Here is a 58,591-nt window from a genome sequence, read left to right on the forward strand (position 1 = left end):
AGACTCTATCATCACTTACCATCAGGTGAGATTCTAACTTGTAAAGAATAAAATAAGGTCTGGTCCTATAGTGGGCTATTAAAATAGGTTGGTATTGATTATAATGATAATGTGTAGCTACCACAAGCTCTTATTCCATGTAGTAGTAGTTGTAGCAGTAAATGAGGCTTGTTGGATGAACGGGTTACAGCTCAGGGTGATTGTATCTAAACAACAAACTGTTGTTTTCGCTCACTGTCACATACAACTAACGCCAGCGCGCACGTATCACGAAAGCCGCAAATCGCAACCGTGATTTATAAAAGACCTAATATAGAATCTGTGAATAATATATGACCCAAACTGTTGACAATCTGTGCACTATAAAAGACCTTTTTTTAACGTTCGAAGTTTAAATATATTTTTTTTGTGTCCGGGTTCGAAATTGTGTTCTGTATTATTTATGTGGTGTTTTTTGTTTTTATTTTGTAAGTGATTTGTTTTTATATTCATCGCAGTAAGTAGATATTGAATTTTCTCTTTTTGCAGTTATTTTTCCCAATATTTTCTAAATTCTGTAATTTCTCTACTTATTTGTTTTACCCGTGTGATTCCCGTTTTCGTGGGAGCACGGGGATAAAATATTAAATAATAGCGGATGCCCGCGGCTTCATCCGCATAAAATTTAGTTTTTCACAAATCCCTCAGGAACCATGGATTTTTCCGAGATGTAAAGTATCCAGTTAGTAATCCAGAGTAAAATCTATTTCAATTCCAAATTAAAATAAAAGCCTCAATAGCTCAACGGTAAGAGCGGTCGGATTCATCACCGAGGTGTGGTGGTTCGATCCCCGCCCGTTGGTCTATTATCGTACCCACTCGTAGCAGTCTTTCCCGACTAGTTGGAGGGGAATAGGAATATCATAAAATATATAGCAAATATTCTTTAAAAGAAAAAAATCAGCCAATTCGGTTTAGTAGTAGCGGCGTTAAAGAGTAATAAACATCCATACAAACTTTCGCGTTTTTAAGATTAGTAGGATTACTCGCTGATATTTTTAAAATAGAAATAAAAGTTGAACAAGCAAACAAATTCAGATCCGCATTGAAATGTAAATAACTCGACTTTATGTATAATCTTGTACATATTGAATTTATATTATAAATTATGTATCACTTATTATAAAATAATTTTATAAAAATTTAAAAAATGTGCTATCACTATTGACGTAAAGATATGTGTTAATTACCGTACTAACCGTTGAAGTAAATAAATGAATTCTGATTAGAGCATTAAGTTATAAATATGTACCTATTGTTTAGTTTTAATGTATTTTGTACTAAAAGCATATAAAATCTCTTGTCCTAAGTTAATAGAAAGTGGTTCAAAGTAAGCTTTGAAGCTTTGACCCTACAAATACTGTGTAACATCCTATATAAAATAAAAAAATATCACACATATTATAAAGGCGAAAGTCTGTGTCAGTTTGTTATTTTGATGAAAATATGGAGAACGATATTTTTATTCTCTACAGGTTAGCCCTTGTCTACAATCTCACCTGATGGTAAGTGATGTTGCAATCTAAGATAGAAGCGGGCTAACTTGTTAGGAGTAGGATGAAATGCACACTCCTTTCGGTTTCTACACGACATTGTACCGGAACGCTAAATCGCTTGGCGGTACATCTTTGTCGGTAGGGTGGTAACTAGCCACAGCCGAAGCCTCCCCGCCGCCAGACCTGGACCAATTAAGAAAACCTCAATCAGCCCAGCCGGTGATCGAACCCAGGACCTCCGTCTTGTAAATCCAATTTACCGCGCATACCACTGCGCCACGAAGGCCGTCAAAATACCTAATGGTTTAGTCTTGTAACCTATTCATTGGAATAGGCAATTTTTTATACCGGAAAATTTTTTTTTCGCGTGATATCTATGTGTAAAACCTAATAATGCTACATGCGCATTATACTACTAAACAACATACATACTACATACTAAACAAAACTATAAGTTCAAGAACTTGGAGGACTTGTTATTAAATATAACTAAATCAAAAACAAAAAAAGGGTTATGCCCAACGATTGGAGTAGGTAAAACATGATATAAAACGAGTATTCGTGCAGTCAGTCAATTTGTACCAAAATACTACACATAAACAAAGAGCAATTATATAATTAAACTAAGAATCAAAATTGTTAATTGTACGTTGATTGTTATGCAAGTTAGAACAATGTCCTTAATAATAAATCAGTGGACGCCAGCGACTTCGTCTGTATAGAAACCCTGACACACAACACTATATTCTTTAATCTTCTTATTATATACAAATTACGTGTCTTCTTGTTTGTCCTTGATGGACTCTTTTACTACTTTAGGGTATGGCCCCTTCTTCGGGGAGACTTTTCGCTATAGACCGTTGTCAATTACATGCTCGACAGCGAAGAAGGATGGTCTCAATTTGCCTACTTTTGTGAGACAGTTATCGGTTTAAAGAAGGCATCAGAAAGAGCAGGCGCTTGATTCCGACCGGTTCCGCAGAGGTGGTAGAAGGCACAGGTAACAAGCGCACCTCCTACCAACCTTGTAGACACCACTGAGTGCATCAACAAGCGCGTGGGGATAAGAAATTGGCTGCTTTCACGATCCTGTCGCATCCTAATAGGACTCGGGTAGCTCCCCTGGGTTTTAGTGGCTATTTTGGTCAGAAAGTCCCACATACCCGGCCGTAGAATTTTCTTCTTGTGCACTATGCAGTCGGCATGCATAAAAGCATTTCAAACGACAAAAAAAGGGTAGCGATAGGGGAAGGTTAGGTTAGTTACAGTACGTACATAAGTCAAAGCGAATCTTGACCGGATCCGCTACGTACGTCATCAACCCATATTCGGCTCACTGCTGCGCTCAGAATTAGAGGGGTAAGGCCAATAGTCCACCACGCTGGCCCAATGCGGATTGGCAGACTTCACATACGCAGAGAATTAAGATAATTCCCTGGTATGCAGGTTTCCTCACGATGTTTTCCTTCACCGATTGAGACATGTGATATTAAATTTCTTAAAATGCACACAACTGAAAAGTTAGAGGTGCATGCCTCGGACCGGATTCGAACCCACATCCTCCGGAATCGGAGGCAGAGGTCATATCCAATGGGCTATCACGGCTTCGGATCCGCTAGTTTACTATAAAAAATTGCCCATAATATATTGATGAAAATCCCGGTTTATCCGTTCCAGATATTAGCTCAGACAAACAAAATGGTTGGTTTTAGTATTGTGTAAATAACTATTAAGCACTTGAGAAATGGCAGACATTGTTTATATGTAATTAATGAAAAGGTCCAATGTAAAGATTTGCGATTTCTTTCCCGTTACCTCGCCTTGGATAAAAGACCTCTGAGGTCGATCGTTATTGCAGACTCCAATGTCATGTTAATATAATTTTAGTGTTCAGACATTCATGGATTTTTCCAAAGACACTTCTCATTTTTTATTTCTGCTTAAATAGTGTGTGGTGTGTGTGTGGTTGAGCCGTGATAGCCCAGTGGATATGACCTCTGTCTCTGATTCCGGAGGGCGTGGGTTCGAATCCGATCCGAGGCATGCTCCTTCAACTTTTCAGTTATGTGCATTTTAACTAATTAAATATCACATGTCTCAAACGGTGAACGAAAAACATCGTGAGGAAACCTGCATACCAGAGAATTCTCTTAATTCTCTGTATGTGTGAAGTCTGCGAATCTGCATTGGGCCAGCGTGGTGGACTATTAACCTAACCCCTCTCATACTGAGAGGAGACTCAAGATCAGCAGTGAGCCGATGGGTATGTGGTACATAAAGACAAACTTTTTAACTAGGGTATGCACTACAGGGTATACAAAGTGGAAAATTCCTTCTGCTATTTAGGTCCTTCAGGGTAGGCAGCGCATTTTTGCATCTATGAAGTGCACGCCACTGGTTGCCAGATATAAACAGTTAATTAATTTTATACAAATACCCTCATCAGTAATTATTTAGTCGTCTAATATGTCAAATGAAAGCTTATTGTATGCTTAATTATACTGTATTTAGTTGCATTTGATTTTGAGTTCATGGTTTTCTACATTTTTTATGAATTCATTGCATCATTCATTGCGATGTGTCAATGTCAATATTTTATATCATTTATTTCTTGTCACAATTAACAATAACAGATCAATAACAGATGAAAGTATATTTTCCTTATCCGGATCTTAGATCGTATTAGGTAGGTACCATTAGTAACTAAGAGATATTTTTATTTTTAATTGACGCAAACATACATTTTATGTAAAGCGAGCGAAAAGCTCAAAGCTAATATTTTACAATCGAAACACAAAAAAAAGAAACAACGCTGTTCTGAAACTTCCGGTTTTTTTTTAATTATATAAATTTAATTTAGTATATAATAGTTCATTAAACCCGGACTTGCGAGATCCTGTTAGACTTGACCTGACCATGTGATCACTATTATCAGTCTACGGCCACTGCAGGGCCAGGTCAACAACAATATTTTATACTATAGATATGTTACATGCCTACAAAATCACCGCAAAAGGTGATTCGAATTTATTAATTAATTTTTTTTTTTTTTAATTTTGCTACTCTACTCTACTCTACTCTACCACTCTACTGTGACTCTACTGAGCGCACACACGCACAATTTTGTGTTTACTTACATTATCTATATTTTTTATATTTCCTGAACACACACTCGTCATTGTAATATCACTACAATATTTAGGTATTATTTGCTTAAATAACTTTCGTTGTGTACTATGTGAGTAAATGAAATTAAGACAATTATTAGCCACCTTTGTTCGCCTCAGTTTCGACGAACTAGTGACATATCTTATTCTTTTAAAAAAAAAAGTAAAAAAAAAAATATATCGAATAAGAAAATAAAATATCTAATATTATAAGCTCTTTGGACCAGGGAACAATTTACAGAAGACATCAACCAGTGTCAGCCGTTAATGATAATGACAAAGGCAGATGTCTAACCGTCTCTGAAGTAAGGGACTAAACACCACCAACTTGCTCTACTCAAGGCTGAGATTTGTTACTGAAAGATTCATGGAAGAAAGGAAAGCTTAGAAGAGTCAACAAAATAATAAATTGATTATTCAAATCCATCAAGTCGTTCTCAAGTTTAAGCCTTCCGTACTAACAGCTATTCATTTTTAGGGTTCTGAACCTCAAAAGAAAAAACCCTTATAGGATCACTTCGTTGGTTGTCTGTCTATCTGTCTGTCAAGACCGTTTTTCTCAGGAACGCGTGGAGTATCAAGCTAAATTTCATATCAAATACTCAGGTCTACTGTCCCTTAGAGCTTTGACAAAATAAAACTTCTTAGTCAACACAATCAAAAGATACAGCCTTTTTGCATGTTGCAAATTTTAGACACTCGCAAATTATTCAATAGCAGGGTTCTTCCCGAACTCAGAATCTTGAAATTTGGTACGTAGCACCGTCTTATGGATAGAAGGAAAAATTGTGAAAATTATACATTTTTAGTGACATCATAATATAAAAAAATGTTTTTAATATATTTAGACATTTGCTCTTTCCTCATAAAAGCGTAGAGGTATGAAATGGAAATTTATATCAAATTCTCAGGTCTATAATACCTTTAAGCTGTAACAAAATTAGTACACCTTTATCTCTTCCTTTTGCATCATGTTAAACAGAGAGAGACAGAGATGAATTCGAAACTCGGACTTGTGAATTATACAAAAAATCGTTGAAGAATAACCGCCCAGGTTTATACGGAACCCTCGGTGCGCGAGTCCGACACGCACTTGGCCAGTTTTTATATTCAAGTGTAGATTATATTTTTTCATTTTATATCTCTTATACGGGGAATCTAGACCAAAGAAAGCTTTTTGCGATGCGTTTTACGAGAGCTCTGAATAATATGTTTTTGTGTAGCTTAGCCGTTGTAAAAAGCGGGTCACTCAACCGGCTTTTTGCCTTTACGCAAAAACCCGCACAATACGTGATTGGCGGTAAATCTCTTTGGAGAGAGAAATATTTAGTAGTCAATTTTAGACTATTCAGCTGGCCTATTCACTATTTTGGTCTTTAGTATCAACCTATTAAAATAAACATCAAATCAGTTGAGAAATGCCAATGCCTACTGTATGATATCAACCCGTAGGCACCGGTTAACATTTGTTATATAAAATCTCAATTTCGTGTATGTCAACTAGCATACGCCAAAGATAGTGAATTAGCCTGCAGGTCTATATAAGTACTATGAACTGAAACCAAACACACGCTTCCAATGCGTATTTGTGGATATTTTACTCTTAGCTTTTTGACATGTAAATGATATTAATTATACTAAATTGGATTATGTCATCAGACTTACTTATAAGGTCTGATGAAATGCTATTTTTTTTAAGCTGACAAAGCTCTTTCGGAGCTTTGCAAGTACAGGCGTCTCTTGTTAATGATAATTAACTATTCTTATAATGAAAATTTACGCAGTGGTTTTGTTTTTTAAAGAATAATGCCATATACTTTAAATATAACCTATGAGAATATAGGTTATATTTATTATTATTCCCTTTCAACTATTCGGGAAATACTGTATTAGGTGTGGGTACAACAATAGACCAACGGGGCTGGGATCGAACCACCACCCCTCGGTGATGAGCCCGACCGCTCTTATCGTTGAGCTATTAAGGCTTAATTACTCGGATCTTAACAGACTTGTGACAATCTCAAATGTCATCATCATCATGTCATTTCACCAAGGCCAATGATCGAGTTTTTCGATTTTTGGTTTTTAGTTTAAATTATTATAGCACATAAAAATAAATTTAACAATAATGTTATTTATTTATGACATGTTATATAGAAATAAAACCTCGAACAAAGGCCAGGTCGGTATAATTGAAAACGTGCAATGAAGGTAATCAAGAATGCAGACTGTACGTATAAATACTCGTATTTGTTATTTTCTATAATTTGTTTGATGAAATATTTTTATTTTTATGGAAGATTGATATAATACATTGACAATATAAAATTTTGATAAGGATAAGGTAAAGATTGACTGTGTCTGTTATTTTGTCCGCGTAATTTTCTATTGATCTACTTAGTTCACATTTTGCAAAGCAATGTAGACTTTTCTGTTTCTGAGTCTGTTGGAAAGAATCTCTGGCCAAAAAGTCGTCATTCTAGTTGATTTTATGATCTTCGGAGGTTTTTAAATTTTATAGTTATATTAATAAATTGAGAGCCGTTATAGCCTACTGGATATAACCCCTGGTACGTAGCGTAGGTTTGAATCCGGTCCGGGGCATGCACATGTTTTATAATTAAATTAGCATTTGTTGTCGGACAAGTCTAAAACATGGCTTGGAAGGAAAACGCCAGAGCACCATTGTTGCCTTCATATTAATTTTGTTTATCAAAACTTCACGCAAGCCGCCTTCGTGATATGTTGTTGTCCGCCAGCACCAGATAATCAAAATTTCATTCCATTATCATGCAAATGAATCTCGTCATAATACTATACTAAGGCTGTAAAAGAAAATTTGACTGAATATTAAACCATAATTTATACTATATTCGTATAATAATATAAAGAGTACTAGCTGACTTTGCTTTTTAGTGTGAAAAAAATATTTTCACACTAAAAAGCCACGTTATTTGTGAGTGTCAAAGGCTATATCTTATCCCCGTATTTTCATGGATACGAGAACTAGGCTGGTGAAACCGCGAGGCGACGGTGGATAGTCTATACTAATATTATACAGATAAAATTTGTGAGGTTGTAGGGGGTAAACTCTTTATCTAAATCTCTATCTCTATCAAAATCTACTGATTATATAATGATTTATATATTTAGTCAACATCTGAGGATGCTCCGGTTTTGGGGTGAAACGTACGTAGAGAGTATTTTATCGGACCTGGATGACGTTGTCGCATGGGTTCGTTGGCTTTTCACGGATGATAGCAAAATAAATAAATCATTAAAAAATCATGATGAACTTCCGCAAAGTAACACCTGATTCTATCCAATATTTAAAATCTACTGATTAATTTTGAATATTCTTTTACCAATAGGAAGCTAGATTATTTGTGAGTATCATAGGTTATATTTTATCCTAAGGGCACGGGCACACGAGTGAAACCGCGGGGCATCAGCTAAAATATTATAAAGAGGCAAAGTTTTTGGTACTATATTTTAATCTCTGGATAAACTAAACCGATTTTAAAAATTATTTTACTGCTAGAAAGCCCCTTTATTTGTTAGTGTTGTACTTACTTTGTCGGCACTACATAAATAAAACTGTGAGGCGTCGGCAAGCGATGAATATAACTTATGGTTAGAATTCCTATCTAATAAAAAAGTGTTATCAAAAACGAACTACATTAAAAAAAGTTATGGGTGGTTTTAATTTACAATTAATAGATATACACTCAATCATCCCCTATTTTCCTACTCTTGGGTTGGTTTTTTTTTAAGTTCATATAACTACTCTTTCTAATTAAAAAAATATTAAAATCGGATTACTAAGTAAAAAGTTACATGAAAAAAAATACATTTCGAATTGCGAACCTTCTCTGTGTATTTTATTGGTAGAAAAAGGTTTTTACTGTTAATTTATTTTCTTGGTTATTTTAAAAAGTTATTTCTATTCGTTTATCTTGTTTGGCTTCTGAATACAAGGTGTCCCGTAAATAGCATACTCTAAAGATGATGCGTAAATCAAGGTCTACTAAAATAACGTATGTTGGCAAACATTTGCGTTGATTATCTACTGGGAAATTATTTTTTAATAATTGTTTGAAACAATTATTTTAGTAATTAGACTTTAATGTGTATTTTATTATAGGTTTATTCATTTATGTATTTATTTATTTTTAATTGTTATTTGTATGTTTTATATTCCTTTTTTCTCTTTACGTGTTTGCACTTTTCCATATATTTATTATTTATATAATTTATATAATCCTGTATAAATACCACTAAAGATATACGATACACCACGAGAGACCACTGTATAATATACTAGCGGACACGGTCAAGTTTCGCTTTGATTTATGTATGGTACATAAGTTACAGGGTACATAGGGTAGGGGATTCCTTACCCTATCCCTCCCTTGATAGACGGACAAACACACAGACAGATCGACAGACGCACACACTTTCACATTTATAACATTAGTATCTATGTATCTATCTATAACTGTAATGCCACGGCTCGTAGTGGTCTAAGATCCGGCATTAGAAATATATAGCCTCATCTGTTATTTATTAGTTCTAAGAAATAAATTATAGATAATATTCACAGTGACACATTGCAAATAGGATGCGCTCCATACTCGTAAGTGCCATATGCTATGTGGGTTGCCTAGTTCAATTGGGGTCGGATAGTGTTAAATGACTAGTGGATGCCTGCGATTTCGTCCGCGTGACACTCGATGTAAACTTTCTACTACCCCTACCCTACCCCTACCGTACTCCTACCCTACCCCTACTCTGCCAGTACCCTTAATTTTTTTTAATTTCTTCTGTCGTAAGAACCTTCTCCTGAAAATGACAAACACTTCAAAAAAATATATACACATCAAACTATATAAATATAGTTCACGAGTGTTGGCGCGACCAAGTATGGATTTATTTTTTTATTAAATTTATTTATTTATATCTATTTCATTTTCTCATTGGTTAATTGTCATTGGTTAATTAAAAAAATAACAAAGGGTATTTTTATGCCGGATCTCGTACTATAATATGATGTTCCAAGTAGTTCAGCATTTGATGTTTAGTTACCTGTGATTGTATTGATGTTCAGACGCTGTTATCAGATGAACAGAACTATGTGATAGCACGCCGCGTAAAGACAAGTGTTATATTTATTTGTACATTTTACTGGGGTAAGTGAATTTCTTTTTACGAGCTTTTAATAATAATTTGTCTGTAGCAAGCATCCGTGTGTGATTCCTGGTCCTGTTATCGTTATTAAAATAAGAGATTAAAGTAGGATAATTAATCAGTTTAAAAAGCAAGTGATTTTTTTTTGGTATTTAGGAACAGGCTGGTGTTATATCAGGCAGGGATACATATAGGGCTAATAAACTAAATACCTACTCTCGTCAAGTTAGTGATAAAATATTGATTTTTATTCAATATATCTATATACTTATAATAAATCTGTAGTGAGGTCGATTCTGTACATGAAATATATTTCAAAAATAACTGTTAGGGGGTGATTAGTGATCGATACTGATGCAAAATGCAATCAGTAAAATTTTTGTCTGTCTGTCTGTATGTTCGTTATAGAAACAAAAATTACTCGACAGATTTTAACGAAACTTGGTACAATTATTCTTTATACTCCTGGGCAGGTTATAGTGTACTTTTCATCACGATACGATCAACAAGAGCAGAGCAGTGAAGGGAAATGTTGGGAAAACGGGAGAAGTTACTCCATTTTTACAGCGATACTACTGTAAGGGCTGGATTAAAGAGGTCTAAGGGCGGACGAAGTCGCGGGCATCCGCTAGTAATATAATAATACTCCACTAATCATTTTACAAAATACAACAAAAACATAAACGTTTTTTAATTATTTATATTAAAAAAAAACTTTAACCCCCTTTTAACCCTTTACGGATAGAATTTTGAATAATCTTGAATTACATTATTTTTTTATTATTATTATTTTCATGGTAATACACATATATTTTTTTACAAATGTAACTTGAAAAATGAAGGATATTCCATACTTTCGACCCTTGTTTCACCATCTCCTGATTTTATTTTCGCGACAAATAGTATCTTATCCTTCTTCGTATTATGGTCTCAAATCGTTCCAAGTTTAATTTGAATTCATTCAGTAGTTTCAGCGTGATGGCCGATCAGTAATAATACGGACAGACAGACAAATAATAAAATATATATATTTTTGGTTTCAGTATCGATTATATGCCCTTTAAGTAAAATTTTCAAACTATCTTCAATGCCCGGAGTTTAACCTGTTACAGTTTCATTATAAGTATAAATATAAATAGATTATAATCAATTGAAAGGATATCTGAAGTATCACGTGTATAGAAGTATCACGAAATAGATGTTACAATGTTATATTCACATTGATATAATTAACCGGCTCGAGAGAATATTTCGTTATATTAAGTTATACACAAAGATCATAGGCAGAAATAAAATAGTTCCAATATTAATTATTATTATTTCATAGGTAAAAGTCGAAACGTGACGTCATATTATCAATGTTTTTTTTTTTTTGAAGTTTATTAAATTTTTAAATTTCAACCGAATAACTAATTACACTGCAGTGTTTTAATGGATTTCAGCTAAGCACTTGCGAATTACAATAACCATAAATATCTATAAGCTTGTCAAATGTTTGTTAAAATTATTTTATTTTCAATTTTGACTGTGACAATATAATTAATGTATTCTACTTCTTATGTTTCTATTCTACTTGCTTTTTTTAATTATTGTGGTGTACAAAAAATAAGAGTATTAAATTTAAAAAAATATTAATTAATTAATAATTATTATTGTTAATTAGTTATTTTTAATTATAATTTTATTTTATTATAGTACGAGTATACTTAAATTATTTTATTTTATTTTTTTAACGAAGTGTATAAAATATAATAGTCATCGTCATCTACTCCACGTGTTTGCAAATAAACTATTAAATTAAATTTAATTTAATTGACGCTGCAGTGTTGTATAAGCCATTAAAATATGGCTGTAATATACCTTTGTGTTAATTCATTTATTCTGCTGCCATTGTTAACTTTTCCAATAAATAAATAAATTAATTAAAATAAACACTTAAATAGATACATACCTTAACGTTAACTAACTTTCAGATCATATTAGAACATTACATTATTTTATATTTGGTTCACGTTGTATAAAGAAAAGCACAGCAAAAAATATTTCTTTTATTCAAAAAATATTTAATTTATTATTTTTTTTTAATATGCATATTCAATGCATATTAGCCCATTTATCGAGGAAGGCTATAGGATATATATTATCCCCATATTCCTACGGAAATGGGAACCACGCGGGTAAAACCGCGCGGCTTCAGCTAGTGTTTTTATATACAACGTTTACAGTTTTTCTGTAGTGTAGTTAGTATCAGCATTGCACCCGTGCGAAGCCGGGGCGGGTCGCTAGTTGTAAATAAAATAATTTTAACAAAAAGTTCAAAAATTTGACAAGCGTTTTCATTTATATTTGTGGTTATTGTAGTTCGTAAATGCTTAGCTGACATCCATTCAAATACTGCAGTGTAATTAGTAATTTGGTTGAAATTAAAAAATTATTAAAGTTAGATAACATGACGTCACGTTTCGACTTTTAGCTATGAAATAATAATTTAATATTGGAACTATTTTATTTCTGCCTATGATCTTTGTGTATAACATAATATAACGAAATATTCTCTCGAGACGGTTAATTATATCAATGTGAATATAACATTGTAACATCTATTTCGTGATACTTCTATACACGTGATACTTCAGATATCCTTTCAATTGATTATAATCTATTTATATTTATACTTATAATGAAACGGTAACAGGTCAAACTCCGGACATCGAAGATAGTTTGAAAATTTTGTGTTAATTCATTTATTCTGCTGCCATTGTTAACTTTTCCAATAAATAAATAAATTAATTAAAATAAACACTTAAATAGATACATACCTTAACGTTAACTAACTTTCAGATCATATTAGAACATTACATTATTTTATATTTGGTTCACGTTGTATAAAGAAAAGCACAGCAAAAAATATTTCTTTTATTCAAAAAATATTTAATTTATTATTTTTTTAAATATGCATATCCAATGCATATTTAAAAAAAAATAATAAATTAGTAATCTTAAAGTGACCGTTGAATTTATAATTTTACAACTAATGAAGTCGCAGGGGTCCGCTATTTTGGCAACCAGTTTTTTATTTTTTTCAAGGATGTCCGACTTGCCCGGACAACGTTGATCGCTTCAGTCTATACGTGGTAATTGACTCATATCAAATTTAATAATTATAAACAATATTAATTTCGCATAGTACATGGAATAAAGGTCCGAAATACTTGTATATCGATGTAATATAATAATAATAATAATAAATATACTTAAACAATACACATCACTATCTAGCCCCAAAGTAAGCATACAGAGCAGCTTGTATTATGGGTGCTAAGATAGTTGATATTATAATATTAATATACAATTATATACTACATATTAATACTTATATAATGTATAAATACACACAGACACTGGAAAACACTCATGCTCATCACACAAATATTTTCCAGTTGTGGGAATCGAACCCACGGCCCAGGATGCGGAAAGCAGGGTCACTACCCACGCCACGCGACCGTCAAAATTAATTAATAAAAGTTAAAAATTAAAAATCATGTATTTTTTTAAATTTTCCAAACGTCAATTCATTTTGTGACGTCACAACGTTACTTGATATACTAAACGTCAAACTAATTGTTAACAATATTTATGCCAAACGCTCCGTTTGTAAGGAATTCGTTATAGTCATGTCATGAAACAGTTGAAATATAGACCATCATGGCTCGTATTGTCAAAAACATATTTAAAAACTAAAATTTTCGTGTAATCACATCTCAAAAAAATATGAACTTTTTCTTTCAATCTAGTAGAACGATAATGAACTATTTAAGACTATTTAAAAAAAGTGTCCACTAGCCTATTCTGGACTCCAAGGTCGGTACGGTGTTTCTTTATTGTGTTTCTGTATCTTGCCATTGTATCAATGGTATTTTCTAGTATCTTATCTTTAAGGTGGATAGGTATTTATAATGAAACTATTACTCCTTAACATCCTTAGATAAAGCACAAATACAAATGCAGAAGTTAATCCCACTTCACTACAATCGCATATCTTCTTAGGTTATTCCGTGATGACTTTCCTTACGGTATTATTATACTAATAGCATTAACAACTGAGTCTTAGGGCCATAAATCATTTCTCTATATCTATCTCGCTTGCACTTATGGGTCTTATGGAGCCGTCTAGTGAAGGGTGTAACAATGAAAGACATATTATCGATAAGTAAAGTTTATTATCGTATCTTGTTCACAAAATTAAAAAAATTAACAATATTTGATTTAATATAATACATATTTCATATTATATAATTATTAACTAAATAAAATTAATCTTCATCTGAGTCTTCATCATCAGAATCTTCGTCTTCTGCCAAATTTATTATATATTAGTATCCATAGTGCGCAACGAGTAACACATGAATGTATTTATTTAATTGCAGTAAACACATTTATAGCAAAAAAAATACGCAATGCAATTACATTAGAAACCGACCAATCAGAATCGTCCAAATCATTATTGACTCATCATTAGCACGTGCGCAGGTAGCCGTTTATCGATAATTAGGGTGCGCAGGTAGGCGCGCTGCACATTCCTATCTTTTTTGACTTTTATGACCGGACGACTCAGATGATAATGCGCATACTATAGCGACAAAAGAGTGTTTCTTGATTTGCGAACGATTAAAAATTCATATTTTACCTCGACTGGACCATATTTTCTACTATTTTATTCAATTGCATTGAATTTCAGCAAAAATATTGCTCAGGATTCTTTACGAATTTTGATAAAAATTTACATTAAGTACGATAATTCGAAATATAAATTTAAGTTAACATCAATGTATTACAACAACACACGTTATGAGTATTTTTAAATCCTTGAATACCTTTTTTATTTATGAAAACAGCGTGTTAGTTTCATAAATACAATGAATGTTTCGAATCATGTCACGTCCAAGTTTAAGTGAGTTTTAAAGGACATATTACAGGGGCATTTGATCAGCGGTGTGGCATAGGCACACGGCATGTTACAATAACATTTTAGTTATATTACTGCATTGCATTTTGGGTCTCTCCAGACTATTAGAGAAACTGCAACGATGCTTTATCGTGTCTAACGCAGTCGTGTCTAATTTCTATCCATGTTTCTAACAGGAGTACAGTCTGTAAATATCCCCTGAATAGTTTCATATATACATAGCATCTAAATCGCATAGCGGTTTGTCTTGATACTCCCGAAGACCGGCCTAGACATCGCTCTATCTATTTCGACCGAAATCTAACAATAAGTGATAAAAGACTTATTATCTAGAAAACATTAAAGAATACCGCAATTGAAACTGGACAGTAATTATATAGCACTTGTTGAATCCGTCATACTCTTTTGTTACTATCAATTAATAGTAGTATAGTTTTAAAGTGTAGATAGTGGATACTTCAAAAACAGCAGTTGGTTTAATCCACTAAGCGTTGATATATTACTAACTAGCCGACGCAGCGCGGTTGCACCCGCGGAGTTACTGTCCCGTCGAATCCGGTCCGGGGCATGCATCTCCAACGTTTGAGTTGTGTGCATTTTAAGAAATTAAATATCACGTGTCTGAAACGGTGAAGGAAAATATCGTGAGGAATATGTATACCAGAGAATTTTCTTAATTCTCTGCGTATGTGAAGTCTGCCCCAATCCGCATTGGGCCAGCGTGGTTAACTATTGGCCCTACCCCTCTCATTCTGAGAGGAGACTCGAGCTCTGCAGTGAGCCGAATATGGGTTGATAACGAACACGAATTGTACCTATTAGCAATTGGTAGTACGTGATACGATTTATTTAATGCTATTATTGATCAAAATTGATTTTGTAGGTAAAAATGTCATCCGGTAGGTACTCACAACTCTTCGTGAATACCATAGAGTAGGTATTGGCTATTGAATCCTCATTTGAGAAGCCTCTTACTAGTATGTACTATCTGTTTCTATATTCAAGATTCATCAATAGGAACCTATCTTCGGTCCACTGTAGAGCATGAGTCTCCTCTCAGAATGAGAGGGGCTAAGCCTTTCCACCACTCTGGCCAAATGCGAATTGGCAGACTTCACACACGTAAAGAATTTAGAAAATACTCAAATATGTAGGTTTCCTCACGATGTTTTTCCTTCACCGTTTGAGACACGTGATATTTAATTTCTTGAAATGCATATAACTGAAAAGATGGAGGTGCATTACCGAATTCGAACCGTCACCCTCTGAATCGAAGGCGGAGTTCATATCCACTGGGCTATTACGGATATTCAAGATTAAAATGTAAATTTCCAAATAAATAATTTATATTTTTAATTATTATTATCACCATTTACTCATGACATAACTTGACGTTTCAAAAGTAGTTGTAAGCCTAATTGAAGTAAATAAAATTTGACTTTGGCTTTGACTTTATGCAAAGTATAGATAATAAAATTAATATCACAAAAATATTGGCCGATAAATTGTCGTCACGAGAAGAAATAAAGTTTTTATAATAAGTATATCTATAAATTTAATCCACAAATACATTATATGACCTAGCAACTACAGGAAAGAGGAAGATTACGTACTCAAGGTTATTGAATATTTAAATTTTAGTACAATTCGTTTTTTTTAATGAGCTTAATAAAGTCAATATATGAGCCATTTAACCTAATGTAAAAAATGTAATATTTGTATAAAACGTAATTAATATTTGTTTCAAAACTAGACAGTAACATAATTATTGTGTTTGTCATTTTATAATGGACCTTTTCTAGGAAAACCTATTGTTATTTTTCGCATATGGGGTATGTTTGCCGCTATAATTACAAGTTCATATGGAAAACGTTTCGCTGCGTGGTCGAATCAGAATTAAGGAGATCCGCAGCCGAACTAGTCACTGACATAGCTCAGCGAGTCGCATAGCTGAATTGGCAATGGACAATTGAACGGGCCACATAGTGCGAAGAGCTAGACGTTGGGGTCCCAAGTTGCTGATTGCGACCCCGCACCGGAAAGCGCAGTTCGACCCCCCATTATGTGGACCGAGGACATCAAGCGGGTTGTTGGGAGCCGCAGGATGCTGGCGGCTCGAGACCTTTGTGTTTGGAGAGGCAAGACCTATGTCCAGCAGTGGACGTGTATCGATAGTTAATGATGATAAAGGAACACGTTTTACAATGGTAAATGAGCCTGCCCCGCGACTAGGTGCGTGGGAAGTAGCGAAAAAGGATGAAGATACAATGTTGTGGCAACGTTACTTGTCATTCCGCATGCTCGTCGTTCTGCCAACCGCTCCAGATGTTATCGGTTATTGAGCACGGATTAAATATGGGGCGAAGCGATTTATTTGCGCGAGTAGATCAGTGTGTTGCTGAGAGGGTAATATCGCGGCAGCGCGAGCAACGCAAGGAGCAAAGTATGACGGACCATTGTTAGACGTGTTTCTTGGGCTAAAATACTCTCAGAGCAACTCTAAGGCAAAGTAAAAACAATGTTTTTAAGTGGAGCCACTAGCTTGTTCCAACATATCTAAATACAGATTTTATCTCGAAAACCAAGAGTGATAAACTGAAACCTAATTATTACTGATCTTAGTAAACAATCACATACTTTTATCTCATTCTCATGGACCATAAAGTTTACTTCCATCGTAAAAATGTATATAAACCTAGATATTTCATTTTTTTTCCGTAACTAAGTAAGATTATTATTATTATAGAAATACACTGTGCGGTGGGGAATGGAAGAGCTCCCACAAGGAACGAAGTTTTGCTTAATGCTTTTCCGTTACATTTCAGTTTACTGTAAGCCGTTATTGTTGAAACCGCGGAACAATGAATACTTTCTGTCATTCACTGTAATTTTCAAGAAAATCGAACTTATATTAAAAAGAAAATGGACTTTAATTGAGTTCTTATAAAGTAAACTTAAGTCAGTACTTCACTTGTTTAGGGCAAGGTAATAGTACTAACGGAAGTTTGCTCTATGTAATAGTATTAAAGTCTATTTTCTTATAATACAAACACATTAGCGTACGTCTGCCTATATGAGGATACGCGGGCCCCTCCCCCTTGTTCTTTCTGTTGCTAAAGCGTTAGCTTTAGCGTTCTATGTTCTGTGGTTGAAACAGTGGGCAAAAAAAAACTGAAACTTCCTTTTTAAAGTCTAAGAAGTCCACTATAAACTTTAAAATTCAAAATAAAAGAGTATATAAATAGTAATTCTATTACTAGAAGTAAATCTGTTTCATTTCACATAAATCTAATTATATATGTCTGCATGGAATAATGGAACAATACAAAAAAATAAGCTCCAATAAAGCTTATTTCGTAAAAGCTTTCCCGACGACTCTGCCACATTTTTAATCAATACGGCTTTTAGGATGAATCCTTGGTGCGTAATTTACTTTTCAGCCGACTCCGAAAAGAGTGGTACGATACATACGATAATTTTTATATTTTTAACTCCCGACGCAATAAGGGGGGGTGTTATAGGTTTAACGTGTTTGTCTGTCTGTCTGTGGCACCATTGCTCCGAAACGGATGAAGCAAATTCAATTTGGGTTTTTTTCATATTGAAGATGCCTTATGTGTTATTATGTTATGTTTATAAGTTGTGGGGGTGAAAGTTAAGAATAATAACCGAATGTCTGCAAATATACTCCAGTGGGATCTCAAATGAAAGCGCACTGAAAAAGATTATTATTGATGATACACTAATATGACGTCAGTTCCGTGAGCCGTGCGAATGACAGTGATCATCTAGTCTAGCGAAAGTCTGTATGTTTGGATATTTGTTACTCTTTAACGCCGCAACTACTGAACCGATTTGGCTGAAATTTGGAATAGAAATAGATTTTACTCTAGATTAACACAAAGGCTACTCTTTGTCCTGGAAAAATCCATGGTTTCCAAGGGATTTGTGAAAACTGAATTCCACGCGAACGAAGTCGCGGGCGTCCGCTACTTTGACAATAAAATGTAACAATCTAATAATTACATACAATGGTATGAAAATAAAAACAATAGCACTGTAATGAGTTCTTCAATAAGCGCTTACATATTGTTAAATGCACGCTATAGAAAAAAATATTCTAAGACCGCCTTATATTCTTTTGCCTCACTCAAACTGCCTCTATCACAGAATTCACTGAAGTCAAGGAGCGAAGACAGAGAACCTCAGAACATCCACATCGATCGCACATAGATTAATATTTGAGAATTTAATAATTATTATTGATACTAGCGCAGGAATGTAATTAATTAATTACATTCAGTGACTTCAGTGACTTCTGTGGTAGAGGCAGCTTGAGTGGTCAGCCCCGACATATATTATTTACCTTTTTTATTTAATATTATATTATATTTGTAAAAGGATAAAAAAACTTAATGTTTCAACGATTTAATTCAAATTTGAATTTTAAAAATAATTTTAATACTAGAAGGCTACATTTTCACTAACCCCGTATTCCAAAGGTATTAAATAAAGAAACAAAAACGTGGTTTTAATTATTATTTAGCTTAAAAACCACCGACCCATTAAAGTCACCCTGAAGCCCTGTGACCTCAGTAGGCACCTCAAATTCTAACTTTTATTCAAAAGTCATTTTACCTGTTCAAGGTTGTCTGAAAACAATTGAGGAATAAACGAAAAAGCTACTGTGAGCCAGCCTTTTGTGCCATTCATTTATTAGGTCTCCTTTTACTACAAGCCTACTTATTAACCTGGTGATACGAGTAATTACTTAATAAATAATTAAATAAAACATTGACAACTATCGTTATAAAACAGCTGCATAATAATACTCTACAGTTCGTGCGCTGTAGCATGGTGCGGATGACAGTCACCTATACGATACGTAGTATAATTGTCGTGAATCGCGGCAACTTTCAAGAGTCAAACAAACTGTCACTCGCACTACAGCGCACGAACAATATATTTCAAAACATGTTGTTAGAAGAAAAGTACTCTAATTTGTTAATTAAGTAGAAATATTTATTATTATAATTTTCATTGGAAAATTATTCTTGTACCTATCTCATTAACAACCCATATTCGGCTCACTGTTAAGCACGAATCTCCTCTCAGAATGAGAGGGTTTAAGCTTTAGTCCACTACGCTAGCCAAATGCGGATTGGCAGACTTCACACACGTAGAGAATTAAGAAAATGCAGGTATGCAGGCTTCCTCACGACGTTTTGACGTGACAACGTCTTATAATTCGATGAAGCCGGCTGCACACTCGAAAAAAGATGACGTCATGCGTCGTTCCCTCACTCTTGGGTTGCCAACTTTTTTTACAAGAAATAAAGTACCTATATTCTATGAAGATTATTAAACAGTATTTTAGAAAAACGAATATTTTGTTTTGAAAAATGCAACCAATTTATCAGTATTTACTTATGACGTTGTCACGTTCAACTATCGTCAGTAAACCGACTTTACAGACAACTGATTTTTTCCTACACCGTCAGAGACACGTAATATTAAATTTCTTAAAATGCAACTGAGAAGTTGGAGGTGCATGCCCCGGACCAGATTCGAACCTATTTCCTCCGAGTCGAAAGCAGAGGTCATATCCACATCGTCCCTCAATATTTCATAAAAAATTCAAATCTCCTAAAAGCGAACAAATGAAAATAAATGGTAATACAAAATTAATCGGTCATGTCTGTTTTGTTTCAGGCAACATTAAGGGCGATGATTGCGCACAGGTGAAGTGAAAAGAAATTCTTCTTTGAGCATCAAAAGAAGCTAAAGGAAGATCGGGAAAATGGAGAAAGAAAATGGAACACCGCCGATACGTAGCAACCTTGACACTTACAGCTCAAAGTGAGTACAAACTATACTATCATTATTATTATTTTTTTTATTATTTACAATTTAGCCCTTGACTACAATTTCACCTGATGGTAAGTGATGATGCAGTCTAAGATGGAAGCGGGCTAACTTGTTAGGAGGAGGATGAAAATCCACACCCCTTTTCGGTTTCTACACGACATCGTACCGGAACGCTAAATCGCTTGGCGTCGACGTCTTTGTCGGTAGGGTGGTAACTAGCCACAGCCGAAGCCCCCACCAGCCAGACCTGGACCAATTAAGAAAATCTCAATCGGCCCAGCCGGGGATCGAACCCAAGACCTCGGTTTTGTAAATCCACTGCGCCACAGAGGCCGTCGAGGACATTATGAGGTAAAGTTGTTTTTAAGTTCAGGTTGTAGGGGAAAAGTAGGTACTAAACCGATTTTTTTTTACTAATAGAAAACCAGTTTTCTCCCTGTATCATTCTAAATAATTTAAAAATGTTGCATTGTGCTGACGTTCTCTTAGATAACACACACTCATGCGTCTATTTATTACACACACACATTTACATTTGTCGTCCGAAAGTATATTATCGTATAGAAAATTACAATGGAAGTTATCTGTTTTCAATCGATCCCGAAGCAATGTTAACTAAACTTCTATTTTCTGTGCTCGAAGTTATCTTGTTAAAGAATAATAACCTAAGTTTATTTCAGTTGCTGTTTTAACCGTGTATAAAGAAAGATAAGACAATAAAGGAGCTCCTAAAATAGATAAAGGAACCAATTGATGTAGAATCCAGAAATATTATTTAAGAATTGTTTTGTATCTCTTCGAACACAAATGTTGCGTCCATTTATAAAACTAGCCATTGAATAACGGCTAGAACGGCTAACGACTATACTTTGAATAAGATATCTCATGGAAATTTTGAAAAATATGCCACAAATGTTGATCTTATTCATAGGATACTATGAATAATAACTTACTTTATAATTTTATAGTCAAGTTAAGTCAATCAATATTTATTTATTTCAATTTGGCTTAGTTTAGAAGCACTTTCGAAACGTCAGGTATTAATAATATAAGATAATAGTGATAATAAATAGTAAGTTTGTGATCGAATCAGAAATGAGGAGATCCGCAGAAGAACCAAAGTCACCGACATAGCTCAACGAGTTGCGAAGCTGAAGTGGCAATGGGCGGGGCACATAGTTCGAAAAGCCGACGGACGTTGGGGTCCCAAAGTGCTGGAATGGCGACCCCGCACTAGTAAGAGCAGTGTTGGCCGACCCCCCACCAGGTGGACTGACGACATCAAGCGAGTCGCAGGGATTCGCTGGATGCAGGCGGCTCAGTATCGTGATGTTTGGAAGTCTCTACAAAAGGCCTATGTCCTGCAGTGGACGTCCATCGGCTGATATGATGATGATGATGATGATGATGATGAGTGATAATAATAATTCGAAATTAAAATTAAATATAAGTACGAGGATTCCAAATGCGCCCACAACAATCTCAGCCTTATACTATACGGTATACTATTAGGTTTATACTAGGTAATCACCCTCGGAACCTCATTTTGATACAAGTTGGGAGGAGGGGAGGGTAGTTTACCAAAAGTTGTTACTAAACATTTGTTTTTTTTTACTGTTGCTTAATTTAATAGTTATACAACCTAACAGCCACAATGTCCTACAAATTGCGTGGTAATTATCTCGTTCCGATGCCCAGAAAACTTTATTTCCTCGTAACTCAGTTAGCTACCAGAATCAAGAATTTTCGTAATGCCAGCCACTCACGATCGAGTAATCTCACATGACGACTTGACGTCTGATGAAACTGATCTTGTGTTGATCGCGATCGGCATGATGTCAAGCATATCGCGGATAAGTTACAGCGCTGTGACATCGTTGGTTTCCTTGGAAACTTCGCATATTAAAAATGCACTACAGATCCTGGACTACGAATTTTATCCAATAAACACGCATGAGCTACTAGAAAAGTTATATCCTTTTGCGTTAACGCGCGCAATATTCAAAACCCACTCTTGTATAAAACGGCCGGATGTTTAAGAAAAATTGGATTTCATAATTCATTATGATGATGATGATGATGAACATTATTTCGGCTCACTGCTGAGCTCGAGTCTCCTCTCAGAATGAGAGGTGTTAGGCCAATAGTCCACCACGCTGGCCCAATGCGGATTGGCAGACTCCACACACGCAGAGAATTAAGAAAATTATCTGATGTGCAGGTTTCCTCACGATGTTATCATTCACCGTTTGAGACATGTGATATTTAATTTCTTAAAATGCACACAACTGAAAAGTTGGAGGTGCATGCCCCGGACCGAATTCCAACCTACGCACTCCGGAATCGGAGGTATAGGTCATATCCACTGGGCTATCACGTCTCTCATTTCATTTTCATAATAAAAAGGTCTAAATAAATATTTCCCTATCCACTTCAACGTATAGGTACGAATTTGATGGCTACAGAATTTACTTTCACCACAAAATAGGTACTCGCTTTATGATGGATTTACATAATAGCACATAACTCTAAATCGCGGCAGTATAAACACAGTTAAACTAATCCGCCGGGCTTACATCGCTCGTTGTGGTTATAAACATGTGTTTATGATAAAAATGCGCATAGATTTACATACTATTAGGGTATACATAATGGTGATCTAACAAGTCAAAATTAAAATTATGATAATCAGTCTTAATAAAAAGATAAGCATAAATAAATATAATAATTACTCAATTTCTGGAATGACTAGTAAGCGCACTAGACACGCACTAGTAAGCGCAGTGTTGGTCGATCCCCCACCAGGTGGACTGACGATATCAAGCGAGTCGCAGGGATTCACCGGATGCAAGTGGCTCAGTATCGTGATGTTTGGAAGTCCCTACAAAAGGCCTATGTCCTGCAGTGGATGTCCATCGGCCGATATGATGATGATAATGATGAAGTTAATCCTACTTTTGTCACTACTTTTTGTTCTTTTAGGACATATAGGGCTCTGATTCCGGAGGGCTTAGGTTCGAATCCGGTCCGGGACATGCACCTCCAACTTTTCAGTTGTGTGTATTTTAAGAAATTAAACATTACGTGTCTCAAACGGTGAAGAAAAAACAGCGTGAGGAAACCTGATTACCTGAGAATTTCCTTATTTCTTTACGTTCGTGAAATCTGCCAATCCGTATTGGGCCAGCGTGATGGACTATTGGCCTAACCTCTCTCATTCTAAGAGGAGAATAATGCTCAGCAGTGAGCCGAATATGGGTTGATGATGATGATATGGACCTTAGAGTAACGCGTAACCACGTTGCTGCAATGCGGATTGATGGGTGATAATGTTACATTTTAGCTGGTCGGGGGCTTCGGCCGTGGCTAGTTACCACCCTACCGACTAAAACGTACCGCCAAGCGATTAAGCATTCCGGTACGATGTCGTGTAAAACCCGAAAGAGTTTTGTATTTTCATCCTCCTACAAGTCCTACAAGATACATACAAGATACGCGCGAAAAAAAATAACCCTTCTTGCAGTCACGTAAAAAGAGTTTCACATTACCCCCCAGTGACGCCGCTGAGGTCCCTTAAGGAGCCTACGGCACTTACACAATCAGAAAAAAAAACAAATCCATTACGACTTCTACAAGTTTCTTAAAAGGTTTACTTCTTTGAAAGGATTGCTCTCAGGTTACCTTTGAGATAATTATAAAACGTCTTTGTTAGCCTTGAGTGCTAATGATCGAGCATCCAGGTCAGTGTTGTTGTCTCTGAGTTTTTGCTTATCTTTTTCGTTGTTATAGCAACGCTCATCCGTTGTTTAATATTCTTTGTATTGCTTTTTATTTCAACCTGATTTGATTAAATTTGATATGCGATCGCAAACTAATTAGGTATTTATTATTATCCTGTTGTAACTAATCCTACTAATATTATAAACGCGAAAGTTTGTATGGATGTTTGTTACTCTTTAACGCCGCAACTACTGAACTGATTTGACTTAAATTGGAATCGAAATAGATTTTACCCTAGATTGACACATAGGCTTTTTATCCCGGTTCCCATGGTTCCCGAGGAATTTATGAAAAACTAAACTTCACGCGTCCGCTAGTTAGTGATATATTTATAGGACGCCTCTATTTTTAGTGGTTAATCTCCCGTTGCAGAATGACTGAGTTATATCAAAGAGTATAGTTAAATTAAACAATGTATAAAGATTATAGAATACCCAACTTTTTAATTTGATGTTGCAGTGGTAAACTAACATCCGTGAACATTGTAGAGTTTTTTGGACGGCCTCCGTGGCGCAATGGCTAGTTACCACCCTACCGACAAAGACGTACCGCCAAGCGATTTAGCGTTCCGGTACGATGTCGTGTAGAAACCGAAAAGTGGTGTGGATTTTCATCATCCTCCTAACAAGTTAGCCCGCTTCCATCTTAGGCTGCATCATCACTTACCATCAGGTGAGATTGTAGTCAAGGGCTAACTTGTAAATAATAATAAAAAAGTTTGATTTTTTTTATTATTATTTTAAAAAATCTAATATTCAACCAAGTGTTAAGTCCGACATTGAGGCTTCAAAAATAAGGACATATGAAAACAATATGACTTGAATATTAACAACAGTAACAACATTAAATAGTACGTACAATTAGCGTATCTAATTCTAGTTACTGTATTATGTCTTTCTATAACTAATGAACGATACATAGCATGACGTCGTTAAAATATACAATGATTCAAACAAAAACACCTCGAACAATAACCGCGACAGTTGTCAACTGTTATCGTTAATTATTATTATTACGTTGCAAGTTAAATCACAGATCAGTGATTAGTAATCTGTGAGATAAAACAGCCTTGATGGTCTTTTAATTATAATGATAGGAACTGCTAGTTTTATCTTAAAATTAAACATTTTCCCGTCGTCACAATTTTGTCGTCAATCTATCGCATGTCGCATGTCTTATTATAAGAATAGGGTATTTATTGACTGAACATTAACATTAGATACACGCGTAAAGTCATCAACTACGAGTATCGAGCAGGCATATTCATCTTTGACGTATGCTAGTTGACATATATAAAATTGAGATTCTATGTAAAAATGTCATCCGGTGCTTACTAGTAGTTATCACACAGTATGTAAATAACACTTTGTCATTTGATTTGATGTTTATTTTAATAAAGACCAAAAAGGCCAGCAGATCGGCAAATTAACATATTCCCTCAAAGAATGAAAACTTTTTAGCAAAATATAATTTGAAGTGTCAAGCAATACATTTCTAGAAGTCCCAAGTTTAGTATTAAAGACAATTATTATGTATATGAAAACATATTTTATTGTAAACTGAACAAAATGCGAAATATTTATTAAATATCATCATACATTATAAGTGACGAACCTTATATTGCGTAGAACAGGTAAGTAAAATTAGTGATTCAATCAAGGATAACGAATACATGATCAAACCATAAAGAATCACAAACCTGATTCACTGGCGGTCCAAAATGTTCAACACGCAGATACCTACAATGGTGATTTATTGCCACGTGATTTGAAAACCACAGCATAATAATATTATCACGTATCCTCATAAAGTGCCCCATAATTCGGCCGCGGAACAAAGGAATGTCTTTACTCTGTGGCATACAACAAACGATCGTAACCATTAAAGTAATGTTTGCAGCAATATTTGTGATACCTTCCCCTTACCCACATTTAGCTTTATGCGTTTCAGTAAGAGGTTTGAAATAAAGTAAATAGCGTAATCTTACTATCCATTCTAATGTTATAAATGCGAAAGTCTGAGTGTATATCTGTTACCTTGTCACGGCTACACCACTAAACCGATTTGGATGAAATAAAATTAATTAAATTGGAAATTTTAATCTCGGAAAAATTCACAGAATATAAACTTAATCATTCATTCATTCCGTTCAATTCCAAGCAAACTTACTCACGGGTGTCCGCTATTTTTAACCGACTTCCAAAAAGGAGGAGGTTCTACGTTCGGCTGTATGTATGTTTTTTCTAATAATTTAAATTATTATGTACATATAAAATAGCTCTATTTTCGCGAGATTATGGAATGGTATTTCAAATGAAATTAACAACGCCATTGAGATGCGTTCAAGATGTTGAATTGATAAACACACTAATCGTGACGAATCCAAGTTAAATTAGCTATTGTCACATGATTCAATAACAAGTAAGTCATCTAACGATCTCACTTATAAGTGACGATACAGTCTAATATAGAAGCATACTTGGAAGAGGTGCAAGTTTGTTTTATCTACAATCAGAGGGACTAGTCACGCCTAGTGGCAGTTTGATACTGTGACGATCTCGTTGACGTAAACGCGAATTTCTAAGGAATTGAAACAGCGCCATCTAGTGGCACCAGTGCACTACTGTTTCAATTCCATATAAATTCGCGTTTACGTTAACACGATAGTAACAGTATGAAAACATTGAAAAGTACGTACATACTGACAGTTTCTACGTATCGTATAAGACGGTTCGTCTTTTCTAGTAAGGTGGTAACTAGCCACGGCCGGTACCTATTACCGTACCAGACATGATTCAATTTAGAAAATATGACCTAAACTGACCCAATCGGGATATATCGAACGAAAATTGATAACCACAACACATTATCAACTACGCCAGGGAGTGACAGAGCCATAAGCGTATATATAGGGTGGGCCGGGCCCACCCAAGAATGGTCCCACCCTAGTATACTGGGCTACCGATTTGAAATTCTATTATGGGCGCGGAAATACCAAAGCTGCTCTAATGTAATATTATTATTACACAAAATATCATTTAAAATATCAAATAATAACCATTACAACTTATAATAAAGAAAAACCTATAATAAAGATTTGAAAAATATATTAAGATCTTTTCGGATACCTACCCTAGATACAAAGAAAAAATAATAAAATAACTCGATTCATATCAGAGTTCTGCGTCCACAAATATTGTTAACGAAATTTTTATATTGAGTCGACTCTGTTCAGTAATATGTGGACCCACCCCAGGCCCACCCCAGGAAGTAATCCTAGACACGCCAATGGACAGAGCCAGAGAACTCTAAAGGTTGTCAAATTGTCACACATCGAATATATGAGTATATTGCGAAACAGAACAGTACAGAACAAATAACAGCTAATGATGATCATCATAATTTATTCAAGTCATTTCTATATTATCTCTAATCTACGTGCGACACTCGGCGACTAGTTAGTTTTCACTTTAATTATAGAAGATTTGTCACAGAAAATTAATCCGCGACTGTAACAGTAGCGTCTTTAGGAAAAGGGCACACAGGTCCGATCTCTAGGGTCCCAGCAGGCTGGTACATTGGTTTATAATATATTTTATTATTATAAATAATCTATATTAATATTATAAATGCGAAAGTAAGTTTGTCTGTTACTTTTTCGCGATTAAACTTTTGAACTGATTTAGATGAAATTCAGAAATATCTTTGACCTACTTGTCGCGAAAAAATAAAGTGTGAACTTGCTCAAAATAGGAAATTGTCACTTTTTGAGGTATTTTCAATGTAAGTGATATATTAACTATCTTTAAAATGTAATTAACGGTATTAAAATATTTTGGGCAAATTCTTTTGTGCCCAAGGGCGGTTAGTCTTAAGACGGCCCTGTACTGTAGGTTTTTTACTTATCTACATAATTAATGATCTCATCATTATTCATTAGTCTGAGCAAACTGAACCCCCGGTGAGGATTTTTCTGTCAGGTTTAAGTGATTGATGGAGTTTGATTAATGATATCTAATAATTACTTTCAGTGCCTGTTGGTCTTTCAGGTGACCGACTTATAGAGTTTCTTTGAGTAATATTATTCTATTATCTCTAATCCGTACATTTGTGAGAATTATCAACAGTCATTCCAACTTTTAAAAATGCAAATATTTATTTTGTTTAAACCTAGACAGAGAATTCCCACCCACGACTTCGTCCGCATTTAAATTCAGTTTTCTATAAATTTGAAAAAAAATATTACGAAAAAATCTTGCTCCTTAATTATTTGAAATTTCTGTAGGTTATAGGCAAGTTTTCTGTATGTTAAAGTTAACCCAAAGTTGAAATAATTGATAATTTTGTTTCAATTGATGATTCAATCAATACAACTTTATCAATCATTGACAAAGTTGTATTGATTGATTGATGGAATCAAATAAAATGGGTCACGGTAAATTAGTCGCACGACATGCCTCGCTAATAACACGCAACGAGTACTTACGCTACAAATCACAGATAAATGAGATAATAGTTCAGGTGTAGCTTGTTATCTTATTTGCACTCGAGACGATTATCTGTTTGAAGCCAACGATGGTAATTGCGAATGAAATTGTAAAGGCGGATTTACATTTGTCTGACGTGTCGTGTCGTGACGCATCAGAACAGAATCGGTTTCATACATTTTCTATGGTAACGTTTGCACTAATGTGTTGTGACATGTCGTGATGACTTCTGATGCGTCGTATACAAAATGTATGAAACCGATTCTGTTCTGATGCGGTACAACACGACACGTCAGACAAATATAAATCCGGCTTAAGCCTGTATGATAGATTGTTCTTCAACGACACATTATTAAGGCACTATTTTCTATGTCAAGTTGCTCATTTTACCGCTCTACAGGGTTGTCAAAAATAGAACTAATTACCAACAGTGCTACTGTCTGTCTGCCTGTCACTGTTGGTAATTTTCAATTTTCACTGTACATTGAACTTTACTTTTGTCTAAGAAAATCTCAGTAAGCCAGGCTGAACATTTTGCCTGGAGTTGGAAAGTAAGTAAGCCTCAGAGAGCATGCTAAGCTACCCGTTAAATATTTTTCATAATCACCAGGCCCTGTCCACCAACCCACGTTAAAGCAACATGGTGGAATTATGCTCCATATTATCTTCTATCCTGAAGAAGGGCGCTGGAAGGCAGGAATCAGAGATGGCGCTAGTAACGCCAAGTAAACATAGGCTCCGTATTTAATTCTTAGTTAAAAATAATTTACGTGGAAAATTGACAAAACCAAGTGATATTCGGACGTTAAACTGTGCAATAATTATGTCATAATGTGCGTAAGAATAACTACTCAGTAAATATGCCAAAAAACGTGATGCAATATTGAACCCGTCGAGTGTTATTTTAAGTTGTTTTTCAAGAAAATATCATTATCAAACTAAACACAAACAAAGTGCATTAGTAAACATAACTAAAGAAAAGTAAACATAATTAAAGAAAAGTGCATAATAAACCAAAAAACCGATTTGTTTCAATAACACTGCATTGCTTGTGACCGTTTGTGAATTCAAAACATTTGACATTTTAAGTGCATCGATGAAACGCTCACAGCGGTAACACGGTTCAGTGACCCGTGTCGTCATCATTGTGAAGTAACATACGCCGTACGGGATACAGTTCGATTATTTGACTATTACCTTGCACAGATACGATAGCCTAGCGGCAACTAGTGGTGACGGTTCGAATCTCAGGGCGTGACTTTTTATTTATTTATTTATTTATTTATTTATTTATTTTTTATTTTTATTTTATTTATTTTTTTATTTACTTATATATTATTTATTCATTTATTGTTTTATGATTATTTTGTATATTTATTTATTTATTATTCTATGTTTATTTTGTATAATTATTTATTATTTATTATTTTATGATTATTTTGTATATTTAATTATTTATTATAATTATTTTTTTTAATAATTTATATTTATCGAACTTAATTTTTAAAAAATGCCCCTAAATCGCACCCCACCTTCCACCAAGTCATTATCTCCATCAAAGCAACTTACTCATACAACACATATCAATTCGAATGAATATGCCACCAAAGAATGTCCTATGACGGAAACCCCTAGAGCGAAACAAGGGTTTAGAAACAAACGGCGGCGTTCAGATGAAGTCGGCGATCGACTCGCTTCCTTCATGGTTGAGATCAAGGACATCCTTGAAAGTTTTAAAAAAGAGCAAAGTTCAAAGTTTGATAAACTTGAAAAAATATTCTTAGCAGTAGATGAAATAAGAAAGCAAGGTAGTGAAATCCAGAGTTCGATTGATTTCTTGTCGGCAAAATATGACACAATTACCATTGAAATAAATAAAATGGAATCTGAAAGACAGTCATACCTTCAAAGCTTGGAGCTCCTACAGGATAAATTGGATAACTACGAAAGACTGTCTAGATCAACTTGCATTGAAATAAAAAATATACCGACAGTTAAATCGGAAACTAAAGACAGCCTGCTCAACACCATCATAGCGACTGGAAAAATCCTAAATATTAATATCCAGCCACATGAAGTCAAAGATGTCTTCCGTTTTAGCTCACGTGATCCGACATATAAGACTGTGCTTGTGGATTTTAATAGCGTACTAACTAAGGAGAAAGTTATTCGTATGTACAGAAAATCAAATAAGGAAAATAACCCACCTACTACAGAAAAACTAAGGTTAGCCGGGCCCTCTAAGCGGATTTTTATTTCAGAAAGTCTATCGCTGAAAACTAAAAAGTTGTTTTTTCTTGCCAAAGACTTTGCAAATACTAATCAGTATCAATACTGTTGGACATCCAGTGGTAAAATTTACTTGCAAAGAAAAGAAGGTGCCCCAGTCAATCTCATCAAATGTGAATCTGATCTGGACAATCTTAAACAATGAAAATGACTTTTTAAATGTATCCATTCTTCAAATATATTGTTCATTAATTGTATTAGCTTTAAGTTTACTGTTATGTTTTAATTTTATCTACCGTGTTAAAGATTTTTGTAATTTTTATTCAAATTTCACAATGATACACTTACCACACACACTTTTACTAACTTACAATACTTTCTACATTTCTACTGTTCTCACTCGCCATATATTCATAAATTACCTACTAATAATGACAACTGTAATCCACATTCACAAACATAATATAAGTAAAATAGAAACGACAGGTTATAATTGTTATAAGTTGCATTACGGCTATCGCCAAACTTTCGGGTCAGTCAACGTCACTTCAGGATTAAATTTTCCATTTCAAATTAGAAACTACGTTATTCGAGCACCCTGTATAATTACAAATCAACTCTCACTATGAATCACTCGCTTACAACTATAGACGAAATAGATAATGTAGCTTCGTTCTCACAACAGTGTGATGTAGCGGACCTTAATGAAATAAAAACTATAAATAAAAACGACCTAAAAATTATATCACAAAATATACGTAGTATTTACTCGAATATATATGATTTACAAATTTCACTAGCTGAATTAAAGTATACCATAGACATTTTAGTTCTGACAGAATGTAGATTAAGTCCCCTAAAAACTATTCCATCACTTAAAAACTATAACTCATTTTCTACATCTTTGCACCTTAATCAAAATGATGGCGTAGTTATTTATGCCAGAAATACTTTTTTGACTAAAACAAACGAAATTAAATTAGATCATGCATCGTGTATACAGTTAGAAGCTGACGAATATATTATTCTAGGAATCTACCGATCGCCTTCAAATATTAATGCTACTAACTTCATTAATTCACTTAGCACGCACCTTGAAACTATCCGATCACATAAAAACATTATAATTACAGGAGACATAAATATCAACCTTATACCGAAACAAAATGAATCAAATAATGAATGTAACAATAGGTCTAACTACCTAAACATGTTATCTATTCATGGCTTAGTACCAGGTCACACACTTCCAACCCGAGGCAGCAGCTGCCTCGATCATTTCATTTTAAAATTACAGACTAGGAATGTCTCTCCGTTCATAGCAATTCTCAATACCTCGATTACTGACCATTCTATGATATTTTTAACCTTATCTAAATTACGTAGTAAGAATAAATGTCAGAAAACTAAACTTTACTTAGATTATGACAAAGCCGTAAAACTTATCATGGAAAAGAACTTGAATATACTTCTCTACTCAGAAGATCCTAATTTGGTAACGGAAAAACTTATAGAAAAATTAACAGAGGCTCAAAAAGAGAGTTCAAGTGTAATAACTATTCCTAAAAATGAACGTAACATTAAACCTTGGATGACATCTGGCATATTACGTTGTATACGAAATAGAAATAATTTGCAAAAGAAGTTAAAAGCTGACCCTGAAAATGAAACCTTAAAAATTACCTTTAAAAGGTACCGCAACTTCTGCAACAACTTGATTAAAAAAATTAAACGAACCTACGACAGACAAAAACTAACTAACTCCCTCAAAAATAGTAAGGAACTTTGGAGTAAAATTAAATCTATTACTAACTTAAACAAACCTAAAACCCATAGCTTAAATCTTTTAAACATTAAACCCTCTCCAATCCACTCGATCAATTATGTAAATAAATACTTTGGCAATATTGGAAAGGAACTAGCAGAAGACATTATGTTAAATGCTCCACAAAGTGTTGACCCCTTAAAGTTTATCGATAATCAACTGACCTCATTTGTACTCCTGGATACCGACTTACAAGAAACTGTAAGTATTATTAGGAACCTCAAATCTGAAAGCGCGCCTGGTTGGGATAACATTCCTACAAAACTTCTAAAATTAGCTATTCATGATGTAGCACCAATAATAAGTCACTTAGCTAACCTATGTTTCAAATTGGGAATGTTCCCCTCAATTTTGAAACACTCTATCGTAACACCTGTGTTCAAAAATGGAGATGACTCAGATGTTAATAATTACAGACCTATCTCTGTATTATCATCCATAGCGAAGGTCTTAGAAAAGTTAATAAATTCTAGATTAGTCAGCTATCTAAATAAATTCAACATCCTTTCTGATTCACAATATGGGTTTAGACACGGAAAATCCACAGAAGATGCAGTACTGGGGTTAACATCAATTATTACAGAACACTTAGACAAAGGTAAAAAATGCCTAGCTGTTTTTCTAGATATTAAAAAGGCGTTTGATACTGTTTCCATTCCTCTGCTGATACAAAAACTGGAGAAAATTGGCATTAGAGGTACACCGCTCTCATTACTCAAAGATTACCTACACGGAAGATCTCAGCGTGTCAAAATCGGACAACATGTTAGTGATGAGTTTCAGCCAACATTTGGTGTTCCTCAAGGAAGCGTATTAGGACCAACATTGTTTTTGATATATATCAATGACCTATGCAATTTAAAACTAGATAGTGGTCAAGTGTTCTCTTATGCTGACGACACTGCTGTAGTTTTCTCCGGTGCTTCATGGAACTCGGTCAAAAAATTCGCTGAATCTGGTCTCTCAACAATTTCTCTGTGGCTGTCGTCAAATCTTTTGACGTTAAATACAAAAAAATCCAACTATGTATGCTTTACAATAAATTCAAAAACACAACCTAATAGTGATTTCCAAATTAAAACTCACAAACAGAATAAAAGTTGCTCTTTAAACTGTAGCTGTCCAGTTCTTGATAAAGTCTATACAACCAAATATTTAGGCATAATATTAGACCAGCGGCTCTCATGGCATCCCCATGTTGAATTTATAAATGGTAGAATCAGAAAACTCATTTGGATTTTTAAATCTCTTAGGCATGTAACATCAAAAAAATTACTAACTCAGATCTATATTACACTGGGTCAATCTATTTTGGGGTATTGTATTACAGTGTGGGGTGCAGCTTCAAAAACAAAGTTTCTTGAAGTAGAACGTGGTCAGAGATCCTTATTAAAAGTTATGTTCTTCAAGCCATTCAGATATCCAACCAGTGACTTATATAAACATTGTGAGTTACTTACAGTTAGAAAATTATATGTATTACTTTCACTATTAAAAGTACACAAAAATGTACCTCCGGGCAATGAAAATAATAATAAAGAGAGGAGACGAAAAACCGTACTACATACAATCCGAAGCAAAACTAAATTTGCGGCTCATCAATTTACAAGAAAATCCACTCACCTCTACAATATAGTTAACAAAAAATTAAACATCGTCTCTTTAAATTCACATAACTGCAAAAAAATTCTTACAGATTGGTTACTTAAACTTAACTATGATCAAGCCGAAAACCTTTTGCATCAAGTGTAGCATAAATCGGAATATAAAAACCTGCACAAACTCGCATGCTCATGTACACATACTCACACACACCACTCAAACACTACACACACAAACCACTCACAAACACAAACACATGCACTTTTGTATATTATTAGTAATTTAGATTTAATGATTATTTATATCCAATGTATTAGTCTACTATATATTATGGAAGAGCGGGGCCGCCCGTCACAAGTTACAGTAGTAATACTGCAAACTTAATGGGATGGTTCCAATCACAATATTACTGCTATGTTTGAAAATAATGTACTAATATGTTGAATCTTTGGAAATAAAACTATTATTATTAAGGGAGACCTGGCCACATTTTAGTCTATACTTCTAAAATAGGCTGATAATGATGTATAGGACCTCAATACAAGATGACATTAAAAGATCCGAATTGTCGAAATAAAAGGACGTATTGTTATCACACTATCACACTAATATTATAAAGGGAAAAGTTTGTGTATAAGTGTGTAAGTTTGAAAGTGTGTAAGTGTGTGTGTTTGTTCCTCTTTTACGCTGCGGATACTGAAGCGATTTGGCTGAAATTTGGAATGGAAATAGATTGTCATCTGGATTAACACATAGGCTATAGGATTAACACAATAGACTTTTCATCCCGGAAAAATCCATGGTTCCCGCGGAATTGAAGTCGCGGGCGTCCGCTAGTACAGAATAATATAGTGAGTATTAATATATCTAAATGGTGTAAAGATTCTTAATAAGAAGTGTAACAACGCAAATGCATAATTGTGTATTTCGGATGATGCAATGAAAAACACCTCTTTCATCACATTACTGCTGAACCGAACTGATTGAGGTCAAATTCACCATGAATTGACAATCAATCGACCCTCCAGATTGATGGCTTCTTATTGTTTGCTTGTATTGAAAAGCAACATTACATTCTACAATCTCACACAATCTCCTACTCTTCTGCAAGATCTTTGCGGAGAACAAAGATCATTTTGCTTGTAATTCGACTATGCATCAACGGCATTCTATAACGGAGGATGAGCCAAGAAGTTTTTTGAGCATTCTCATAAAAAGGTTCGCAATTTTTATTTTATTTGGTCATCATCATCATATACTGATGGACTTCTAAGAAGAATAGGCCTTTCGCAGGGGCTGCTAAATTCCAAGATACTGAGCCGCCTGCATCCAGCGACTGTATGCGACTCGCTTTATTAAAATTGTGATATTATTTGGTAATAATTGGTAATGTTTTATTTAATGCTTCATAGCTTTTATTTTAAGTGATCTTCACACCAGATTAATAAAATTATTGGTGATTCAATAACGTATCCACTAGAAGGGGATTTTAGGATTTACTATTAGCCCATTTTTTTAATATTTGTTATTTCTTTTAAATATGAACAATATTCCCATTCTTCTCCAACTAGTAGGAAAATATTGTGTTGGAAAGGTTACAATAGTCCAAGGGGGCGGGAATCGAACCTGAATCCCTCGGTTAGTTCGGCCCCTTAACTGTTAAGCTATTAAAGCTTTTTTCTTATACGAGTATAAAATATATGATTATTAGAAATTTCTTATAACTATAATTATAACTATGAGTCGTCTTCCTTTGTCTACCGTCACAGAATTTATGCGGCACTAGTTAGATACAAGTACCGTCAATTGAATAGTTTTTTGACGTAGCAAAAAATATTAAATTATTTTTTGTGTTCCAATTCTATTGTATATATTATTTAAAAATGACCATTATTTTTATAGAATCGAGCTCGCATACAATGGCTCCCGAGAAGATCTGGATCCTTACGTACCTGCCGATCATAGGCCACTGGAGTCCAATACGTCGTAAGTATAATAAATTATAGTTGATTATAATAAATAATACTTCTCAGTATGAATCATTACGAATATTAATATAAATAGTAAAATCGTCATAAAATCCCTTAATGCGCGCTATCCTTTATCCTGAGGGTGGTGTTAATCCTAAAGGTGTTAAATACCTTTTATGGTTTTTTCACCACCAGCCTTACCGGGACACAGCAATGCTGTTTGGCAGCAGAATGAGGCGTGGCACTAAACTACTTCCTCTAACGTTAATCTGTACTACACTAATTTTTGTCCACGTCAATGTCGAGCAAAAGTAAAAAACCAATATTTGTAATTTCTAACGACATCTCAGAGCGTAAAAATATACCTATATAATTGTTTTCGTACAGGTGACAGAATAATATTTCTCACTAGATAAAATCCCAGCTGGCTTCCCTTCAGATTTCATTTCGTTTAGATTTTATTTGTGAAACCTTGAAAGATTTTTATTAGACATTTTTTCTTACATTGTACCCACGCAGGGATGAATCTGTGATCTGTGTCAAAATAAAGAACCATTTACACTAGATTCGATCTGATTCTTTGAAAATTTTGTAAAAATCAAAAATTTCTTTCAAAAATCGGAAATTTTTACTACTTGCCTACTCCGAAATTTTATATTTTTACAAAATTTTCATAGAATCAGCTGATCGGTATTCTTAGGACGCGTGGATAGCACATAGGACCAATGCATCGGTGTTGAAACAACTCCACATCTCGAAAAGACTTTCCATCACCTGTCTTCAGAGTATCATCGAGTATTTTGGTCACATTGCCAGGAGAGAAGGAGATAACTTGGAGAAACTTGTTATACTGGCAAAGTGGAAGGGAAGAGACCTCGAGGACGTAGCCCGATGCATTGGTCAGATCAAATAACTCTCGATACACGAACCTCTACAAGACGCGAAGCCGCATAGCGGGACCACGGAAAACATATGTACAAGGCGCGACATCATACGGGAAAAGACGTGAATGTGTGATAGGGGTCACGACCCTCAATTATGAGGAACATGCCGCGAAGGAAAGAGACTTTTTTAGTATATTGATCCGTAATCATCCGCATTAAAATCAGTCAGACTTAGCTTAAGCTGCTCGTGAAAATTGGCGCTATAACTCCGTAGATTAGCATAAACAGACAGACAGAAAAGTTATAAAAAATACTTATTTTGCGTATTTGTGTGTAATTGTGGTAATTTCACTTACTGCCTTCAGATTGGTTGAGTGCCTAGTTTGTCTTCGAATAAAACACTATTTTTATAAGGCCTTTGCATTTTGGAGATGCACATGCCACTGAGTGAACCTTGATAGGCCAGTGGATATGACCTCTGCCTCCAATTCTGGAGGGTGTCGGTTAGAATCTGGTCCGAGGCATGCACGTCCAACTTTTCAGTTTTGAGCATTTTTACAAATTAAATATCACGTGAACAAACGTTGAAGAAAAAACATCGTGAGGAATCCTGCACACCAGAGAATTCAGGACACGAACTCTCTGCATAGGCCAGCCTAGTGGACTATTGACCTAATCCCCCTTATTCTGAGAGGAGACTCAAGCTCAGCAATGAGCCGAATAGGGGTTGATAATGATGATGATGATGATGTCATGCCACTTGTCACGAAATCGTGCCATTTCTTTCTTGCTATTTTATCATCGTTAACAGCCGATGCCTTATAAGGACTTCCAGACGTGAGCTAGTGACTGCCTGTATTCCTTGATGGTCAGTCGACCTAATAGAGTGCCATATAGTCGTTATTCTAGCCCCTTGGATCTCCAACGTCGAACTAACTTTGTGACTGTTTGACCTATATCTATAACTTTAGTTCTGCGAATCTCCTCATTTCAACTATTAAAATAGTAACAATCAGCTTTAATTACCTGAATTCATCAGACTACAGTCCAGTTCATCATCATCATCATCAGGTGCCCTCTGTAAACTGAAGTTTGGCGGTCAGACGGAGAAAACTTTTCCGATCATTAGAATTATTATTCAGCTGATTGTAATTACTCTTGGTCCACTCCTAAATACTTTAACCGTCCAGTAACCTCGAACAAACTCTATCAAAAAAAATACCTACCTAACCGTAACAAATTACGTGTTATTGAATTAACGTATCCGTTTACGTGGAAGCAAGCGGAAGTGTCGCCTGATATCCTTGATATTATACGTCAAGTGACCTGGAAAAGCCATTCATTACTCGCGCATCAATGGAAATACTATTAGTATATTCTTAAACATTATGTATTTAGTGACCTATCATTCATGTGATTCGAATCAAGGCCAGATATTTTGCTGTGTAAGCTTAAAGTTCAGAAAAAAACTGAAACTGATAAGTAACACAAGTATGCCGTCTGACCGAGAGTTATATGTTTGTTACTTTTGCCTTGGCCATGCCATGCGCCATGGAGTCGCAATGACAAATAATTTCTTCGTATCATCAGTGGCTAATTGTCTTAACTGGATGCTCATGGGCTGGCTCATTTTTTACGCAAAGAAAAGTATTCTTACCACCATTCCACGTGGGCATGATTTGTATAGTTACGATAACTAAGCTTCATATTGTGTTCAAATTAACATTGTATTTTTCAGGAGCTTCGGCGCGCTGGCCCATTTGCTCAAAGCGTCCCTGGGGTCAGGTATCCTGGCGATGCCGCTCGCGTTCAAGAACGCAGGGCTGGTCGTCGGGGTGTTCGCCACCATCATCATAGGCTTCGTTTGCGCTCACGTCATTCATGTCTTGGTAAGCCTCAATAGCTTTTTTTTTCTCTACAAGTTAGCCCTTGATTACAATCTCACCTGATGATGCAATCTACGATGACAGCGGCCTAACTTTGTAGGAGTAGGATGATAATCCACATAATCCACATCCACATATTCGGTTTCTACATGACATTGTACCGGGATGCTAAATCGCTTGGCGGTACCTCTTTGCCGGTAGGGTGGTAACTAGCCACGGCTGAAGAATTCCACCAGCCAAAAACTAGCTTAACAGTAAAGGACTCATCACCGTCGTGGTTCGATCCCTGCCCGCTAGCCTATTATCGTGCCAACTCATAGCTCTTTTTTAAGATATTCTTTTAATAAATTAATTAAACAAATAAAAAAACCCGACTGCATAAATTATACAAAAACTGAAAAGAAAAAAAACAAGCTCAGTCCAGAAGTGTAGAAAGCCTGACCTGAAGCGGGACCTATTATATTGAATAGAATGATTTTCGTCTACATTTTTTTACAGGTCCCGACTGTTTTCTAATTACTTTCTACACTTCTGGACTGAGCTTGTTTTTTTTCTTTTCAGTTTTTGTATAATTTATGCAGTCGGGTTTTTTTATTTGTTTAATTAATTTATTTATTTCACACCTTTTTGGTTACGATAGATGGTGAATTTCGGATTTATTGGTTGGTTACATGTTACAAAGTACGATAATGTATACCTACGTCCAACCGAGGTTAAGTAAATATTCAAAAAGATCTACGGAACCCTCGGTGGGCGAATCTGACTCGCACTTGTCCGATTTTTATAATCAATATATTTAATTTAGTATATTTTAGGTGTTATATAACTTCACTTCATAAACCTCGCACCTTATAGTCATCCGCCTCGCGTATTTTGTATAGACAATTAATAAATAACGTTTTTCTAATTATAGTTTTTTTTAACATGGCTATGATATACTATTTTGAATTCCTCACAAAAAGCCCTTGATTTTGATACCCATGTTACAATAGTAAAAAAAAAAAATTTTTTTTTCATCTCGAGTCTATAGCGTCTCACTGTCGTCTTGTTGTTTTTTTTTTAATTTCACCTATCTAAGAACACTTGGGTTATTAAGATAAATCTAATGATATCTTAATTACGTAAATCCGTCCAGCTGTTTGGAAGATATGAGGTAATAAAGAATATTACATACATACATACATACATACAAATATACATACATCCATACAAACATACAAGATACGCGCGAAAAACATAACCCTTCTTACAGTCGGGTAAAAAAAAGACTTCTAAAGGAGTCAAAAGTGGCCCTAACAGTTTCGTGTAAGACATACAACCATGCGCTAACTCGAAGTCCGCTGATACACTAGATGAAATTAATCTCGTATTTACATTTATAATTACGTATTTAAGGTGTTATTTACCTTTATACAAAAATTCATCTAAATCAGTCTAAATTCATCTAAATTAATTATTTTTTTAATTTCTATTCAAAAATTGTAATGTGTTGTACTTGTCTAATTAACAAATTAATAATCTAATTAATCATGATCTCAACATACGTTTCCCGGAGCATGGTGACTCAACAACTTCAATTTGTAAAGTCTAATTGCAAAGTTGTCAAAGTTCAGTTCATACGCAACTGAACATTATCGAGTCAATATCTCGAGGGAATTCTCCGGTTCACGTGGAAAACATATCATGAACAGATAAGGGGAGTGCATAATATAAAAGGTAAAGCTTTCAAAGTTAGTATGTTCGTGGGTCGATATCGAAAGGAAGCGCTAAGTGAACCTAAAATCAAAAGTGTGGTTTGTGACACACAAACAGCTTCGCGTTACATAAATTTTATATTAAAGGCAACGTTCCATTGCTGCGTTTCTACAATTTATAACAACTAGCGGCGCGGCGGTCATACTAAATGACTGCTATCCTAGTACCTTGATAATTTAATTTAAACAATAATAACTTCATGTATGGTATCAGTTTATATGGACTGCTAGCGGACACCCGGCGCGACTTCGTCCACGTGGAATTTAGTTTTTCACAAATTCCGCGGGAATCATGGATTTTGCTTAAGAAAAGTAACCTATGCCTAACCTATTAATCCAGAGTAAAATCTATTTCCATTCCAAATTTTAGCTAAATCGCGTCATTAGCTACAACACAAAAGCCCGGCGCGACTTCGTCCGCGTAGAATTCAGTTTTTCAGAAATCCCGCGGGAACCATGGATTTTGCAGGATGGAAAAGTAACCTACGCGTTAATCCAAAGTAAAATGTATTTCCATTCCAAATTTCAGCCAAATCGCTTGAGTAGCTGCAACACAAAGGAGGAGCAAACTTACACACTTACATACACAAACTTTAGCCTTTATAATAGTAGTGTAAATTGAATGCTGTGGCAACTTTACCCCATTGGCTAGTTCAGTTACGCAAGCAACCAATAAGCTATCGACGACAAACAGACAGCTGAGATTGAATACCGTGGGCACTTCACCCCATCGGCCAGTTCTGCTACGCAAGCAACCAATAAGCTATCGACGACAACCAAAAACTTAAGTCGTTTACAATAAGACTACATAGATAACATATCCCGATACCTGGAGTACGTGCATTTACACCGGCAACCGTTCAGTCCGAAACACAGCTGTTTGGCAGTAATAATAGGAAATAATCATGACAGTAGTACTTCCCCGGACAAGCACAACTACTTCGCTGGTTTAGGTGTTCAATTGCAATGAGTATTAAGAGTTTTAGAGAGAAAATTTTCACTACTTCGAGTTTTCTTTTGTACGTTTTTTCTTAATTTGTCCAGGTCTGGCTGGTGGGAGGCTTCGGCCGTGGCTAGTTACCACCCTACCGGCAAAGACGTACCGCCAAGCGATTTAGCGTTCCGGTACGATGCCGTGTAGAAACCGAAAGGGGTGTGGATTTTCATCCTCCTCCTAACAAGTTAGCCCGCTTCCATCTTAGACTGCATCATCACTTACCATCAGGTGAGATTGTAGTCAAGGGCTAACTTGTAAAGAATAAAAAAAAAAAAAAAAAAACGTATTTTTACCCCATTTATACTCAACTAAGAGCAGAGCAGCAAAAACTAGGATCGAAGTCTAGGGCAGCGATTTGGTCAAATTCAAAAAGACTAACGCACAAAGAATATGAAGGCAGCGACGTCCTATGTAGTGACAAATCACTGTATTTTATTTTCATCAGCGTTTTGTATTTGCCACCTACATATCCATACAAAACGCTTCAACACACAACAATGTTGCTTTAGAGCTTTGGATGCATTCATCCATACATATAATCCATACAAAGCAACATTGAATTGTAATAAATCTAGAAATACAATACAGTGTGTACTAAAGGGATGCAACAATTCATGCGCGCCAATGGCACAGTGCCATTACAAACCACACTTTCACCGACCACAATGCAACACCGCAATTTTCTCTTTCGTTATGGCAATAAAATTAATATAACAGCTTCTATTGTACACTGCTTACGTAATGAGCAATGCTTGTTTGGAAATACAAAAATACATTAGAACACAAACACGCCTTTATTCAGTCATTAAATGACAAAACAAATAGAAACAATTATAGTTGTCACCATGCCTTACGTCTCCTCTCATTACGATGTTATGTAACAATTAGTGGTCGTCGACTACGCTAAAAATACGGGCTCCCAAATAGGAATAGGGAAGTTGACTTATCAAATTGAATATAAACAATTTTAATTTCGTTTATTATATGAAATAATGGTCCGAAACTAATTAATAAAAGTTAAGGATTTCTTTTAAATCTTAATTTCAAATTTTCCAAACGCCCATTTTGTGACGTCACAATGTTACTTGATGTACTAAACGTCAAATTAATTGTTATTTTTGCCATATGCTCCGTTTGTCAAAGGATTTGTTAATGTGACGTCATGAAACAGATAAAATTTAGACCTTCATAACACAGCGTTCAGCGGCTCGTATTGTCAAAAAAATATTTAAAAATTAATCTTATAATCATGTCTCGAAAAAATATGATGATTTTTTTTTCAATCTAGTAGAATGATAATAAACAATTTAAGACCACTTGAAAAAAGTGTCAACTAGCCTATTGAACACCACATCTCCTATAAAGTATTCTGTGTCAACGTAGTAAAAAATAAACACTACTCAGTTAATAACATAACAATCTTATATTACAGGTAAAAACGTCGCAACAACTCTGTGTAGAAATCAAAAAACCATCGCTGGGGTACGCGGAAACCTGCGATTTGGTTTTCCAAAATGGCCCAAAACCTATCAGAAAATATGCACCTTATGCCAGGTGAGAAAAGTGTTTTCAAAGATGCTAAGAATTTAAAAAGCTGTATAAATCATTAATCAAAAATACAATTTTTATCACATTATTTAATAATATTTATTTTACTACTATAAAATTACTATATTTTTTACAACGTTATTAATTTACAAAATTAAATATCACGTGTCTCGTAAAGGAAAAACATCGTGAGGAAACCTGCATACCAAAAAATTTTCTTAATTCTCTGCGTGTGTGAAGTCTCCCAATCCGCATTGGGACAATTTTATCTTTTTGATTTACAACGGATTTAGTATGCAATTTTCGATTACCAAAGTTTTTTAAATTGGTTGACTTTTAATCTTTAAATAGCAATTGCTAATTAGCTTTTATAGGCTTTCTTGTAATTTCATTAAATGACCTATTTTTGTGAATTTTTTTACATATCCATAAATAACCGTTTAACCGGTAGAGAGTGGGGACAGTTGACTCTAATAAAAATTAGTTGTCAAAAGCTTAATATTTTACAAACGGATCCCTAAATCGAAAAGTATTGGAAGAAGACCCATTATATCTTTTAAAGACCTATCGAACGATATCCCACATTATGAGATAAACGAGTAAAAAATTTTATATCCACTTTGCATGGTGGGGCCTAAAAAAATGTTTTTCAAGATTTTATTTTACAACTTTGTTCACATTTTCATTGTAGGTTTCATTTAGGTTAAAGTTAAATTACTAATTATTCACAAGTAGGATAGATCGTAATTTTACGAAGTACCAACCAAAAAAAAAATTACAGCTTTCTAGTAGTATTTACTGTGGTAATAGTCTCTGCGCTAAACCGCGGAGGACGGAATGTTAGAAAACCGATTAATATTTGATAGATTATGCCTTCAGGGACCCAAAATAATAAGTAAAGTTAAGAAAATAAAAGGACGGAGTTTCCTTTCTCTGCATCCGGAATACAGAAAGTTTTTCACCAAGTTTTCACTTAACAAAACATTCGTCTATTGTTATGGCTAAGGGATCAGAAGTTGTAAGCGCTTTATAACTTACTAGCGGACGCCCGCGACTTCGTCTGCGTAAAATTCGATGTCAATTTTACTACTACCCCCTAACCTAACCTAACCTACCCTACCCCTACCATACCCCTACCCTATCACTACCCCAACCCTACCACTGCCCCAACCCTACCCCTACCCTACCCTTACCTTACCTATACCCTACCCCAATCCTACCCGTACCCTCCCCGTACCCTATCCCTTTCCTACCCCTATCCCACCCGTACCCCTATCGCACGCCTATCCTACCCCTACCCTGCCACTTCCCTATCCTACCCGTACCTCTACCCTACCTCTACCCCGACCCTACCACTACCCTAAACCCGGCCCTAAACCTACCCTACCCCTACACTACCCCTACGCTTCCCTACCCGTACCCTAACCTACCCTGTAACTTCTCTATCTTACTCCTACCCTTAGCAAAATCGGTCCAGTCCTTCGAGAGTGGTGGTATGACCAAGAGAAATAGAGACTTCTATGCTAATAATATAAAGAGGTAAAGTTCGTGTGGTTGTAGGAGGTAATCTCTGGATCTACTGGACCGATTTGGAAAATTGTTTTACCAATAGAAAGCTACGTTATTTGCGAGTGTCCAAGGCTATGTTTGATCCCTATATTCACACGGGAACGGGAACTACGTAAATGAAAGCGCCGGGCGTCATATAGTGGAATTTCTGCGTCTTTTAGAAATTTTGTATTATCTCCGAAACTATTTAAGTAATTAACATACTGTAAAGGGCAAATCTTATCTCCATAATACCCTTGTGATTATTAAATAATTTATTTTAATAAGGATTAAAGTTTAGTTGTATAAATAATGACGTCAACCTAAGTATATAAAATTAATAATTTTTAAAACACAAAAGGCCTTTTTTCTTCTATATATCAGCTAATATATAGAAGATAGATATATGGTGTCGCGGACTTTTTTGTAGAACTTTTAAAGATACATAAAGTCTCTATATATTAATTTCAATTTTACACAATAGTTAAGGCAGCGCATGCGAATAAGTCTGTATAAGAGGATTTTCAGTCCGACCTGTATGACAAAAACTGTGATAACTCGGCTAATATATATGATACCAATAAATATAAAATATAGCCTATAGCACTCCCCGATAATGTAGCATTCTACTGGTGAAAGAATTTTTAAAATCGGACCAGTAGTTCCGAAGATTACCCCATTTAAAAAATGTGACAAACTTACAAACTTTACCTCTTTATAATATTAGTATAGATAGTATAGACTACGTATGTATATCTTTTACAAAATTAAGTTAACACAAAACACTATAATTACACTTACTAAGTTTTAATTAATTTATATACACAACAATCGAAATAATACCATAAAACGAAATAATAACTAATTACACGAAATACGTATGACGAAAGTCGAAAGTCGAAACGAAACGAATAAAATAAAATTACAAATTATTTATTTGAATTTAAAGTTTAAACCTGATTACCTGAACCTGGTCCTGAACCTAAACAAAGAAAGTACGACGTATCTAAACTATAAATTAAAACTTAAAGTATGTCTCTAATCTCTATTTCTAAATCTAAAAAGCAAATACGTAAATAGACAGAGTCAGACAAACAGTACCTAGCTAACTTTAACTACCTACGTGGTACGTGCCTAGAAGTAGAACATAATCATTAACAATTAACATCGACTTGCCAAAATTTAGGTAAATTTTTCACCACCAACACCAATGTATGAACAATCAATTTCGATCATCATGTAGTCGGCATAAATCTCCCTAGCGCCGTACAAAAATATGGTGTTTTTGCTCAACGCCATCTATTGGTAAATGGATAAAACGCCTACATAGAGTTTAGTAACCAAAAATGCTGATCCCTATAAAATACGTAGAAACCTATAGAGGAAGGTTCAACTTAATTTGGCGGTTGGCGCTTAAACATAAGCGGCATTCCGCCTTTTAGAAATTTTGTATTATCTCCGAAACTATTTAACTAATTAACATACTATAAAGGGCAAATCTTATCTCCATAACATCCTTGTGATTATTAAATAATTTATTTTGATAAGGATTTAAGTTAAGTAGCATAAATAATGACGCAAACCTAAGTATATAAAATTAATAATTTTTATAACACAAAAGGTACTATATCTGCTAATGTATAGAAGATAGGTATATGGTGTCGCGGACTTTTTTGTAGAACTTTTAAAGATACATAAAGCCTCCATACATTAATTTCAATTTTACACAATGGTTAAGGCAGCGCATGCGAATAAGTCTGCCTAAGAGGATTTTCGGTCCGACCTGTATGACAAAAACTGTGATAACTCGGCTAATATATATGATACCAATATAAAATATAGCCTATAGCACTCCCCGATAATGTAGCATTCTACTGGTGAAAGAATTTTTAAAATCGGACCAGTAGTTCCGAAGATTACCCCATTTAAAAATGTGACAAACTTACAAACTTACAAACTTTACCTCTTTATAATATTAGTATAGATTTATTGTCGAATTTTGTTAAGCGGTAATGCAAATTTACTAATGTTTCTTGTTCGAGGTTATTTATAAGTTTTATTGTTCCACCAGATCATGCAAAATATTTCATATTTTTTGACCTGACAACGTCTCATAATTCGATGAAGCCGGCTTCACACTCGAAAAAAGATGACGTCATGCGTCGTTCCCTCGCTCTAGGGTTGCCAACTTTTTTTACAAGAAATAAAGTATATTCTGGTCTATAAATATTATTAAACAGTATTTTAGAAAAACGAACATTTTCTTTTGAAAAATGCAACCATTACATCAGTATTTTCTTATGACGTTGTCACGTTCAACTATCTTCAGTAAACCGATTTTACAGACAACCGTTTTATTTTTACTCAATGACATAAGTTACACGTGATTACGAGCTCAACTGATACGCAGTCCAAGATGGAAGCGAATTTACGTATTTATGGAAGATTTCGAGTTTATTTACCTACCCATGTTGGTGTTGTTAAACGCCCCGAAAAGCACGTTAAGCTGGTCTCGATCAAAGTAAACGTTATTTAACCGCGACGCAAAAAGAGGAGTGTCTGTCTGTCGCACCATAACTCCCGCATGGATGAAGGGATTTCAGTTTAATTTTTTTTTATATATTAAAGGTAACTCATCCGCGAGTGTTTTAGACATGTTTGATAAATATCGGTTAAGCCGTTTAAAAGTTGTGGTGGGTGAAAGTGGGGAAGAATAACCGAATATCTGCAAATATACTCGAGTGGTCTTAAATGAAAGCACCCTGAAAGAGACTTTGAGAATGTTATTAATAATTTCATGACATTCGGGGGTTTATCAAAATGTTCATGGGCCCAGCATGTAACTATTCACTACTTTGGTCTTTATTAACTAAAAATAAACATTAAATAATTGATTTTACGCAGATTAAGTCTCTGGCAGCTAATTTGATTGTCAATAAAAAACAAACAATCTAGGCAAATTTCTTCTAAGAATAAATTAATCTTACAAGAAATTTAATTAAATTCTGCTCTTAGATAATGTTTAAGGAACTTTATAATTATGTAAAAAATATTCAGAGAATATCATAGGCTTCGTCATTGAAGTTGATAAATTAAATGAACATTTTTAAAAGATTTTTTATTTATTATTAAAGGAAAAGGGGTAAAGTCTTATTATATATTATATATTATTAAAGGAAAAGGGGGTCTCACCAAAGTATCTAAATGTTTTTGATCTTAATTAATATCTCTATAGTACTTAAATAGAAACTCAACGCTTGTAACTGTATACTTCAGACGCCCACAAAAATCATTTCTAATTTTCTATTTCTAAAATCATTGTGATCAACTTTACATTTTGTTATTTCATAATTTAAACAATCATGAGTGTTATTCATAAACGATACCTCAACACAAGTAAAATAATAAGGAACTTAAACTAACTTATCCTAATAACTATACAAATCATGCCCACGTGGGATGGTGGCAAGACTATTGGCTGCATTTACGCGCTGGACAGCCAGGCTTTGCGCAAAAAATGAGCCATTCCTTCTGTCACTAGGGGGCACACGACGCGTTGCGGTGTCGCTGCGTCGTCTTACATAGAAATATGTGTGGCATGTCACACGATGAGCTACGGCGCCGGACTTGCAACCACCGAGACGAGGCGCGGAGGGGTGAATGCATTGCGACGTCGGAGCGGCACCGCTCAGTTGTCTATGCGTCACAACAGTACTTTATTAACAGACGCTGCTACCGCGCCGCTGCTATATGACAACGTTGCGGCGCCGCACCGCTCGTGTGCCCGCGCTTTTACACTCCTTAACGCCTATCAAAATGTATAGACTATGACCAAAAGGACAATCATGTACCTCGATGTACGATTCAAAACATATTATAAGTATAGATTCTAGATGGCGCTGGCGTCCTTTATGCCACGCTAACGTTTGTTGTTACAAATGGCATAAGTAAAATCCCAAATTGCGAATAAATGTATATGTAGAATTAGACAAGTTTTATTATAAGTATAAGTATAGATGTATAGATATAGATAATGATGTTCTGGGTTGTTTCCAGAGAACTGGCAGATTGGGCGTTGGCGTTGACGCATTTAGGAGCGTGCTGTGTCTATGTCGTTGTAGTTGCTGAATCTTTTAAACAAGTATGTATAAAACGTAGTTATCAAGATTTTATATTATTTTTGCGATATATTACTCGACATAAATCTCACAGAGATAAAGACATATTCCAGCAATGGCCGGAAGAACCAGTCTATATCGTTCTCTTTCTTCATATACTCGTAGCAATGAAAGAGCGAGCAATATTTCCGATGCTGGTCACTTCATGATAGAAGTCGTATAGTGCTATCAAGCGAACGGCGCGTGGCGCAGTGGGTAGTGACCCTGCTTTCTGCATCCACGGCCGTGGGTTCGATTCCCACAACTGGAAAATATTTGTGTGATGAGCATGGGTTTTTTCCAGTGTCTGTGTGTATTTATACATTATATAAGTATTTATATGTAGTATATAATTGTATATTAATATTATAATATCAACTATCTTAGCACCCAGAACACAAGCTACTCTGTATGCTTACTTTGGGGCTAGATAGTGATGTGTATTGTTTAAGTATATTTATTTATTTATTTATTTATCTCTTTCGTTCCAACGCAATGAAAGAAATAGATAGAAATGAAAGAAATTTTCGGTTGCACCGCCATTGGTTGAAATTTGTCTATTTTTATATAAATTATTTGTTACCATTTCAAGCAAAATCCGCAGAATATGTTAAAGATCATTTTTATTAGTTAACGTATTAAGGATGCATACAAGTCTTGTTTAATGTAGATCTTTTTAATATATTTTCTGAATATATTGATTTTTTTAATGCGGGTAGTCTAAAAACCAGTATAAATGTGACCTTTCTTATTACAGGTGTCAGATGTATACGGAGGTCCCGATTGGTCGGTCACTGTGTTCTGCGCACTAACACTAGTTATATTAATACCATTGACACAAATAACTAAGTTAAAATACTTGGTGCCATTCTCGGCGTTGGCCAACTTTGTGTGGCTCGCGTCTATTTGTATCTCGATATACTACTGCCTGAGAGATCCGCCGCCCACCTCGTCCAGGAACTACGCTACTAGTATCTCTGGACTTCCGACTTTTATAAGGTCAGTAAATGAATTCACTGCCCGAAAATTTTCTTTCTTAATATTCTTCACAATTTATAATTAAATAATAATATACTTTTACTATTGCTTACTATTGTATATTACCTTTAAAGATACTTTCAATATTATTACGTCTAACGACGTCATAGAGACGCGATGTCGCAGTGGATATGACCTCTGCCTTAGATCCAGAGAACGTGCACTTCCAACTTTTTGTGCATTTTAAGAAATTAAATATCACGTGTCTCGAAAGGTGAAGGAAAAACATCGTGAGGAAACCTGCACACCTGAGAATTTTCTTAATTCTCTAGGTGTGTGAAGTCTGTCAATCCGCATTGGGCCAGCGTGGTGGATTATTGACGTAACCCTTCTTATTCTAAGAGAAACTTGTGCTCAGCAGTGAGCCGATTATGGTTTGATGATGATGATGATGATGATGATTCCGTTTAAAGGATACAATATTTAGGAAGAATAACAATGACAAAGGCAGACTTGACAATTTTTTTTTTATTCTTTGCCTTTGGAGAATCTAAATTAGGTTACTATTTTGGTAACTAGGTATTAATGTTACGCTTATTACACTGCTGCATATTATATTCCCATATCTAATGCAATCCTAAATATTATACTGTATCCATACACACAGTAATATTGGCGACACTCGCTTGCTACAACGTGTAACTTTGGTTGAATGTCTTTTGGGTGTATTCCAAATTGAAAAATTCTAAGAATTCGCCTTTGCAAATGCTGAGTAGCGACAAATTCAAGGAAATATGCGCTTACTGCGTTTGATGCATCTCCCTCTTGTGACTTTGCTCCGCGTAATATTTGTATGCAATTTGATTTTCATATAAATTTCTTGTTGAATTTATATTAAATTCATGTTACTGAATCAAATGTGCATAAAAGACATAGTACGCAGTTCGCAATAATTCATTAAAATTAATTTAATTTTCTTAGAGTTCGCTTGTTTATTTGATTATCGTATAATTTCTTGTATTTATATTAACTTCATGCTACTGAAAGACACCGTACACAATTCGCAATAATTAAATTAAATTATTTACATTATCGTAGAATTAGATTCATCATCTCCTTACCCTTATCCCACTTAAGTGGGGTCGGAAAAATATGTCAATCTTTTCCATTCGTCTCTATTACTCGTCATCACATCATCCACTCCTTTTACACACCTGTCCTCTTTCACACAATTCAACCATCTCTTCTTTGGCCTTCCTCTCCTCTTATGTCCTTCCACTTGCACATTCAACATTTCGTAGAATTAGATTGTTTATTTGATTCTCGTATTTTCTTGTAATCACATTAACTTAAAAAGATTACTACATTCGCAATAATTCATTAAAATTTATATAATTTTCTTAGAATTAGATTCTTTAATTCGAAATTTAAAAAAATTAAAAACTGATTAGAGCAATAGTGGCTGCGATTACCTACTTCAGACAAAAATATACAGCTTAATTCAAATTTCAAAGAACCTTTCGCTTTACGCCATACGATACTACTGCAAAACTAGTTATACTCGTAGGTAATAATTAGAAGGTTAACAAAACCTCACAGTAAGAGCTTAACGTGAAAGAAACTCGATATTCGTTTTATATTGTTAGGAGCGTGGAACTATAGATGTACTTTTGAACACTAACACTAACCTGCCAATTAGTTAATGGTAAATAACGTCTCGTCGTCATCAACCCATATTCGGCTCACTGCTGAGCTCGAGTCTCCTCTCAGAATGAGAGGGGTTAGGCCAATAGTCTACCACGCTGGCCCAATGCGGATTGGCAGACTTCACACACGCAGAGAATTAAGATAATTCTCTGGTATGCAGGTTTCCTCACGATGTTTTCCTTCACCGATTGAGACACGTGATATTTAATTTCTTAAAATGCACACAACTGAAAAGTTGGAGGTGCATGCCCCGGACCGGATTCGAACCCACACCCTCCGGAATCTGAGGCAGAGGTCATATCCACTGGGCTATCACGGCTTAATAACGTCTTGGTATAATTAAATATCAAATATCCGTTAGGTCTCTCTGATACTCGACTCGCAAAAGTAGAGTAGGGGCTTGCAACATAAACGACAGCTGGTTTATTTACTGTGCAGTGGTAAACGTGGATTATATTTATATTATGAAAATTAGTATAAAAATTTATGTCGCTGTGATGTAGGCCGTAAACTACCCTGAAAGAATGTAGGACGTACATCAATTTATGTCTATGTCAATTCATTGAACATTATCTATACTAATATTATAAAGAGGTAAAGTTTGTAAGTTTGTAAGTTTGTCACATTTTTTAAATGGGGTAATCTTCGGAACTACTGGTCCGATTTTTAAAATTCTTTCACCACTAGAATGCTACATTATCGGGGAGTGCTATAGGCTATATTTTATATTGGTATCATATATATTAGCCGAGTTATCACAGTTTTTGTCATACAGGTCGGACTAAAAACCTTTTAAACAGACTTATACGCATGCGCTGCCTTAACCATTGTGTAAAATTGAAATTAATGTATGGAGACTTTATGTATCTTTAAAAGTTCTACAAAAAAGTCCGCGACGCTATATATCTATCTCCTATATATTAGCAGATATAGTACCTTTTGTGTTTTAAAAATTATTAATTTTATATACTTAGGTTTACGTCATTACTTATACAACTAAACTTTAATCCTTATTAAAATAAATTATTTAATAATCACAAGGATATTATGGAGATAAGATTTGCCCTTTACAGTATGTTAATTACTTAAATAGTTTCAGAGATAATACAAAATTTCTAAAAGACGCAGAAATTTCGCTATATGACGCCCGGCGCTTTCATTTACGTAGTTCCCGTTCCCATGTGAATATGGGGATCAAACATAGCCTATGACACTCGCAAATAACGTAGCTTTCTATTGGTAAAACAATTTTTCAAATCGGTCGGTCCAGTAGATCCAGAGATTACCTCCTACAACCACACGAACTTTACCTCTTTATATTATTAGCATAGAAGTCTCTATTTCTCTTGGTCATACCACCACTCTCGAAGGACTGGACCGATTTTGCTAAGGGTAGGAGTAAGATAGAGAAGTTACAGGTTAGGGTAGGGTACGGGTAGGGAAGCGTAGGGGTAGTGTAGGGGTAGGGTAGGTTTAGGGCCGGGTTCAGGGTATTGGTAGGGTAGGGGTAGAGGTAGGGTAGTGGTAGGGTAGAGATACGGGTAGGATAGGGAAGTGGTAGGGTAGGGGTAGGATAGGCGTGAGATAGGGGTACGGGTGGGATAGGGATAGGAAAGGGATAGGGTACGGGGAGGGTAGGGGTAGGATGGTGGTAGGGGTTGGATGGGGGTAGGGGTGGGATGGGGGTAGGGGTAGGATGGGGTAGGGTGTAGGTAAGGTAGGGGTAGGGTAGGGGTAGGTTTGGGGTAGGGTGGGGGTAGGGGTAGGGTAGTGTAGGGGTAGGGTAGATGTAGAGGTTGGGTAGGGTAGGGTTGGGGTAATGCTAGGGTAGGGGTAGGGTAGGGTAGGGGTAGTAGTAAAGTTGACATCGAAATTTACGCGGACGAAGTCGCGGGCGTCTGCTAGTTTATTATAATGAGAGATTATCAATTTATTGAATTCTAAAATTCGTTAATAAGTTCACAATAAAGCTGTTTATTAATACACATGTTATTAACATAACCGTTATTCTGGGTCAAAGTCAAAATTCATTTATTTTATGTTAGCGGACGTCCGCTACTTCGTCAGCCTATAGACCTCCTTAATTTGACCTGGAAGGGCCCTTGTCCTTACTGAAATATATAAGCAAATCACTAGCTCATCCCTACACTCGTATCGTAAGCAGCGCACGTCCGCTCTCAACCAACGATGCTGACAGACTGCCCGCACTGCCCGCAGTTCGCTTACCCCCACTACAAGTTATGAGAAAGACTACACGGCTATCGCAAAATCCGTTCTTAGCGGATACCTACTAACTATAAACTACATCCCTGCCAATTTCATCTTTGTGTGTCAAGTTTTCGCGATTTCGTGATAAGTGATCTTTCGCATTAAAATATTAAGATAGGCTCAGTAAAAAGTATTTTTTTTTTTTTTTATTTCAGCACAAGTTTGTTCGCCATGGAAGGCATCGGAGTGGTGATGCCGATAGAGAATGAAATGACCAAACCCCACCAGTTCCTGGGTTGCCCAGGAGTCCTCAACATCGCTATGAGTGCGGTGGTCGTTATGTACGCCTTTGTTGGATTTTGCGGGTACTTGAGTTTCGGAGAAGGCGTAAGAGGTAGTCTCACATTGAACTTGCCTCAAGAAGAAATGTAAGTATTATCAAACACTTTATCATGTAAACATATCATTAAATACAATATTGCACTAAAATAACTGGCCAAGTGCGAATCGGACTCGCGCAGGATGGTTCTGTATGTTATTTAGAAACAACGTTTGTTGTTAACTTTGTTTTTAGTGGATTAGCTATAAGTGTCTTTAGTTAAGAAACAATTGACAATAATTATTTGGATAATCTTATTAATAAATCATGCAATAAAATTGTTGCAAAGCATTTACTCGATATTGAAGGGGGTGGGGTATAAAAAAATGGACCAACTAACCTCCAGGTATCATCCAGAATCATTTTCTGCATGCTTTTCTAAGATCAAGACTGAACAGAATGCGTTCCTCATATAATGCACACTCAACTTCTCCGAGCGCCTAGCCTAATAAAGAATTTTCTTGAGAAGCGCGCTTCAAGTTACACCTCATTATTGCTTTCCACCGAACTACGGTAACTTCTCGTTCATCATTATCAGCCGATGGACGTCCACTGCAGGACATAGGCCTTTTGTAGGAACTTCCAAACATCACGAAGCTGTGTTATGTTTTTATGGTCCATTACAAAGTTTTGCCCAGTACTGACCACGCTGTGCATGCGAGTTGTTCAGCGAAGAGCTAGATAACTCGGTGTCGCTGCTGCATGACACCGGCCTGAGGCATTTCATAATCTAGCCTGTGGGAATGGATATACCACCATTCGTCGGTAGCCAGAGCCTCGTCAGTCCATCTGCCGGGTGCACCACGAGCAGGTGAGGTTGGCATTTGGGGAGACTGACTGGTACTAGCCTCCCCCATACCCCCCGTTAAACCTCGAACTTCTCGTAAAATGTAATAAATTGTAATGCTCTTTCCAGACTAGCGCAAGTGGCGAAGATAATGGTGGCCTGTGTAATGGTGCTGTCATACGCACTGATATTCTACGTGCCGGTGGATGTCGTGTGGCGCCGGCTGCAGGACAGGATCCCAGCGCGGGGGCATCGCTGGGGGCTGGGGGCACTGAGGTTCTTTGGAACCCTCTTAACAGGTTAGAAATGTACACTTTTTATAGTACTTTTTTATGCACGGTTTAACTTGTCTGAGATCGCTAATTAGTAAGACCAACCTTATATTCAACACTTTTGGACGCCCGCGACCTTGTCCGCGTAAAATTCTGTTTTTCAACCATTTTATCATATATTGCTGAGCGCAAAGTTTGATTTATGATACCGTTACAATGTCCAAATTTGTGTATTTTATTTTATAATTAGGTAGTCAAGGAATTCACATGATGGATGCAAAGTCCTTGGTAATAATGTCAGTTTTAAACTGGTTTAATTTAAGTTTCGACAGTTGCATAATAAAGATAGAAGCACTCACATTACCTATATTATAATAAAATGCATGATTTTAACAAAAACAGGCATACTTACTTTTTTATATTTATGAACTGTGTTGTATTTATTTTTCGTGATACTGATTAATATAAAGGATATTTCTCCATTTAGTTTTTGTTCAACGGTCCAAAATACCGAGCATTTTGCACCGTCACAGATCCTTTTATTAAAATCGGTCAAACTATTTCGGAGGAGTGTGTCGAGCGACCACACACACACGAGAATTTTATACATTAGATTAAGGAGGTGTCTTTAATATGAGAATGAATGGGCATCTAGGCGCGTTAGACCACACTTAACATCGAGTGTGATCGTGGTCAAGCATGAGCTTATTAAATATTAAAAAAAAATATTTTTTGTATTACAGTGGCTTTAGCCAGTGCGGTACCGCGGCTCGAACTCTTTATGGAACTGGTGGGCGCTGTGTGTCTGTCCATAATGGGTCTCACGCTGCCTGCGATAGTGGAGACAGTCTGGCTGTGGGGCAAAGACCTCGGCCCCTGCCACTGGATCCTGTGGAAGAACTGCCTGATTGTGATATTCTCTATCATCGCCCTAGTGTCAGGAGTTACGTTCTCTATAAAGACTTTGTTGGAAACTTTGTGATAATTTTGGCTGTGATCTCTTTCGCAGGTGTGAAAGGACTTTGAAATAGGTATAAGAAACAATGACGTACTTCCGCCATTTTGAATTTTTCTGTATTTAAATGGTATTTAAATGTCGGCATATGCCGAGTTTCTTGCCGGGTTTATCCATCTAGAAACTACTACCGATAGTAGAGTCTCTGGTAATTGACAGAACCGTTACTATATGTGTTGTTGGTTGGTTCAGATCTGAACTAGACTCCGCGCCACGAAATAAGTCCTGCGGCTGAAACCTGAAGTAAAACAGCGCCTTACAAATGTCAATGAGTGCCATTGGAACATTAGCTACGTGTCTACGGGACTTGTTTAGTGGCGCGGAGTCTATTTACAAAGTGACATAATAAATAGTTCAGTTTTGAACCTGAGTTCGATCCTGTATTATAATCACGATGTTGAGAAAAGGAAATTTAAAAGTAAACTGGTAAATTTAATCAATAATTCCATTTCCGCTACAAATAAACGAATTTAACATTATACGTAAATTAATTTCCCTATTAGGTTTATTAGTAACATTGATAAGTGTTGTAAGATTAATTTAGTAAGTTTACTATTCACTGCATTGTACATATATGATCGAAATTTCGCTTTGAATTCCGCTCATCTATTTTGGATAGATGATCAAATATTTAAATGTTTACATTACTCGACTAGATATCGGCATATATTTAATGTAAAACACAAAATGCATTTGTGCGTTTAGACACTATTCCCACTTCCGATATCGAGTCGGTAATCTGGGAAAACATTTGTATTATTAAGCGCCTGTGTATTGTATAAAATAAAAATGTCAGAAATATAATTTGCTATTAGATTTCGTGGTTTGTATTTATTTCTTCCCAACGCACATTAACGCAGCATGGTGGGTCTAAGTCCCCTCTTTTAAGGTGGGAGGCTTAACCCTACAGTGGGCTGTTAGAAATAGGCTGATAATGATTTTCTTTGCCATATTTTGCAAAATTATTAGGCTCAATAGTACGAATAGGTCGTACCTACTACTATTATAATAAGGTAAAGTTTGTAAGTTTGTGTGGTTTGTAAGGTTGTAGTAATCTATTGAACGGGTTTTGAAAATTCTTTTACCTATAGAAAAACACGTTATCTACAGGGACTAATATTAGAGGAAGATTATGGCGTTTCTTGTCATACTGTTAAGAAAATGATAATTTGACTGTCTGTATGTTTATTTGCGTTGAAGCTACTAAACCGATTTGCAAAATTCTTGGAAAAGTTACACTATCCCTGAGTACCTACTATAGACTTTATTTTATCCCCGTATTCCTACGGGAAAAGAAAACACGTGAGTAAATCCGCGCGGCGTCTACTAGTAATAATATAATTAGACAAAGTATTTTAGATTTTTTTAGAATTAGACACTGCAAGTAAGTAGATCATCAAGTCAAAGACGAAAGCGGGCTTCTTGGAAGAGGTACATGATTATTCTACTCTGTCAGTTTCTACGCGCCATCGTACCGGAACGCTAAATTACTAGCCGGTACGTTTTTTCCAGGAGGGTGGTAACTAGCTACCGCTAAAGCCTGCCACCAGACCAGACTTGATCTAATTTAGAAAGTATAAAATCCTAAGTTGATCCGAGCTGGGAATCGAACTAAACACCTCTCTGTTGAGAACTACAGAACTACTAACTACGCCAGACAGGTCGTCAAAATATAAGCTACTAGCGGACGCCTGCGACTTTTTTCAGTTTTTCACAAATCCCGCCGGAACCATGGATTTTTCCAGGATGAAAAGTCGCCTATGTGTTAATTCAGACTATAATCAATCTCTACTTCAATTTTCAGGTAATTCAGTTCAGTAGCCGAGTCGTGAAAGCGTAACAAACATTCATACAA

At 35.4% G+C, this 58,591-nt stretch overlaps 1 protein-coding gene across 3 annotated transcripts; it reads left to right on the forward strand.

The window, feature by feature from the left end:
* The first annotated feature begins 223 nt into the window (after window positions 1–223).
* LOC112050561 (proton-coupled amino acid transporter-like protein pathetic) lies at window positions 224–57,552 on the forward strand. Of its 3 annotated transcripts, none has more exons than XM_052881924.1 (10): window positions 224–496; window positions 20,568–20,714; window positions 36,549–36,632; window positions 39,239–39,389; window positions 43,570–43,691; window positions 49,290–49,374; window positions 50,148–50,389; window positions 54,499–54,711; window positions 55,579–55,748; window positions 56,465–57,552. In XM_052881924.1, exons 2-10 carry the CDS (start codon window positions 20,656–20,658, stop codon window positions 56,701–56,703), a joined length of 1,365 nt encoding a protein of 454 aa, XP_052737884.1. In that variant the 5' UTR covers window positions 224–496; window positions 20,568–20,655; the 3' UTR covers window positions 56,704–57,552. The 3 variants fall into 3 exon arrangements, with proteins under 3 accessions (XP_052737884.1, XP_052737885.1, XP_052737887.1); XM_052881925.1 differs by having other exon boundaries at window positions 224–467; XM_052881927.1 differs by lacking the exon at window positions 224–496 and adding an exon at window positions 9,873–9,891.
* The last annotated feature ends 1,039 nt before the right edge of the window (window positions 57,553–58,591 follow it).

This window comes from Bicyclus anynana, chromosome 6, assembly GCF_947172395.1.
Source record: "Bicyclus anynana chromosome 6, ilBicAnyn1.1, whole genome shotgun sequence".
Taxonomy (NCBI): domain Eukaryota; kingdom Metazoa; phylum Arthropoda; class Insecta; order Lepidoptera; family Nymphalidae; genus Bicyclus; species Bicyclus anynana.

What these genes read in the sequence shown, in the direction of transcription:
- LOC112050561 (XM_052881924.1), top strand. Translation starts at nt 20,656, where the DNA reads ATGGAGAAAGAAAATGGAACACCGCCGATACGTAGCAACCTTGACACT. An exon ending in CTTGACACTTACAGCTCAAA is followed by an intron (nt 20,715 to 36,548) that starts GTGAGTACAAAC and finishes TTATTTTTATAG; the next exon opens with AATCGAGCTCGCATACAATG. An exon ending in GGACTTCCGACTTTTATAAG is followed by an intron (nt 50,390 to 54,498) that starts GTCAGTAAATGA and finishes TTTTTATTTCAG; the next exon opens with CACAAGTTTGTTCGCCATGG.